Source organism: Megalops cyprinoides, chromosome 7, assembly GCF_013368585.1.
Source record: "Megalops cyprinoides isolate fMegCyp1 chromosome 7, fMegCyp1.pri, whole genome shotgun sequence".
Classification (NCBI taxonomy): Eukaryota; Metazoa; Chordata; class Actinopteri; order Elopiformes; family Megalopidae; genus Megalops; species Megalops cyprinoides.
The window spans coordinates 31761143-31831963 of record NC_050589.1 but is presented as its reverse complement, the minus strand read 5'-3'; the positions used below and the strand labels follow the sequence as shown (position 1 = coordinate 31831963).

The following is a 70821-nucleotide window of genomic DNA, read 5'->3' as shown; positions in this document are numbered from 1 at the left end:
TTCTTTCTTAATTGCTATTACAGGTCAGAGTGATTTACATAAGGATGGAATGTGTGGTCAAAATAAAAAGCATTCAAACTATGGCAAGACATAATTGGGCAAAGTTCTAACTGGAAAAAGTGCAAAATTGTATATCATGCACGGGGTTAAGATTGCAATTACACTACACAATACCTCAATTATTCAACTTCAAAAACTCATCTTGGGCAACTCCGACATCATAAATATGGATTCAAAAAAGTTGGGTTTATAAAATTCCATTTAATCCTGCATTTACGCACATTTATTGTAGCTGAGTGAATACTTCATGGGTCTCCGCACATATTCGTGGGTGGGTTGAAGATTAGCTGTAATCCATCTTCATATGTTTTTCTGTTTATGGAGGATTACGGTTTGTTTTAGTGTATGGTCATTTTAATCTGTTTGATGTCCTGACGCACGTGAGGAACACGCGGTAAATCCTTACCGTCTCCTGCGTCATGAGGTACTTTTGCACACCACTAATATGGTTATATGGAAAGACAACGAAGGTGTATGCAGATGAGATCCTCCAGATATTCCTAATTAATACAGTTCAGACACTCGTCAGCGTTTTTCCTCCAACAGGTAGATGTACAGGGTATAGCGAACGCTCGCCGTGCATTGCTTTCACGGGTAATCCAGCACTGGCACTGATTGCAGAAACGTACGTAGCATAGCATATGACCTACATCGGCGAAAACAGCAACAACAACATGAGCAGCTCGGTACAGAGATGGACACTGATGTTTACTGTGCTACTATATACCTTGAAACACCCCCTGAATATCAGGGAGTAGGTGAGACATGATCATGTAATAAGAGAACTGCAGTCTATTAGGCCGGTTTTACTGCACTTTAAAATGAGTTCATTTTTACATACACTGTGTGCATACAGTGCAACACAAAGTCGTAATGTTTCTGAAGATATACATTTCCAAAGTTAAATTTAAGATGCATGTGCTGAAATAATGCAATGAGACATTTTTTTTTTTTTGGAAAAAGAGAACAGTGCAATAACTTGTCATGTTTGAAGAGTTGCTGTATATTGACGTGTATTAGATTCACACAACTTATAATTTTATATTTTAAACATAACTGAACCAGATACTTCACACAGTGATTCACTTTTATCGTTACTTTTATTAACTAAAAAGTGAAAGCTGAAGAGAGTGCATAGCAATTTGAGGTGTGACCTCCATGAGGAAGGCTTTGCTCAGATTATGAAATGTATTGTATAAATGTGTTAACTCCTACTGTCCCTCCATGCTGTACCTGAGGAAAATGGATCTTCACACCCCTTTCACAACATCAAAAATTAAATGTATTACTTGGGATTAAAAAATCTCTTCTGATCCTCCTACTCTTTCACCCTGTCCAAGCAACCGATGAAGATCACAGCCAATATGAAAAAAGTTATATAATTATGGGACAAATTTATTATTTAAGTGTACACTTCTTGCCAAACCTCAAGGGGCAGTAATGAAATAAATGTGTAAAGAAATTCTGAAAATAAATCCATCAACACATATTTTAGTCATTAATCTAAGGATTTGCCCAGCATATTATTTCTTATTATCAAGTGACAGTCTGAAGTCTAGATACTGTAGCTTCAAGGAGATGGAACTGTAACCCATATCATGCCTGAAAGTTCAATGGACACCGCAATGTCTGCCATGCATGTGACTTGGCAAAAACGTGCCGATAATGTTCTCCTCGGCTAGTGACCAAAGCAGATGGTGACATAAATGTAAAGGCAGGAATGGGAAGGGTTGGGCAATAATCCAAATTAGAGATTAGAATAGCATTCTATACGTCTGACCTGAATCCCGCCCACCTCCAGCCAGCTACCCTCTTTGCATTGCCGCGCCTATAGCCTCTCCATTCTGGTGACCCATCATATCATGTGCGTCACATTACCATTCTACAGTGACCTCGTAGAATACTGAGCAATTAACTGAGACTGGTTTATCTCCATGGGAGGTTTTGAGGATTACAGGGTCTACAGATCAAGAGACCATCAGATTACAGGGATTTCAATTTTGCTTTCTGAAATGCACGAACTGAAGAGAAGAGTCAAGGTCACAGCAAATGTTAGTGTCACCTCTAATAGTGGAGTAGCTACAATATCATCCAATTTAAAAAATACATAGGATTTCAATGAATTCCATCCTTGCTGGATGTTATGGTTCATTGTAAAGGGTACTAGCCCCTAAAATCAAAGATGTAATATGTTGTTCAATACTTCTACACGTACTTATCAGCTTCTCATTTGTTCATGGTATTTGAACCTTCTACAGGCAATCAAATGGTCACACAAAGCCCAGAATACATTGCTCAACCTCTCTTGTCTGCAAACCATGTTGTTACTCATTCTTTTAAAAACATTCTTTATCACTTAAATGCATAAATACACATTCCAAAAGCTTAGCTAAATTGTATACGTAATCCTCTTTCTGTACACTAAGATAGTTTGAGCCTTACTGAGAGGAAATTGTTTCTATATTCATTTTATCAGCACATTAGTCTTTCATGGACAGACATGGTGCAACCAGCTTCATAATGCAATAGTGCCTGATGACTGCAAGCACACATTAACCAGGCTATAAGGATTACAGTACAATTACAGGAATTTTAAAGTAAAATGAAAACAAATCAATATTATATTAAAAAGGAATTGTTTGGGAAAGACTGACTTCTGAGAGTGAGAAATCAAGTTCATCAGTCAGGTGCTAGGCAGAGGGAATTTCACATACTCATTTCAGAATGTGATACTCCACTGAGAGACCAGGTCCTTGCTGTTGAGTATGAGTACCTATTAAACCGCCAGCTAAAGAGTAGCATTTCACACTTTCAGAGAAGGCAAGCTTTAACTTTAAATGAGAGATTTCATGGTGCTCTCTGCACCACATCCTCACACATTGCGAAAACCCCAAAACGCTGGGATTATCCCTTTCCTGGTAAACCTACCCCCACTGGGTCCCAGCTCTTGCGAATTTGATTATATTTCTCTGTGGAAAAAAAAAAGAAAAAGGGAGGAGAAAGGTCAGCCCCGCGGGCGATGGCTGTCAGAGAGCTGTGGAGCAGAGAGGAATGAAGAGGCTTCAGAAGGTGGCATGGCAGGAGAGGGGCCGCTGGAGTGGAAATGTCACAGCCACTCAAACAGCAGGACTCGCTGCATTAAGGACAGCCCGTCGCTACATTAGCCTCAACAGGTGATCATTTTTCTCCCTAAACTCTTAGCGCTCTGGCAACGTTTAGGAAAAATAACACAACTCCTCCTCCTCCTGCGAGGCAGCTACCGGTTGACATTTACCACCACATTCTTCCTGCTCGGCTCCTTTTGTGTGCTGTGGACTCCTCGCCACTGGGTTTTTATCAATGTCCAGTTCCATATCCATTTGGAAAATTATTTCATTGTGTAGCTCTTCCACAAACCAGTTTTAAACCCAAGCACAGCCTTGAATATGTTCAGAATATGACATGTGCAACTGACATGACTTATATAGACCTATATAGAACTCATGTATTCACACATGCATGTGCGCCTCATTCATACACAGCTGTGCATGTACATAAATGCACGCCACACACAGCTCTGTATGTTACGCAGAAACAGATACAGTACTGGAGTAGGCTGCAAGTCAGAAGGGGACAAGGCTGTTATGACATAAAGCCCCCCCCCCACCACCTCCCTCTCTCTCTCTCAAGAAATGCAATGAAGTTGCCTCTAGGAAGAAAAGCCTTCATTTTAATCAGCGGATGGTGGATCTTCCGCGTCCTTTGGCCTTTGGCCTTACTAAAACTGAGAGTACTGCCCACTCTTTCGAGAAAGCAGATGGTAGGGTGATGGTAGGAAATGTGGTGATGAGGCAGCTACCCAAATAATCAGTACTCACCCTGCACAATCCACAGCACCATATTAATTGGCTTTTCAGGGGTCCGTATGTGACACAGCCATTAACACATTGACATGCAGTTATTAAAGACCTCAGAAAGTCCCTAATGTGCTCTGTGAAAACACGAATGACATTAGTAAGGTGCCATTATAAACTGCAGAGCAGAAATGAAATAAATTAGGCAACAGATGGGATGGTTAACAAGTTGCCGCTGAAATCATCTACTATAATGACACACTCGTTGATCAACATTTTTGTCAGTTATGTAAGAAAGCTTGAATGAACATACATGCAAAAATTTCTACTGAATGAGTCCTAAGTTCTAATTAATGCAGTGATTTTGCAGATTCTATGTTTGCTGCATTAGAGCCATTTTCCAATTCAAATCATCTCAACAGTACTAGCAGATGCTGTCATACTATACCTTATCAGTTGAGAATTACATAAATAAATGTCCTAAAGCTTATTATTTGATCTTGCAGGGCAGGAAACCAGTCATATTTAGTCAAATTCTTTATTTCAAACACTATGTGCTATGTCCAAATGGGTAATACTGTTTCCACACTTTTAAAATAACATGAACATTTAGCTAATTATATGATGTGGCATGAACAGTCTGTTTTTATGTATTGCTATGAGAAGTTTTCATACTATATTTATGTATGTATGTAATATTCTAACTTGATTCATATTAGGACTGCTATTCCTTATATTTCATAAAATGAACAGTATTTGCCCCATTGATTCATTGCTCACCAAGTCTTCCAAAACATTTTCATGACGGACCCAGTGGCCAGATTGGCACTCATCATTACAGAAGGATCAGGGTAACAGCAGTGCAGGGGCTGTAGCTGAATGTCACACTGGATCATACAGTAATTGAGGTAATCTGACACTGAACCAAACAAGGACATACAGGCTTCCTTCACCACAGAGCTCACCTCTGAGTGTCCTTACACTGCTGTCCTCATCTGTGAATCAAGGGCATTACATGAACATCAGATTTACTCCTTTCAGGCCGAGAAATTAAGCTAAAATATGTGATGGACAACATTATAAAAGGATTCCTTCATTCATCTCCAAGCCTCATCATTTCGTTTCTTGCCTTAGTTACCTGAACAATACTAACGGTAACAATTATTTTTTTTAAATCCAACATACTGTCACTGGATTGTATTACTGCCAGTAACCAAACATTTCCAGACCAGACTGCTACATTGAGTCCTCTAAGTCTGATAGGCAGTTAAAGAAGAACAAACTCTTTATTAGAAGGGAAAGCTTAGCATGGGTTTTCCGCAATGGAGGTCAGATTAAACCCTAGTCATTTTTGGGCGTCTTTAATTATGCGTGTTGAACAGAATACTCTAAGCAAACATTCATAATCCTTTCAAATGTACCAGCTTTGAGTATTATATTGATGTGATACAACTAAAAGTATGAGATAGAAAACAATTTATCAACTCAATTGAGATTTGTTCATTCAAAATTCTCATTTTGCAAATGCTACGTTAGTGTGGCTCTCTGATAGATAGCATAATACATTTGATACAATGGCCACCCTTTGAACCAAAAATGCCAAAAGACAAAATGCAGTGTTTACTATGATTATGAAATGCACATATAAATGCACTTGATTCTCTCTTGCTTTGGCACCATAACTCTTACGTTAATATTTTGTTATTGGTTATGTGCCAATATAAATGTACAATATGGTAACCTTTGTAAAAGTAATATTCTGTTCTCCCATGTGTTAACACAATAAAGTTCTACAGCTCAGTGTGCAGATAAAGCAAAAAAAGGAATCTTCCCTTACACAGTGTATTTTACTCTGAAATAACATCACACTTGAAATGCATCCACTAATTTACTGGTGAGGAGTCCCACTTTATTGTCACAACACAGTGGAAGTTCATAACAATATAGATAAATTGATCAATATAACTCTTTTGCTACATCATCTCACAGTCACATGAAAAACAGGAAGAAAAGATTGCACTGACTTATCTGAATATCACCCAAGGAAACAATTTCCTTTCCACCTGCTAATCCTAAATTGCTTATTCCCAAAGAACTATATGACAAAACAGTGAAAATCACCCCAAAAGAGCACAGGGTTGCCCACACCGGCTCCTTTCCAAAGGGCTCTGAGTTTTCCATGCAACCTTTTTGGCTGCTCCATTGTGTTGGGTCGTTTCTCTCCCACTGTCACGTTACGCGCTGCCAGAAGGGCTCTCTCCGCTCACTGCAACCAGCTGGGCCTCCCGAGGCTTCCCCTGGATCTCTGCCCCAACGGCAGGCGACAGCTGCAACCGCTTTCCACCACAACAAGGACAGCTCACTCCAGGGCTGGGGATCGTTACGTAAGGCGGAGGGCAAAATGTAAGACCATGGACCTACGTACGTCACCCAGTGCTTTTACAGTTATTCTTCATCACCCACCGCAATCACGTATGCATACCTCACAAAGGGAATAACCTCACATAATAAGAACACCATGCCAGCCAGCACTGTCATCGTCATTACTTGGGCACCTACCAGGGAAAAAGTATAGTGAAAATTACGCTACGCTCACCTAGGGTGGAAGTTGACTTAACCAGGTGAACTGGAGGATGATTTGGTCAATGCATTTGGGGTCTAGACTTAGGGGTTACCACCCTTTTCTCTCCACTAGGACCCCCGATGAAGGAGAATCCATCTACTGGTGCTCCCAGGCAATATCGTGCCATCACCCAATTTCCATATTGGTCTGCCAAGCCTGTGCGGCTTCTGTGATTTAACAGAGGGACAGATGAGTCATGGCTGTTGGCTGTCACACAGGACATGTCTATAAATTGTAGTGTGAAGGAATGTTGGGGCTGTGATGCTTTACTGTCTCTGTCTCCTGCTTAGTGTAGAGAGAAATGCTTCCCTCCTTTTGAGACAAACCAGACATCACAGCTTGGCCATAAAGGCTTGGGGTGTAATGCATGGGGCTATGCCTGGCACTTCAAAGGAAAGTCCCTATTTGAGCAATGTTGATCTAAGAGCAGAAGGAAAACACGGTTGTTAAATGCCCCCTCCCACCCCACACCCCATTGAGGGAGATTCACCAACAATCAAGTGTGAAATCAGGACTTTAAAGTCAAAGGAGCCAATGGGTTTGAAGCTAGGATGGCCTTCCTATTCCACGGACAGGAGTTTGAATAGAAGAATCTCGGGTATTTTGGGGCCGTGAGTCTACCGTTTAAACACACCGAGAGAGAGAGATGGAGTGTCTCAGACTTGCTCTATAGGCTCTGGACAAGCTAAGCCCTAGTGATGGGGCATGCAGCCCATCATTGGTGAATATCTGTCTTGGCAGCTGTAGTTCTTTCTTCTGCACCAAAGCAGTTATTGATTTTTATGACAGAATGACTTTTAGACAGCTGAAGTAACTGCTAGGTTAAATCTAGGATGACTCCAAGACAGTTTTACTGGATGCTAATTATCCCTGCTGTGGTGAGTCAGAATAAAATCAGCACACAAATGAAATTTCTTCAGCCATACATGCACAGTGGAAGACTGCTTTGCAATGAACACTGATAAAAAGTGTGCATTTTTTTATTGTGATACAATCACTGCGATTCACAGTCCTTGCGAACTATCAATGATAATTAGTCATTCTGACTTTCCCTTTCCATATACATTACAAGTCAGTCCCTGGTAAAGAGCTGTTAGCTAATAGTGTTGTTGTTAGTTAAGTGTGTTGTCACCTCATTCTAATGAGGGGCTCTACTGTTTAAACAAACTCAGACTAATGACAGCTGCGGTCCCTCCTCCTAGCTTCTTATTAATTGTTCATGTCAGTTTATTAACTGGAGCTCTGTGACAGAGTGAAACCCTTGATCTCCCGTCCGTGGTAGAGGACTTGGAGGAGCTCAGTCATATTTAATTGCCAATGTCACCACGGTGTTGACTTCTGCGGACCGCAGACGGCGGCTGGCTTTGCCGCCCCGCTGCGAGGCCTCCTGGTGGAGGTGGAGAGAGAGGGAGAGGGGGAGAGAGAGAGAACCAATTTCACGCCAGGGCCCAGCACAGAGCCCGTTTCTCTTTCCGGCTCTCCTCACCTCATCTGTGCTGGGCGCTCCCAGAGGCCCCCAGCAATCTCGCAGAGACAGGCGAGGCCGTGCCCCGCACCGTCACAAACCGCTGCACCAGAACTCATAGCGGCTTAATTCGCATCAACACTCCTGCCTCGCCAAGCGCAACTGTCTGACAGAAACCCCGGCGGACCGCAAGTTACTTCTAGGCTGTAAAATATACTCAGAAGTGACCATGACGACAATGCCCATGATGGCCATACATCTCTACATGCACAATTTACACGTCATTGAAAATATCACATTTTGCTAGGATATTTATTATTTATTATTAGGATATACAGGGATGTGTAAACACATGTAAAATATTTAAATAGAGAAATACTCTTCTTGTATCACTTGGCAATGAAACAAAGCACAGGCAGTTATGCAAACAGGATTGCACATCCTACTTTCTTGATAAGCTTCCTAAATGCCATTTCCAAGAATCTGGTCAAGTAATCTGCATCAAAACCTAAGAGGGGTTCTTGAGTCAACACAGTAATTTGGCACCATAAGAAGGGCTTACTTAGAGGTTTTTAATACCGTGAGGCGTCGTTTTGGTCAGCTCCTATAACGTTTATCAGATGCCAGGCATTATGCGTAGATAATTTGCCCATTTGATCCTCTTTAAGCCAGTAAAGGAAAGTAATGAGGTCCAGTAAAGCACACCATTTCCCATCTTCTTCTGTCCAGAAACCAGGCTTGAATCACACACAGACATGCCAACACTTGGTCATCTGTGAGGGATTTGTTTTCTCGCTCCCTATGCTCATATCCCCCATCACCCCTGCCCTCCCCCCTCCCCTTTGTTGTCCGAGAAACATACTGAAAACATCAATACAAAAAAATTTGCCCAGCTGTGTTCCACAAACAACCATCGGAGTAGTCACGGTGGACTGGCAGGAGCAGAGTCTAATGCCAATTACCCATCTAGATGTTTAATCATGTGTCCGCTGCATCGGGTCGGGGAGCAGATGGGGAAGATTGCTTCCACTTGACAGCGAAAGCCTTGTGTGGAACTGCTGAGTTTTCCATTAAATTTCCATTTAAACCTACACTGGCATACAAATGGGACTTATTTGGGGCATATGTGAGCTCAACTGAGTGACAAAATAGTGTGTGTGCGCTGAGGTGATGGAGCAACAGCACATTTTGTTGGAGGACAATTATGTAGATTTATTAAATCTTGCCATCTTGCCTCTAGAGAACAACATGAATTACCCCGGTCCCTATTGAAAAGCATCATTTGTTTATTCTTTTTAGCATCCAGGTCATAGCCAGACACAGGTAGATGGTAAGAAACACTGACAAAAAGGATATTCAAAGAGGATTTTATTGTCCTTAATACAGTTTGTAGCGTCTGTTACTGTCATAACGATACAAAATATCATGACACATAAAAACATTACCTAATTAATGACATAAGCCAGCAAATGGGTACACTCACCAAAACACTTTTCACATTTTTTTAACCCCCAGACTGGAAAAAATTAATTTGCCATAGGGAATATGGCTGCCATGGGATATGACCCAGCCAATTTCCAATTCAGATTCATTTATCAAAGCACTGTTACGTAACAAATCTCACTGCAAGATTTAAATTTTAAGGACAGCTTCTCAACCATGTGTCATCTACGATATCCAACACACATTCTAGAACTGTGACTAAAATGTTTGTCAGATTTGAGCAACATTGCGGTCAAGACTTATAAACAGTAGAAAAACGGGGCATCCAAACACCTATTTGGCAGATACTACGGAGCACAGCCATCAAACTATACAGCAATTTCCCCCCCACATTTTCACCCTGCATTGAGGTCGTCAACAGTGCATCCATATCCGATTTTGATGTCCCACAATCCTTTGTTCATCCGTAGTACTTGCATGACTAGAAACACATTTGTCCTTACTGAAGGTGGACTGTGATGCACATGTATGGGTTATGAATAATAAACATGGCAAATTCCAGAGAAATTTGGCAATGCTTTAATGAGTCGTGCATGTCAGACATAAAAAAAAAAAAAACAAACAAAAAAAAAAACAGCATTAGAACTTTGGACTCTCACACTTATAAATTGTGTCTAAAAACATGGGGGCGGCCATATTGGGCACAGCTGTAGAGTGCTGGCTCCCTACAAATGGCATATCCATGGTTACACCATTACTGACATTCATACAAAATTTCATCCAATTTGGCTGTGATACAGTGTGTGCATCAAGAAAAACAACTGAGGCAAGGAAAAACTAACCTTGGATGCCTAAAAAAATGAAAACTAAAAGGGGTTTCAGCCTGTTATATCAGTGACAAAATAAAAAGTGCTATTCAGCAAAACACCCTTGAACTCTTTTGATTCCCCTTCTTTTAGAGGAAAAGCCATCAGACAATTTCAGTCAGATAAGGCTGGTAAGTAAAGTATGTTCCTTGCTAAAAAATTAGCTGTGTCTTAAAATGAAAGGTGTCTGCAGTAAAGTGGGTCAGTACTTCATGGATTATATTCAAGAAATAATTAGCGGTGATGCAGAACATTTACTGAAACCTTTAAAATGTTTAATGAATGCAGAGGGTATTTAGTACCAGGAGTATTTGCAACGTTCTCCAGTACTAGGAGCTGAAAGTGTGTGCCAGCTGACATCCACACAGATTGATATTCCAGTACTCTTGTGCCTCTCACTCTGCCAAAGCTCTGGGATAAGCAAACTAATTAAATCTAAGCGGTTAATTACAATATTGTACACAGCATCATAATAAAGACCACAAAACAGTTAATGAATTTAATCAGTTAAGCGGCTGGATCCCTAAAGGGAATTACGCTTAATAAAACAATAGGGGAGCATTTGTGCTATGAATGCAATGGGGGGGGGGGGGGGGGGGGTGTTCACTTTTCTCAGCTCCTGATTTGAGCTCACAGTTCAAATTTTAAAATAAATTAAAACAAAAACCACACACACACACGCACTTGCTCGCGCCAGTCGTGTGTACATCTCTGTCAGTAAGCTCTGTAGCTCAGAGCTGGTGTGCCCAACTGCCAGAGAGGGTTAAGCGAACCAGCAGAGATGTGCCTGGAAGCAGCAACTTGTAGCTTTCCCTCTCCCGCTCTCAGCCTGATTCCCAATGCGTATTGACAGCAATGCTTGGCTGCAGTGCCCTCCATCATCTGCCCGGCCCACTCAGTCTGCATCTCTAAGTAACACCAGCCATCTCCCATTCCCGTGCAAAGAGCATTTAGGGAGACAGGGCAGCGGCCGGTGAAGGAATTGGTCGTCGAACCAAAAGGTCGCCGGTTCAAATGTCACCGACGCTGCATTCTGGAGCAAAAAGATCTAATTTCGGCGCGCATTCTACTGCGAACGAGGATGTGGGACTTGTCAGATGCATGTGTCCTCCAGCATGCAGGTGCCCACTAAGCAAATGGAGGAATCAATACATTCAGAAGAGTAGGGAAAAAAATACACTAAAGTTCTGGCCCGAATCATCCACCCTTCAAGAACATTTGGTGACTTCTTGTGCCTCACAACACACGTCAACACGAGTTTCTAAATCTGCATGACTGGACAGCTGAGCAAGCGAGCTCTCTGAATCAATCGGAAATTCGTCATGTGCATGCTCTCTGGTCAGCATGGGCGGCTCGGAACTGAAGACAGCCAGCCAACACAGCAATTTGTGATTACAGCCATTTAAATTGGATACCACTGAAAGAAAGGACTAGGGGAATGAGCTGAAAAGGGCATCAGAACAATCAAAACATTAAATAAGGCCATGCACCTGCTGTTGGGTTACTTTGAGAAATACGTTTAATTGAATTGTCAGATCTGACACAAGCAGTTTAATTGCTGTGCGGCTAGTGCATCCAAATAACATGTGCTTTAATGTTGACCATGATAACCAATCTAAACCAGCGGCCATTTCTCAACTCATAACTCACTTTCAGACCAAAGGTCCTGTGTTGCAGGACATTATGAAATTTCCTCACTATAAGACAAAGCCTTATTAGAAGGCCCTCAACACAGGCGAAATGCCGTTGAGAACCAACAAATAACCTACTGAGTGGCACAGACAGCAAAAAGCTGCCATTTCATTCAAGTGCAGGCTGAGCCCTACGGCCCAAGTTCGAAACTGGCTGTGTAATTTCCAGCAATGACTGGGAGCCCACCCCAATGGAATAAACGGTTTTTTTTTCTGTTAGGGATTTGGGTGGGTAGGTCTCTCTGTTCTCAGCACCTTGGGACTGATGTGGTGCCCAAGTTGATCACTGTCAGCAGGACACACCTATCCTTTGAGGCAGTTGCCCCCTGGTATGCTTTGGGACTTCCACTGTGAAAAAAAAAAAACAGTAGCCATGCATATCCATTGGAGGATTGCACACACCTCACCCCACACTCCTGTGGAGCCTTTGATCCTACATGCATTGTTCTGACTACTAAAGCTGGATGCAAAAACAGATCTAAATTTAAAAAAAAAAAAAACACCCACCCTGTTTATGCAAACTAAATACCATTGTAAAGACTTCAATTAGGCTTGAGTGTTAAATGGAAATGGTAAAAACATTCGCATTAGAAAATGGGTCCCAAAACTGAACTGACATTTGACCATACTGAGGGTTTTCTTGCAGTATCATTTCTTGTGAGCTTACTTGCTTAGCTTTTCTTTAGCACTTCAAAGAGAGGCAGGAGAATAGAACTATGAGAATAGAAAAGCGACTTTAATAAGCAAAATTGTGTGGTTTCACAGGCAAGTGTTCCTACAGATCTACACATGTGCTTTAAAACAGCTGTTAAGAACTTAAAATGGCTTACTTCCAACCCTAAAAATTTAAAATGAGCAAGAATCTTCTTTCTTCAAAAAGAAATTCCAGCAGTGTTGCCCCAACAGATACAGAACAGGGTGACATGCCTTCTCCTACAGGAAGAGAAAAATTACATATTATATATAGCATCTCTGTGCAGAGAATAAGATCAACATCTTGCCAGGGGCTTTCCATCAGAGCAAGGCTATCCTCAGCAGATGAACCTGATGAAAAAAGCAGCTACCTCCCGTTTCCACCACCTAAGGCCCAGAAAACACGGTGCGCAAACCCATAGAGCATGCAGTGCCCCATAAACCTTACGGCCAAACAGCCCATTCTTCACAGGAAGCACAAATATCAGCTTGCCACATTCCTGAATAACTCATCACAAATCTACAGACGGTGTGGGATGCACAACTATCGCACAAAATGACCGTTTCAAATACCACACATACTGAAGAATGGTATGCGTGGTGGTTGCTATGTATATTGTGAATGCCCATCTATTCATGATGCAAACAGTTCAATGTGCATAAAAAAAAAAAACATTAGGGGGGAAAAAAATTAAACGGGCTACAGTGTTTGGAAAATATTGAGAGAACTGGGTGGCTCAATTCCCCTTTTTCTTTGACCTTAAAGATTTTAATGGACATAAGCACAGGTCATCAGGGTTTCAATAGGGTTATAAGCAAACCCCACAATATTGGTGTAGAAACTGCTCATTACAGCACCTCTTTGAAGAAATCATTTGGGAGGTGGGCAGGCACTGTTCATTTTCATTTTTGAAAATGTATGAAATTCAGTTGGATACGTTGCAAGAGATTTTTTATGCTTCATACTTTAACATGGTGGAATTTCCCCCGACCTACTTCAGTGTTCTAGGAATTGTGGTGGGGGTGGGATCTGGGCTGCTGTGCTTAAAAACTCTGCTAAAAGCAGCACTTACGGTTCAAATTATTCAAGCTTCTACATTTTAAAACTTAAACTGCCCATAGCACAGTTGATGACAACTGGTAAACTACAAAAATAGACCAAAACAGACTGCAGACCCCCCCCCCACCCCCCTTTCCTTTGTTGGAAACCCGTTCAAGGTCACTAACATGGTACTTACATCTGAAAACAGAGCAGTAACTCTGGAAAAAAAATTCTTGATCTATATTTTTGACATTTAACACAAAATCTGGGTAAGCAGTCTGTATGCATTAAATACACACAAGCTTGAGGCAGTAAATTTAATGTAAAAACGTTACTGCAAAAAAAGCAAAAAAAAAAAAAACACTTTCCAGGCTCACAAATTCTACTTAATACTTGGATAAAAACCGACAACATGTGAGGCCTACATTGTGAGGGTTGTAGGCCAAACACCTGCTTTACAATTAAACACCCGTTTTCGAGAAATTAAAACTAGAAATGACTAATAGTTACCAAGGCATGTATGTTTGCTATAAAACAGTATAAAATGAGCAAATACCGAGCATTCTTCCCTTTTCAGCGAGGCACGCTGCACTACTGCCACCTACTGCTTAGCATGAAGCACCAGAAAGTGAAATAGGCCTTCATCCACCCACCCAATCACGAGTGGGCTACACACAATGCAGCTTAACTCTGGGAGCTTTATTGGTCAAATCCTGAATTTTGGAAAACCTGCATGAACGGAACAGGTTGCATGAATGCAAGGGTTGTAAAGCAATTCCAATAAGAGGACTTTGAGGCTGAGACGTTACACGGGTTCATTAAACGAAATGAATGTGACAATTAATGGGACTTAAAATTGCATAATATTTAGGTTTTGCACAAAATGATTTGAAATCGTATCCTTATGCTGTAAACTGATTTGAGCTGCATTACTCTAAATTTAACCTAAAGATTTCCCCATTATTTCACAAAAGGTTGCTCTGAGCGCCATTATGACCTCAGTCATTTTGGAAGCGTTTCCAATATTGGTCTTCTCGGCAGAATGTTCTCATATTTTAAATGCTTAGTGGCTCTGGTCCTGTGTACCAGGGATGGTAATAGGGCCTTTCAACATAAAACTGCTATTCGGGTCACAGACACGAGGACTGACATCATCAAGTGACCAAAAAAGTACTTTAATAGAAGAGCTTCGTAATGTCCAACCCCAGGGGCTTGCCGCTCTAACGCCAAATTTGAATTTTCAGTCAGCACAGCGTGTTCCAAAACGAGCCAGCAAGCCATTCAGTACTCACAGTTTTTCCATGGCAGAGTCGTTGGAGCACGAAGCCCGGGGGGTAGGCTGTTTGTCGTCCTGGGCTCGGGCTTGGCACTGGAGAACAATGACAAGTCTAATCATTACCTAGCGGTTAGGGAAAGCTCCATAATACAGAGCCGAATACATTTTCTTGAGACAAGGCAGTATTACAGCTACACTATATGGACAAAAGTATTCGGACGCCTGACCATTACATTGTAATGACATTGTATTCAAATATATATACTTTAATATGGAGTTGGTCCCCCTTTTGCAGCTATAACAGCTTCCACTCTTCTTGGAGGGCTTTCCACAAGATTTTGGAGCATTTCTGTGGGAATTTGTGCCCATTCATTCTGTAGAGCATTTATGAGGTCAGGCACTGATGCTGGACGAGAAGGCCTGGCTTGCAATCTCTGTTCCAGTTCATCCCAAAGGTGCTCGATGGGGTTGAGGTCAGGGCTCTGTGCGTGCCAGTCAAGTTCTTCCACACCGAACTCATCAAACCATGTCTTTATAGTCCTTGCTTTGTGCACTGGGGCACAGTCATGTGAATAGAAAAGGGCCTTCCCCAAACTGTTGCCACAAAGTTGGAAGCATAGCATTGTCCAAAATGTCTTGGAAGCATTAAGATTGCCCCCTCACTGAAAAACAGGTGTGGCCAAATACTTTTGTCTATATAGTGTAACTCAGCCTGTCACAAAGGAGGTATTGAGAAAAAAATAGGAGCATCTTTCAGATACAGCATGCAGATCAATAGTTTGAGTAATGGATATTGCCAAATTGCTGACATTAATTTAAAAGCAACCAAGGATTATGAAAGAGAAAATCTTGACTTGTGATTTGTACAGTTATACTGTGCAAGCTACTGCGCAGAAGCAGACCAGTGCACAAAAGGGATGAATTCCCCATGCACAGCATGCGATTCCTCATGTGGTGGGGGAAAGCAGATGGTGACAAACTAGACGCCTGCATGACAGATGTTGTCTTGCATGTGTTCCACACGAAGGGACAATTTACGTTGCATTCTATTACTGCCAATGGTGTCTTCCACATCACCACTGATGTCACCATGTGACTGTCTCCCCACCACATGCTCATTCATCCCAAAGAGTCTCTCAACCATTTCTTGGTAATCTAGACAGCCTCACACAAATGTGAGCTGTCCCTTTCTCCACTCAACGCTGCTGGCCATCTAATGCAGCTTACTGATGCAGCTAGTAGCTGTCATTACCAAATGCTCACGGGGTTGCAGCTAGATCCTAAAACTGACATGTCTGTGCCCCGGGCATCATACTGATGCTGCTGGGCCACTGCAGGAAGGGGTCAACTCTTCCAAAGGAAGATAAGATAGAGCTTTATTGATCCTACTGCAGGGAAATTCACTCGTCACAGCAGCATTAAGACAGAGGTAGAAAGGCAAAAGTGGCAATGTGCAATAAGTTAAAAGAAAAAGCAAAGAAATATATAAGTCAATCAATAAAATAGTTAATATGTACATTAAAAGTAAAAAAAACACAGTGCAGAAATGAGCACTGAGTGCAACCCATGATCAGTGAAGTAGAAAATTGAGAACTACACCATAGTATTGGTTTACTGAGTGATGGGGTTTATTGCCCAATGATATTATTAAACAGTCCGACCGCAGTCGGGATGAATGACCTGCGGTAGCGCTCCCTCTTACACCGTGGGTGAAGCAGTCTCACACTGAAGGAGCTGCTCAGGGCCACTACAGACTCACGCAGGGGGTGGGAGGTGTTGTCCATGATGGATGCCAGTTTGGATAGCCAGTTTAGGAACATACCTCTCCTGGTGCAAGACAGAAGTGGACACCCCCCAGATGAATGGCTGTTGAGGTTCTCTTTCAAGCTCTGCAACATCAAGACCTGCATTTCACCCATGGTTCAACAGCCTACAACTCTACTCCCCCCCCCCCCCCCACCCACACACACACTTTTTCCCTTAATAGGGTTAAAGGTACAGACCAGTACATTGGCATTACATTTACATTATTGTCATTCAGCAGATGCTCTTATCCAGAGGGAGTTGCATAGTAATCACATTAACTTCCACCAGAGATGTAAAATACTTTCAGTACATGACATAAGGCCTGGCTCCTAAAACTTATACAGTGCACAACTGATACAATAAACTTAAGATGGACAGTTTAATTGCGCACATTTCCTGGGTCACTGTCAGACGTGGGACCTGTCTAGGGAGAGCAGGAGCCAGGGGCACTCAGCTTCTCCAGTGGTCTCAGTCATACCTTCATCCCAGTCCTCGTCACAATCGCGGTTCTCCCACGTGCTGACAGGAACGTGCCACTTCCTCTGCGCCTCCGTGCTGCTCACTGTAAACACCATCCATTCAAAAGAGGCTCGGGGACACAGGTACACACAGGTCTCGCACAAAGCAGTAGTAGTTTAGTAAAAAGAATAGTAGTAGTTTGGCCATTTTGAATCCGGGATTTCGATTTCCCACTCCCAGAAATCAAATCCCAAACCCCCAATCCCCCATTGCTCACAGTCTTCTGTGTTGACAGATCGCTTGTCCACGCAATTGGCGATGTGGTGCGACAGCTCGTGCTTGGGCATCAGGTGCCGAGCGTTGAAGGGGCAGGTCTTGAGCTCGCTGGCAAGCTTCGGGTTGTTCTGCAAGGACAGACGGAGAAGTGTGCACAAAAACAAAGGGGTGAAAAGGAATCACGGAATCATCATCTAGAGAATGCTTTTGCGAGAGGCAGCTACTGGCCACTGCAGCATAGGGGCGAGTCTGAATACACTGGGACAGGAGAGCCTTTTTGCTCATCTTTTATACATTGATTTCAGAAGGAAATCACAAGGGCAAACTAGTTCTACAGCTCAGCAATCTCTTCATGACTGAAATAGCTACAACTTGTTGTAATCAAACAAAGTTGAGACCCATGAAACACTGCCCCCCTTGTTGCCAACCTTTGCACATTTGATGAGGTGATAGGGAAAACGGCATGCACGGATCTGATGATTCTTGTCATATGGGCACTGAAGCAGCCTCTCTGGGTCAGCATCATCTTCTCCACCTAAAAAGGCAGACAGGCAAGGCATGGTGGTTAACCCAACTTGGAGGGATAGACAGGTTACCCACTTTTAACAGTATTCCCCTCTTTGAAGTCTACTTTTCAACAATGTCAGTCTTTGAAATCATATGATGGCTATACTTCTCCGCCGGGGGACTCTATTTGTATCTTTATTTCTTACATGCTTGCTGTGAATCATTCAGCAGGCCATATCACTTCCTGTAGTATCAAAATTAGTACATCTATTTTTTAATGAAGTGAATCCTAGAATTTAAATTCACCATGTCTACGCTTCTTCTGCAAACAAGCTCTACACCAGGAAAGGTGTTCTTGACTTGGAAATGCTACCAAACAATTTAGGCCAGAGATTTCCGTACACCGCGCTACGCCATGTGATTCGCCGGTGATCACCTATGTATATGAATCTTCTACTATATATTACTGTGCTTCAGTGAAACCACAAAACCACCAATCTGATGTAGAGAGCAAAATTTAAGATCACCGCCTACATGAGCACGCATTTTGTTTATAATTGTTTGTCGAGTCACCTAGATTCGTTTATGAGAATGTGTGGAATGGAAATCCCACAACGATGCATTTCACCGCATCGCCCGATTGGGAGTTTTAGTTGTCAATTGAGATATGTTCCTGCCAATTTCCATCCCTGCGTAACTCCTAATTCATGTTAGTTTTCGAGACGTGTGGAAATGATGTAACGTAATGCTTTGACTTTACAAATACAAACCATACCCGTCGCTTATTAAAACGGATTTATATCAAGCAAGCTACATTTATTTTAAAAAGTACAGTTAAAGCACTGAAAACTGACAGTTTTTATTCTTAATAAAGACAGCAGACAAAAATCTCACCATTTTCCACCTCCCAACGCCGTACGGAATTACTGGTGTTGTTAGCGGGGGAGCAGCTAGACCCCAACCCCAATCTGAAGGTAGTCATCGTTTGACTGGTTGACGGTCTCTCGCCTGGGTGCCGCGGGAACTACTGCTAAAAGACAAAGGAGGTTACTTATGACATCCAGAGATTTTCCAACAATCAATTTTAATGATTTTCTTACGTTTCTGATTATCTAACTACAAAGGAACCAGAAGCTCTCGTGAGCCAACTTTAATTAGCAAGTTATTGGATCTCAATAGCAAGATTGACCTCAGCTGAGGTTCACTAACGCAAACTTCAACTAGTGGAAAACTGTTTAGATATGTAACTAGCCAGTGTACAGGAGTGGAAGGATAATTACATTTTACGTAAAAGTAGCTGACTAGCATTGTAAACTGACATAGAAATTGCGACTTTCAGTTGTTAATTGCGACTTTCAATTGCTGGTTGTCTAGTTAACTAGAATTCGTATTCCACGTGCCCTGCTCCGAAACTTTGCTGATGTTGCTATAAACCACCAAACTAATTTAATCAACTAGTAACCAAAGTGCTATGATAGTTTTCAATCCACTAACATTTACCAAGACAAAATTCCCTTTTTGTTGCACGAGCCCAACCTACCACCCTCACTGACTCCAACACCAGCTACTTGAGGCCTTCGCAGTGTTATGACCTTGAAAAGGGTTTGGAAATCACATGGCCTCCTGTTGCGCCTTATAATTGGCTGCAAAATAAAAAGGCTTCAGTGAGTTGCGCCGGGTCGCGTTGATTTACTGAAAACATCTGGAGTCAGATCTTGCCAAAAATGATTTAGGCGTAACGTACTTGGTTAAACCTACGATAAAGTAAGTTGTAGCAAAGTTTGCAGATAAGTCTGATAGGTGATTTCAGAAGGATACCGCACTGTTTAAGAAGCATGCATTTCAACGTAGCTAGGCCAGTTGTGTATCAAATGTATCCCACAACCACACAATGACTCTCATTCTCTGATAATGCTAGTGCAACGTGCAAAAAGAGATATAGGAATTCTAAACACACGACTGGACTGAGCCAAATACTGATTGAATGACAAGTATGAACACAGACACAGCATGTAAATCTTAGCTAGAAATATTGAAACACTTTTACTGTAATTACGGTAATTTCCTCAGCCTTACAGCCAATGAAAGCGCTGCTTCCGGCTCCGTTTCCCTTTGCGCCCCAGACACAGCAATGCCGTTAGCGCGTCCCAAAATGGCGCTGTCCTGGGTAGGGGTGTGCCGAGGGTCGGCACTGCTAGTACTGTACGGAATGCGACCGATTGGGGTCACTGCCAGTCTGTGTAGCCCAATACCGGTTTCCACGCGAGTAAGGTATTTGACCATATAACTAAAAGCTGGTGACACATCAGTTTGTGTGTGTTTACTTTACCTAGAATACGTTAGCCAGTTACCTAGCTGGACTAGCTACGGTCAATGGAACGCTCTACTGATAATATCTCAAAAAACGTATGAGTGTGTAAATGTAGTTAGCCAACCACCAAGGCAGTACGATTTATCAACGTGTAACGTTGGCTACACAGAGTTCATCTTTTGTTGTCCGATGGCTAGTTAGCTAACCTGTCTATCTAGACCGGCAGCCACCTTGTCAACCATGTCAAATTGTGAGATACATCGTTAAGGGATGGCTGACTACATGATTATCTGGATAGACTAGCTGGCTAAGAATTTAATGATTCAACATATAGCCAAACCATAGTCAGCTAGCCAACAAACGTTACTATCTTATGTTACTGACCTCAGTATGGCATGTATAGCGTGATATATACGCGTAGCCATTGTGTTTACTGTGCTTTGACAATATCATTCAAGGTCAGCGAGGTTAGATAGAGTTGGCAAGTTGCCTCATAAATTGTTTTCATGGTGTTCCAACTCATCCCTTAAGTTCAATTTAAGTTGTTAGCTTCACCAATACAAGTTCCTGTGTGGAACAACATGGCCGCCAAAACAAGACGGGCAAATGTGATGTTCAGTCTAGAGCGAGAAAATTAAGGTAATGAATTGTGAAGGAAAAATGCTGTCTCCAAAGTTGTGGCAATGATGAGCCAATCAAATCGATGCTTGTGCTCGAATCTGCGAGTACTCCTGGTTAAAGACAGCATTCCTTAAACTTGAAACTCAGGTTCTGGTATTGAATACCTGTAGCAAGTCAGTGGTATCCAATGTGTATACCTTCTGTGGGTGACATTTTTTTTTATTTCATTCAGTTGATTTGTATGTTGCTTTAAGTACATAAATATCAGTATCGTTGCACCTAGTCTCTATGTATGAAGTTATTCTCTGCTTATTTTGTTTATTCCTCTCATATTTCCAGCTTGTCCATCTGCAGGCGTTACTCGTCCTCTAAGGCCAGGCTTGGCCTGGGTCGGCGAGTAGTGACCAGACTGCAGTGGGCCAATGAGAAGTACGAACGCTTTCTCCAGCGGCGTTTCCCGCGCTTTTACGTTTTGTATCACACTTTCATGCGAGGTGAGAGACGCAGTCCTTCCCTGTTCCTGCATGCCGTTTTCCCCTGAACAAACAGGACTTTGTGACAAGATACGTAACCAGGTGCTGTGTTGTCTTTAAGTAACCATGTGGGGACGTTTTTCAGGTTTTCATTAAATATGTTGCTTTTGTTATTTCTGAATTTGTAGCCATACGTAGTTGTCACACCAACCACATTATTCTATTGTATATTTACTCTGTTTTATATTGTTTTTTCCAAGCAAGACTACATCTACACATTGGCAAAAAAGGCCACACTAGTTGTTATGGTTTAGTTGCAGAACTCAGTTGCACTCAGCAGACGTCATCTCAGATTTCTCGTAGTGGTTTTGGAGGGATCGTCCTTGCTATGATGTGTTTCAATGGAGACTCACCCTTTGCTCGCCTTGGGACAGGGTTTCGGCTCCTCTTCCAAGATGCCAAGGAGGTCAGGAAGATCAAGATGAAGACGCTCAGCGGTGGCGTTCAGTTCCATCAGCTGCCCTACCGAGAGATGGAGACACTCAGACAGGTCAGCTCAGTTCACCCAGCCCCTTTGCACAGTGCCAAAACCTTCTCAGGGAGCGTTCTGGAAGGTATTCATGGTTTTGTATGACGTTTTGTGTTTGTTTCTGGAACAACATTTGCATGAGTATACTGAGTTATTACTTGTGGTTGAATTCATTAAAGAATAAGCATGAAATGCTTGTAGAATACCTCATGCAGTTGTGTGCTGTATGTAGCAGCTGAAAAGAATGAACTCACCCTCTCCTTTTGTATGGTTCTGCCGTAAGCATGAAGTTTTACTTCAGTGTATGTTGTTGGTTTTCTTTTAGCAGCTGCAGAGTAAAGGTCAGAAAATAATCTGTCTTCTCTTTCTCCCACAGTTTCGCAGAGATCTGATTAAAGCCATTCCTCTGGTGCTGATATCAGTTCCTCCCTTTGCCAATTACCTGGTCTTTGTCCTCATGTGAGTGGTACCACAAATGCCTTGAGCAGCACGAAGGTGCACACGGCATGGTTGTTTAAAGAGAAATCTTGGATATACCAGTCTCAGATAGGAATGTGTGTGTGTGATGTTTGTATATGTACATACATACACACAGAGACACATCCCGTATACATACAAGAGTTGGAGAAAGTTCCCCTCATTCCTTTTCTAATTGCAGTTTAATTTTGAAGTAGAAGTCAATGTCACGTACCCCAATTCCACTGAGAAATACAGTAAAACGTCTAGTTCTAATTAGCATATTTCAATGTTATAAAACTGGCTTGCATAAATTTTAAAATAATTATTCCCATTTCCTTTTCCTGTGTGAATTCTCCCCTGCTTTGTGACATAGAGGAGTTGCATTTTGTAGGCCATGCATTTTTCTAGAATCCTGTCCTTCAGGATGAATGGGGTGTTTCTGTGGCAGCCGCAGCACCCACATGATGTCCAAATGCAGGAGCCTGCTGATAAATTAAGGTCATGGGAAATTCTCATTTGAGTTCAGAAAACCACATGTTCTTCCTCTTACTATGAAATTCTGTTTGAGTCGGTTTGCAGTGTTCTACTTTCTTACTCGTTTACAATTCCAGCTGCTTTTGACGGAGAGAATTCAGCTAATGAAGTTACAACTTGAAATTGCATCAGCATGCTGATTAACGGCAATTAGCAACATAAACATCAATATTAGCAGTGTCACATGCTTCTAAGTTTCTCAAGTTGTGTTTAAAGTATGGGTACATTAATAATTTTCCCTTTACATGACAACCAGTGAAACACCACAGCCACTATGAGCACTCCAATACTTGTTGGAACTGTGCCTTTGAGTTATTTGAACACACTGTACAATAGCTGATCAAAGTCTACGTTCACTTAAAACATGGACTCTCTGGAGGGACAGAATGCCCCTAATGTTCATTGCTAAGGAAACAGATAGATAGTGGAGACACAGTGAGAATTTCTTACACCTCTAATGATGATACATTGTGTGTCAGACAATGTATTGAAGTATCTCTCCCTCCTTTGCCTCCCTGCACCCATTCCCTCGCTTCCTCCCACCCCTCCTTACCCGTCTGCCCCTTCTCCTTTTTCTCTTTGCCGCTGCTCTCTCTTGCCCCCCCCTTAGGTACCTTTTCCCCCGGCAGCTCCTTATTCGGCATTTCTGGACGCCGCAGCAGCAGGTTGAGTTCCAGGGGGTGTACCACGCCCGGCGGGCCCAGCATCACGGGGCAATAGTGCAGGGCATCACCAGGGCAGTGCCACGCGTCCAAAACCAGCAGCAGCAGAGCTTGCTTCTAGACCTGTGCAACAAGGTGGTAGACTCGGACCGCTGGTCTGCCTGCCTGACTGAAGGCTGGTAGCGTGCATGCAAATGAGAGTTTCGATCCCAGCTCGGGCCTCTTGTCAGTGTAATCACAATGTGCTCATCCTTTAATTTGAGTAACAAATTTCGATTTTCACTGTCCCCCTCTCATTTTCTTTTACAATAGGTTTGACTTTACTGGTCAAACGTCTTAAAGGGAAGTGTTGCCAAAGAAAGAAATGTTAACAGGCTTGAAGTTTCAAAGTCTGAGTGGTTCAAAGTTTGAGTGCACTCAACCAAGTGTTTGTGTTTAGACTGAATAGAGGTCTTATTGTCTTGTCTTATTAAGGGGAATAATGGTAACGCAGTGGGAAGTAATCACCCCGTGGACTCCTGTCCCTGGCTGATAGGGGTATGTCGGTAGGGGTTGTTTGCCTCCTCTTTCTCAGGCACGTCAGTTGCCTGCAGGTTGCTTGAGTGACGTCAGTGAAGCCATTCCCATCCTTCAATTGGCATTTAGCTCACAGTGGTGCCCGGGTGACTTGGCATTGTGGAAAATAGTTGCGGGTTGGCATCTGTGTGTGTTGGGGGATTGCATTCACCATGCTCTGCATTTCTGCCAGACTGCAGTGGTCGCTCGTGGGGAGAGACGGCCATGTTCAATTGCCAATTCCAAAGCAAAGGGTGGATAAAGGGGGGGAAAAGCCATGTCAGACATGCATTACAATGTTAAATTGTTTTCCTGTGGTTACTAAATACCTGTCATTTGAAATTGTCTGGCAAGCCTGTGGGGTAATAAAAAGTGAAATCAGGTGAACCTGGTTTGTCAAGTAACCTAAGTAACCAGGGCTATTAACCCAGAGATTGCCAGTTTTATTCCCAAGGGAAGGTAGTTGACCTGAATTATCTCTGAAAATATCCATCTGTATAAATGCATAATGTAAAAAATGTAAGCTGTGTAAATTGCTCTGGATAAGAGCATCTGCTAAGAAAATTTAATACCACGGCTCCAACAGAATAGATAGACCACTTGCTTTTGAAAGGAGAGAGCAGCGCAGAGCAGGTTCACCTCCTTCAGAGGCACAGCTGAAGTAACGGGGTGGAAGCTGACCGCAGTAATAGTCTAATGGTCTCCTCTCTCTTTCAGGTGCAAAACGGGGCGCACCCCAGCGTGTCAGAAATCCAAGCGGTGCGAGGCCTCTTCTCCGGGCCGCCCCTTGGAATGAAGAGGCTGGACACTGATCACATGGTCAGTGGGCGAACGGCGCTGTTCGCTTCCTGTGTCAGTTTGCATCATTGCTGTTAAACAGCTGGTCACATTCCTGATGGTAAAGCAGTCAAATGTATATCAGTCAGTATTGTGAAACACACTTAAAGACAAACGGGACAAACTTCATGATGTGAAGTTGGAGTAATAGGGCATGCTACTACATGGTGTACATACTCGGAAAGAATGTTTTTCAGGATTTCACAGGTGTCTCTGCCAGCCTTCCTTGCCTTTTATTCTCTGATTAATGATATTGATTTTTGATGTTTCCTTAAGTGTGTTGCGGAAGATTACAAATCACGCCTATAGTTACTGTGGAAAACCCACAAGTTGTGTATTTACATCCTTAAAAGGGCATGTAAAGTTTGAACTTTGCTTCTCTTTTTTTCTGACTAATATGCAATTGCATAACCTTTAATTGTTCTGTCACTACATTGGGTGAGTGAGAAGATCTCACTCATGTGACAGAAGATCGGACAGGATTCATCTGATTTTACGTGGTTTATGTATTTAAAAGCCAGACATACTTAAAAACATTGTGTTGAAGTCCTCCCAATCAATTTATATGTTCCATGTAAATTTCTCTCTCTCGCTCTCATCTCAGAGGCTGCTCTGCTCCCAGCTCTTCCTGACGCCCCACCTACCGGCCTTCCTGATTCGCCAGCGCCTAAGTGGCCACGCCTTAGAGCTTCTGCAGCTGGACCGTGCTCTGAACAGGCTGGGCTTGCACCAGCTGAGCGACGCCGAGCTGCGGCAGGTCAGCGCGTCCGTGTGTCCGTCTGTCCGAGTCTCTCGCTTCCACGTCACCACGCTCTAGCTGTCTGCGTCTCACCCCCGCCTGCGGCCGCTGTGCGGCTGTGTCGGGCCCCGTGCGCACGGCGCAGTGTGTCATGCTGTCTGTGTGGCTTTCTCACAGGCCTGCTATGTCCGGGGCCTGTACGCCAACGGTCTCAGCGCCAAACAGTGCCGAGAGTGGCTGTCCCACTGGCTTCAGCTATCCACTCGCCTCAAAGGTCGGTCTTCATTCCCTCGCCTGATTTCATAGACCTGGAAGGTTTTCTGTATTCTGAAATTAGGTTAACTTAACACTTAGGATGTTTGTAACCACAGCGCAGAGGTCTGTAACATAGCCCTGGAGAGCTGTCACGCAGGTTGTATTCCATATCGCCCCTCAGTCAACTGTTTCTGGAAAAAAAGAGCCCTCTGTGAACAACTGAAAGTTATACCAGTCACATATTTAGAAAGCTAAGGTGATTAACATCTCAGTGTTATTCTGTGAGTGTAACTAAAATGCTGTCTGTGTAAGGACTTGTCTATCTACCACTTTCTATAACCTGTCCTCACCACAGATCTCTTAAACAAGCAAAAGCTTAACAGTGGATTTGGGCCAGTAGGCAGAACTAACTGGGAGATAGATTCCACTCAGTGAGGGCCCTAAATCCAGTTACTTAAAAATGTAATTATCTGTGGAAATCTATAGACCCATGCATAAATTACTGCTGTGCTGCTGGAGAATTCCTCAGCACATGTCAGTACAGCTCAGTCCCAGCATGAGCAAAATGGATCACCTCGTGTCCAGTTTAGTTTCTGATCACGTCGGTCCCTCTTTCTCTCTCTACCTCGTGTGTTGTGCAGAGTCAGAAGCGTCTCTGTTGTTGCACGGCATGGTCCTGCTCTCTGTAAACTCCCTGAGGCTCTTTCACCGCTGACCAGAGGAGAAGCCTTCCCTTTCCGCTCGCTCGAGCTCGGCGGCTTCTCTCAGGAGGCCCCCACGCCGAGGGGGGAGGGCCGGGGTGGCATTGTTTCATCAAGGAATCCCCATTCCAGTCTCGCCAGTACACCAGCTGCTCTTAAACGCGAACGCCACGACTCGATGCAGCGTCCTCGTCCCTGACAAGCGGTGGACGGAGCCACCCTCTCAGTCAGGTCATCGCATCGAGCCGTGGTCTTCTTGTCTCTCAGGCTCCGGAGTCCAGCGGTGTTTACTTGAACTTCTGCACGTCTGTACCTGGACTGCGGGGGAGAATGTGATCGATTAAGGAAATTAAACTCTAAGTGTGCAGTGCACCGCGTGGTCCAGGGGTCGCCTGCTTTTGCTGTTTTAGCTGTGTTTGTTTTGAGGCATTCCATTTAACGAAAAGCACAACAGTTGTCATGCGCCACCTTGCCGCCCTTGCTTGGCTGCGATCTCGTTATTTTACGGCCGGTTTGCAGGTGTCCATCGAACCCTCAGGTATGGACACTGGGCCAACTTCGCTATGCTTTGTTCATTTTAAAACAGCAAAGGCTCAGCTGTGTGATCTGGGCCGCTGCACTAAAAGAAGACGTTTAGGAAAGTGATAACAGCCTCAAGGAGGGTCATGTTGTACTGTTTCAAAGCCAACTCCCCTGGCTTATTTGGGTCAATTAAATAAAACACCCAATTACACCCATTCATCTCCCACAGTACACTGCACAACATTTTTTTTTTAGGTACAGGGCACATATATAATGCTCAATATTTTCTCATTTGCTAAAAAATATCAGCTGGAATAAATGATTGTGATAATTAAGTAATCAGGAGCTGGAGTTGAGCGAAAACTATCGTACCACTTTACCATCCAGGACCAGAGCTCCATTATCTTGCTCCACTGCACTGAACTCATGGCAAAACATGGTTTACTTCTCATTGTCTGTTGTTGCATCCCGAACCACAGTGACCTGTGGGCAAACACAGCGTTTTACATTGTTCCTTAATTTTCTCTGTAATATGTGTGACTTTTGTTCAGAACATACCTCTGAAGCATTATGACTGTTTTTTTTTGTAATGTAATTGCTAGTCTGGTGTTACAGCTGCACTTCAATGCAAATATGGTCATATTTCTCATGAAGAAATGGGAAAGATGTCCTCATGTGTTAAATTAGTTTGGTGTGGTGGCTCAGTAACCTTATTCTCCGGAAAGGGGCTTGTTCAGTCATATTTGGAATTGGTTGGGGGTTGGTTGGTTAAGGTGTCTTATAGTCCACATTGGATGCACAGGTAACTTGTATATTCACTGAATGGCAAAAAAGAAAAAAAGACAGATGTCCCATTAAATATTGCATATGTGATCATGGTTGTATAAACAGACTTAAAGCAGTTTGTGTTTTTGGGTCAAGGATGTAGAATCAAACTAAACAACGTACGTATGTGAAGTGAAGTGACTCTGAATTGGTTTCAGATTGGATCAGATGTTACATTGCTTGAATGCACGCCACAAGCTGATTACAAGTTATTCTAAATGCTTGAACCAATGGTCATGGTTTCCGTGCATCCTCAATATTTCTCCTGACTTTTCATATGCTTCTGTGTATTTGAGTTTTGCCATTCCATGCAGTTTACAAACATTCAAAGGAAAATCTTGCTTAAGTATGTTAAACGGCAAGCCCACGTCTATAATCACACTTGTCGATTGCAGTAGAATATAACCTTTTATTGTCCTTTGTTCTTACTGTTGTTTACTTGAATTTACTTTGCCGTGGATTCGAGGTTAAGTGCAATCCAGTACATGAGTATGAGCTCTGAGATACCCCGGTTCATGCCGGCTTTGGAGAGATGGATGCGTTATTATATCGATGCGACTTGGACTATTTTCAGTCCACCTGTAAGCACTTAATGATTAAAGTTCTACCATTTGTCATAACTCTAACTACAATGAAAAATGTAACTACAAAAAGTGGTACTTGCCAAAAGTGTGTTAGTGCTCTTACCTGGTGTTGCTGTGGCTAGATTCAATTGACTGAAAATCCCGGTGCCTTTGCTTACAAGAGGCATGTCAGGAGACGTGCAGTTTAGGTGGTAGCATGCGTGTTGTATGTTGTGGCCAGTGAGTAAGAATTCATTTCCATTTTAATTTTATTCTATATTATTTAAAGCCCCTATATATTTTTGTTTGCTTTTGGAGGATTGATTTGAACTGTGGTGTCAAAATCTTTGCGAAACGCTTCAAGAAAAAACTGCGATGCCCTCTCAAAAGTTTGGAAAGCTTTAAAAATAAAACCATTTTCCCCCCCTGAGTTCTGTGTTTTTTGTTTTGGTTTTTTTTGTCCAACGTCCGGGATCAGACATAAACGTAAACCCTTGTTTCGCTGGCGCTTGGTTGGGGGCTTGAGGAAGTCACGTTTGCGCAATGGAACAAGTCCATTACTGAGTGCGTAGCGCTGCTCAACGCGGCCACATCCTGCTGCAGCGTACACGTCTGTCACAAGTGTGAACTTTTTACATCCTGTGCCACGTTAACCGGGTCGTTAAAATCACTCACTGCGCACCTGCTATGCACCAGATGGAGCTTTAGTCGTGCAATGGGAAAGTCATTTGTGAGACAGAGGAGCATGGGCACCACATTAAATAACATCACTTTTTTGCAGGAAAGGTCTGCTCTTTCTCCAGCATTTTTTTTTTTTTACTTAATGAAAATCAACTGCCTCTTCAGGCTTCATGTGCTGCCCACTTCCTCTCGAGAGCTGTTGGTAGCAGGCTTGGTATCCGTGGTCTTGGTAACCATAGCAGCAGGCTTAGGATGTCCAAGCGCCCACTCTTAACATGCGCCCGTTGTGCTAAGCAGGTCTCCCAGGGCATGACAAAATAAAGAGTAGCGATTCTCTGTAGAAGGATTGTTAAGACCAAAATCCCCACGGGTACAGAGGAATTCTCAGAGGAAAATAAAGCAGTTCATCTTCTGCATGTTTCCTATGTCTGGCTGTACCCACATGACTAAAAAAAGAAGACTTCAGTGTTAAATAGCTTAATAAATAATAAAACTAGTGACTTCTGTGCCACTTAATCCCTGTAAATGCTTATAGACAAACTCGGCAAGTTTGTAATGGGGGCTCCATTCTGGTGTCTCATGCAACACTAGGTGGCATCAATGCCACGCACACTTTTATAAACCGAAATGCCAACAATCTATAGTACGACTGCCCTGCATGAAACTTGAAAATTGTCTTTCACTGCTAAATGAATAAAATGAATGCATGAATGTAAACATAGTCACTTAGAAGTTTAACGTGTTTCAGAAACTGCTATTCTAGACCAATTGCAAAGTGAAAGAGTAGGACATTTCAATCACTCCATGAACATAATGTCATGTCTTGCGCTTTCACAGTGCTAGATTAATATAGCTCATATTTTAATAAAGAGAAGTGGCAGTTAAAATGTGGAACTTGATTTTTACCCACCAGCCCAACTTCTAAAAACAGAAAACTGCACACAAAGCATTAAGGTCACGGATTCAGATATTTAATATAAACATTTAAAACTGGGGAACCAAATACAACAAAAAACAGGCAGACCTGAGTTTTGTAGATTTAACCTTTGAATATTAAGAATAGTGCTTTTTCCAAAATTACTGAACTTGTAATTTAAACAAGATCTCTGGTGTGAATTAAACACAATTCACTACAGGAAAAAATAAGCTTCTGAGATACAAGTGCAAATACAAATCTCTGTTGTTTTCTTTTTACAAAAAGACAATATTTTGACCAGACTAAAACAATCCCTTGTCTCTGCTAGATTATAAAGCGCTTTTCTATCAAATAATGTACTACTCAAACTGCTAACTGCTTTGTATACAGGCTAAAGTGTTACTTACTTTTAACAACGTAACAACATAAATGACAGAAATTGTGGGAAAAAGCAATGAAGCTGTCATTAAAACTACCTCTCAAAAAATAAACTACAAAAATGACAATTGCAGTTTTCCTGTGGGTCTGTGTGGCATCACAGAGCCCTCATCACATGACCTCGTATCCGCTTCGGATTCCCCTCATGAGCACACAGGCGAACACGATTCCCATGATCTGAAACACAGAGAGGTCGTTACACAATCCCGTCCAGTATCACACAATCTCTTACTTTGACATTTGTTCACTTTTGCACCTACCTGCAAGAAAGCGATCACCAGGGCTGCTACTATCACCCACTGAGTGTTCTTCTTCAGAAGCTCTTCCACAGCAACCTGGCAACCCTGCAGCAGGAGCACATTTTGTCATTTAACTGATGCTCTTCATCCATAGAGAGTAACACAGGTTACAGGTTACAATACAGCTGGGTATTTACTGAGGCAGTTGTGAGGTAGGCACCTTCCCCAAGGGTATAACGGCAGTGCCTCTGGAGGGAACTGAACCATCAACATTTCAGTTTAGAGTCCTGCTCCTCACCACTACACCACACTGCCTCCCAGCAGATATCCTCATTACTTTATAATGTCTCCTCTTGGAGGGCAGACTTGCGCCTTCCTCTTTGTGAACAGGAGTTGAGTGTGTCTGTGGGGGTGCTGCCTCACCAGTTGGTACACTTTGGCGCTGTCACGCATGGACCCTGTCCCACAGCCCACGGTGACGTTCTTACAGCAGGAGTCCGGCACAGAGTTGCCATCCGGCTTGTAGAAAGACCAGTCGGTCGAGGCGTTTGCTCCACAGCACTTCAGCTGCAGACGAGAGAGGAGACAGCGATGCTATTGGACATCGGCCAAGAACAGGCAAATCCCTGGCCAGCCCAATGGGAAACAGGATCCAGGGTGTGGCAACAGACAGTCAAACAGCGCTGAGCCGCAAGACCCAGTCACATGACAGGGTGGACAGGCAGGCCAACACACCAAACTGACGGCCACGCCCCCAGGCATGTTGTCAATTAACTTGTGAAACCGCTGGAGGAATTTACTCTTTTCCTGTACTCACGTCCTCTTGCATTTTGTCCACGCTTTTCCTGAACTCTTCGGTGCCATTGCTGTAGTTGGTGATCATTTCTTTGAGCCCGTCCCTGACGATGTTATTCAACTGGAGGCAGACAACAAAAAGCAGTGTATGGTCAAGAGCGATCAGATACATTCCTGTATTACCACAAAGGAACCGGGCCGAAGCACTCACCTTGCCCCTGAAGACATAGCCAGCAATGGCAGCTGCAACCTCGATGATGATGATGAAGGAGAGGAGGATGGCAAACTGAGAGAAGAGAGAAAAAAAAAATAACATATCAACATAAGCAATTACTCCACTACAGACTCACTAAATGCAACACATTAGTAGAGTAAATGTTTCATGTCCCCATGGGCAATTTGCTTTGCAGCACATCAACATAGAATCCACAAGTCAATTCATGTAGACAATTACAAATTTACACAGACTGTGAGTGATGCGGTTCATTGTATTTTCTATACATTGCTGATCTCCTGGTGTGCTGGTGTTTCACATCCGTTTGTCAGCTCCGAGTTTATTGTAGGTTTTGTGGATTCTGACATCGCTCAGGCAACAAGACTTGAAGGATGCCAGTGTAAAGTACTGGAACTGTACACATCCTGTCCCCGTACTGTCGCTGTACCTACTGTATGCACTTTTGTAAGTCGCTTTGGATAAAAGCGTCTGCTAAATAAATAAATGTAAATGTAAATGTAAAGTTTAAACAAGTAGTTCCCATTACCTGACACAAATGCAGTAAGGATTTTTAAATCTACTTCGGATGCATGCAAACACTTTGCGATTCCATCTGTCACTGAGGAGTAATTTGCGGAGTTTAGATGTTCTTGTCTGTACAGCGCAACTCAAATCACTCGTAATTAACTGTCATTGCAAAACAAACAAAATATGCAAAACATAATGATCTTTCACATCTGTTGAGTCATCAGTGTCTGCAGATACGCTGTTAGGTAGTTTGAGCAGTGCTTTGATCTTGTTTTCATGCGAGCTAGCAGTTGGGGGCATGGGCTCCTTGTGAAGTTGACTGGCTTATGTAATCGTCCCGTTGTTTATTATGGGCTTGTTTAAAATGCACACGATTTTAGCCGACGGGAGTGTTCGTAAATGAACACATCTGTCAAACCGTGAACACAGTCCTCCTTCTCCCCCACACTTGCGGCAGAGGATTCTCCTCGATGTCGATTCCAGGCTTGTTTTTGTGTCTGTGACTTAAATTACCATCCATCACCTTTTGTGTGTGGTTTATGGTGTGTTGCAAATTGTACAAAATAAACTACATCCATTAGTATGCAGTGTACCAGGTCGATACTGTTGCAATCTTTCACTCAGTGAAATGCTTCTTGACGTTGTTTGCACATGCAGCATTTCATTTCCTTCTCCCTTACACGTTACACCTGCACTATGTTTTTTTGTGCAGTGCACTCCTAATTGTTCCAATTATACAACTGATAATTGTATTTTTTTTAGTGACGTGCCTGTACTGGTTGCTCCAGGATTTGCCTGAGATTGAAGTGCCTACAGAGATGCCTGAAAGAAGACAACTGAAATAGAAATCAAAAGTTCTTCAGGGCACGTGGGGCAGAAAAACTCAGGGCCCTAATTATGACTGAATCATCCCACCTCTTCGCACGGCCATGTTCACTTCGAAACCATAGTTACAGTAAATTTCACACCGCGCCTTGCACACAGTACCTGAAATACTGATGACTAAATGTTAAAATGATCCAAACTGTGTTCATTTGAATGTACACTGCACCTCACTTTGTCAACAGTTTTACTTTTCACATCATATTTATTTTACCAGTTACTTTCTGAAGTCAAAAATCACATTTAAACTTAGCATCCCTTTCCACAGACCATTGAAGGTAGCTCCAGGGTAACTAATTTCATCTTGTGGGAGCCTGACACCGTTTTTTTTTAATTAAATGGTGATGGTAAACGGTTACTTTGAAGATAGCCCAAGGAGGGTGGTAAGATGCACCCCGAACAAGGTAAATGGCCAACGGATGTGCAAATACTCAGAGCATCCACAGAAACACTTTCCCTGGGTTTCAGTTTCTTACAGTGCACAACCTGCTGCTTTTTAACTGTCATGAACATAGCGCTGCCAACTGGATACAGCATTCGTTTGGATTTATACCAGAGATTTGAACTATACCATTTGCTGTGTGCAGCGTGTGTGCGCATGTCTGTGTATATGTGAGCGATTGTGTGTGCATGTTATTACCGTGGTGACCATGCAGTAGCTCTCCTTCCACGCCCCACAGCAGCCGAAGAAGGCGATGAAGAAGATGATGACGCCCACCACGATGATGGCGAGGGGCGTCGCCGAGCCAGACGCGTTCTTTATTACCACGTTGTTATGCAGGGCCACCTGCACCAAGACACCCAGCACGATCAGGGCCAGGCCACACAGCTGGGGGGGAGAGAGAGAGAGTGTATCAGTACTGACTATGGAGGAATACTCCTCTGCAGAAACTGTTTGAGGAAGGTTACCCTGTGAGGGAATCAAAGGGTTAACCAACCAGCCCTACCAGACAAATTACTCGTGGTGTGTGATGTACACACGCAGGTATATAATATTCAATATTCGGTCATTTGTCTATCCCACCGCAACATCACTAAAAATGACTAATATTCCAAGGATGAGTAAAGTAATAAAAACAAAAAAGGTCAAATCCATTTTTATTCTTTCATCTATATTTCTAAAGGGGGAGCCTTAGAACCCTTCATAAACAAAGAAATAATTCAAGGATACTGTGAATCTCCCTGCTCGAAAGTGTGAGCGCAAGGCAATCTAGCTGTGCTGAGTCACTATTTACACAGAAAGAACTGGAGTTTCATACAGTGCTTGGGGGTGGGAAAAAAAAAGCAATGCTCAACTATCTGAATATTCAATTTTTGGAAGCCTTAGAGTTTTCAAATATCAAAGTGATCAAAACACACATTCCTGGTCCTGCCAAGTTGGGTGCAGGCCAGGCAAGCAAACCAGGAACACTAACGCTTTAGCCCACAGAACTGTTATCTTTCACCTTTTAATCTGCCTGTTTATTTAAAGTCATGATCAACTGGTCAACAATATCAATATCACTGGGTAAATCTGATCTGGAATCACAAGCTGTAAGGAGGTGGCTTGAATTCCCAGGGGAGGAGGTACAGCCTTAATGCTGGTGAATACAACAGCTATAGGGAACACAGCAGGTGGCTGTTGGTCACATTGTTTATGTTTAATTTGATTTTATCTTTTCCACCCTTTTCTCATCCCCAATCCCCCAATTGTACATCGGGCTCATCTTGCCTCGACAGCTGAGATTTTTCACACTTTTCCGCAGACCCCCCCCCCCAGGAGGCAAACGCTGAACCGAGCAACTCGTAGGCGTGTGAGCGGGTCACAGGGTGCCGGGAGCGGTGGAACGAGAGGACCCCGGCCGACGTACCCGTCCCTTCTTGGGAAACAATGCCGATCTGTTCCCCCACTCTGGGCTCCCGGCAAACGACAGCAGATGACCTGACCGGGGTTCAAACCCAGGCCGCAGGGTTCAGCCAGTGCTCAGAACAAGCGCCTTAATTATCCGAGTCACTCAGCAGCCCCAGCATTTTTTTAATAGGGCAGAGAGACGCCCCTTTTGTGTAAAGCTGATTTCAGTACTGTGCTCCGGCTGGGACCCTGCCGTGTGATGTGTGGGACTCCATATGGTTAGTAGGGAAGTGGGGCAAGGCGTTACACGTTTAAGTCAACATCAATGTTCACAGTTGTTTGCAAATGGCGTTATAATTTCTCTCCACCTCTGTGTAAACAGCTAACGCCACTGGTACAATGTAAGCAAAAGAAGAAGCTGTAAACCTCCACACACATTTAGTCTGCCAGCAAAAAACTTAACTGTGACTATGGCCATGTATGGGATATACTTTGAGAAGCCATAGAGTTTTACTCACATATTCACATCAAGAATATCAAAGGCGTGAATTATTTTGATATTCTTGATGTCAATACGTTGGTTAGAATCTATAACACTGCTTTGTCACCTACTTTTGAATAATGAATTTTAAATAAGTTTTAGACGTATTTCTAACTTAGTCTTTTGAACTTCTGACCATCGCCGTGAGCTTGGCGGCCACCGAAATGAACCATAAACGTGCAAGACCTGAGGATTGTGTTGCAACTTCAAATGTTTCACTCAAAGCGACACCACATTATGGTTCGACTGACCACTTCATTAGAACTTAAAGTGCTAATGCAGCAACCGGTGACTTGGTTTGACTAAACAGTAGTGGGCAGCACAGACTTCCTTTCATCGCTGCATTAGTAGTTATTTTATTAATAGTTACGGCTACTGCTGCTGCAATTGAGCTGAAATGAGAGGTGTTGCATAGGGAAACTTGGTCAATGCAGTAGTTGCAAGATAAATGGGAACACTGGCTCTCAAACCAAACCTGTGGAGCAGAGAGGCACAGCCAATCTGACCTGCCCAAAAGGGGTGCAGGGGCCGTCTGATATAGGACAATAGTCCAGAGCAGGGAGAGAAGCGCACTTGCAAGCAACAGCGGCTACAAACTATTCACACAAGCAAACTGGAGGGCCGCCCTCGGTAAGGATTTGGGATCCACTATTGTAGTGTTTGCTGTTACATTCAGTTCCGGCATTGCTCGTTTCCAGATCATTCTTTGCTAAAGAAAAACCGTACGTATCAGAAGTCGCATTCGTTTCGCGAGGATGGTAAAGGCTTCTCGTCGCGACAGGACACAACAGGAAGTGTGCGTGACGGTGATCTTGCCTGACTGGTTAGTCCGACCGCACAGCTTAATTATTATTAGTACAGATGGAACATTTGTTGACTCTAATACAAATGTACACATACAAAACTGAGTATGCCGTACACAGACACAGGCCTACTAACGTGACAACAAAGGCAAAAGTATTAATACAAAACGTGATCCAGGCACGTAAAGACGGAAAGGTCAATCTTTGTTTTATCTGTGCTATTTGTTTAAATGTGGACATAAAGGTACGCTGCCCTAGTTTCGGTACAATAAGTAACCCCACCACCCCCCCTTTTCATCGGAGGTTACACCAATGTAAATATTTGTTGGGTAGAATTACTTCCAATAGCAGCTGCTTCGACAGAACAGAAGAGGCTGGAGAGATTGAGGGAAGCAGAGAAAGAGATGGGGGGAGGTGAGGAGGAGGGAAAGAGATGAGATGAGGAGGTAAGGAAGAAGAGAACTGGGCTGTGAAGCAGATAAATTTCTCAAGGACACTAATATGGCCAAAGTTCATATTAAATTTAACCAAACACTCAACTTGCTGGTGTAAAGCTACACATGTCTTAGTATGTATGACTGCAGGCCTGCGGCATGAGTAGTGGTCTTTTGAGAGCACTTCACTGGAAGAGGATTAGGCAGAAGTCTTAACTTTTTCACGTGGATCTAGTGAATGGCATCACTGAATGGAGACCGGCAGAAGCCGATCCCCTGCCCTGTATGACATCGTCACATGATAATGTCACAACACCTCCAAACCCAAGTCACAAGACTAACGTTTCGTAAGTTTTCTTTCATGTAACCTTCCTCCTGCCCGCCGTCTCAGCCGCTCCTCAGGGCAAAGATCGGAGAACAGGGCATCGCAGACATGACATCAGCGTATGGTGCCCTACAGCAAAGATTCTTGATAATTCTCCCTTGGATTTCCAAATAAGACAGGCGTAGTCCACAGAACATACTGTATTTACTTTATGCTCCTCTTATTTTCCCTGTAATAATTGAGTAAATATTTATCAGGCCTTAATTCTCAGCAGGAGTTAGAGACTTCAAGGACACTTCAGAGTTGATTTCGGGATGATTTCACTGAGTCATTTCATTCAGTTGTCAATTTTTCTCTTAACATCTCTCTTTCCCTCTCTCTCTCTCTCTCTCTCTCTTACATGTACATAAATTCAAGTAAGCAGCAGGATAGGAATTATTATTCAGCATTTTATAAATAAATAAGGAAGCTTAAAAATAATGCAATACAATTCATTAAAATGATTTACAATTACCCATTTCTGGCTAGGCTATGTTCCTTAGTGTGAGAATTAATAATGGCAACAGTGACGAAACTTGATAACATAACACCAAGCCCTCTGATATCTTCCAGATAATGTTTGGTAATGTTGCCAATTGTAGTTTTGCTAAAAACTACTCTACTTTAAATAATTCAAAACAACTGTGTGGAAAAAACAGACTTTGCCTCACTGCTTAATTGGAGTAAATTCCATTTCAGTTCAGTCAACTCGGGACTTGAATTTCAGTTACCCTGGTAGTAACTGAAATTCAATTCACCATACGAAAAACTCATGAAGAATTTTCAATTCATGAATTGAATTTCAAACCCATCTTCTGAATTGACTGAATACTACTGGCACTGACCCCCAACTCTGTCTCGCAGCGCAGTTATAGATAGTAGACCTACGGTGGCTGGTTAGGGACTGACACATCCCAGATAAAATGTATAGACATTTTACATAACTGACAATAAAAACTCATTTTAATTCTTAATTTTATAAATGGCAGGAAGATGGCTACTCCCAAAATTCACACGGCTGAAACTTGGCTCAGTTGGAAGATAGTTGTTTTTAGCTACTGGTGTCTATGCTCTTTCATATGCACAGAGAGTCCCGCAGAAGACGGTCACACTGAGGCCACCGATGCCTAAAATATGAACGCCCGCTGGAGCAGCACGCTGCAAGAGCACACCGCCTGCAGTGGTTATTCACACGCTTATTAAAAGGGAACAAAAACCCTGCTATTGGTATCGGAGAATTCAGTGATTAACAGCTCAACTGACTAAATAGGTAAAGGTCAAAGACATAGCTTTTTTTTGCCACATTTCTCAACGGACACAGTGAAAGGAGAGACTTTTCTCTGGAGCACTATTTACAAATGGTAGGTGTGTGCGAAACGCTTTGGCTCTCTTTGGTCACCTTGAGCGTCATATCATCAGCGTGAGTCAACACAGACCGGCCTTGGTCTTGCCTTGCCTTCCCGACAGATTTTCACTGGGTTTAAAAAAGCTGTGGCGTTCCATTGCAGTCAGTGGCATCTTCTACAGTGCCCCACACAACTTTCAGGTTTTACACAGTTGGCCTACTTGGTGCCTACTGTGGTAAAAGGCTATCGGGACACATGGACCCAATAATCACACCCCGAAATCACGTGTTACATTGTTCTCATACAGAAATACAAAGACAATCGTCACAACCAGAAACAAACAGTCACCCAGGCCCCCATTTGGGTGCATCTGAATTTAGGCTGGAGGAAACACGCCACAGCCTTTTGAGGGCAAATCATCTGGTAACCGCTAGGATGGAGGCCTTAAATTTCACATGAGCAGCGATAAAATCATCTGAGGGGAGGAGTCCCATTACATGCAACAAACAAGCTTAAAGCATGTAATGGGAAGCATGAAGGGTAAGAAAATAAGAGAACAGTGCGTTTCACTAGACTGTTGCGCACTCAAAAATGATGTCTGAAAAGTTCCCCTTCTCCTGCCGCTCATGTCAAAAACTGTACTTGGTTAGCACTGCAGAGTAAATAAAAAAAACATGGCTAACAGCAGGCGTTGACATAGAAAGTGAGCAAAACCACAGAAAGCAGGGGAAGTGGAGAGCGTTGAGCGGGGGGTGGAAGGAGGGGGGGGTAAGCCAGCTAAACACAGATGCCTGAACACCGCAGTTCACAGTTCAGTTCAGTGCGCACTGTGACACCAACCAGCCAGAGAGAGGAAAGAAAATCAAAAGGCCAGGAACCAGCCGTAGGGGGCCAAGTTCCTCTTGGTACATGGACACAATCTGAGACTAGAACAGTTTGGGAAGGAGAGAGAAGAGATCGTGAACAAACAGACAGCTTCCTGAAGAAGGGCTCCCAGGTGGAAACAGAACGCAGGGAACTACTTGCACTTTTAAGCTAAATATGACCCTGGAAATTCCTGCGCCTACAAAATGCTGACTGTCACCATTCTGATGTCGAGCAGCGATATTAAATATATAACGATTCCAAAGTCAGCTGTTAGCTCCGACGAATAGCCTTCTTAGTTTCTGCAATATTACTGGCAAAAAAACAAGAGGTTTAAATTTAGAGTCTGAAACAGTAACAGAATGCTGGTGGAAATACCCCAGCTGACTACATGTTGACTAAGTCCCAGCTGTAGTGGTGGTAATGGAAATATTGCTTCATACATTAAGCACACCCTTACTAACCTACATAATTTACAGGGAATTTAGAGCGATTCCCTAAAAAACCCAGGGAAAATGTTTGCTCTTATACAACCAACATCAGTTAAATACTCCAATACAAAGCCATCTACTTTGTGTGTACCTGGCAAATCCAACTAAACCCCTTTTCTTTGGTCAATTTTCAGGTGCTTTGTGTTCATCACAAATTATACCGACACATAAATCTCATCTGTGGCCACAGGAATCGCTTGAATCATGTGCTGCTTTGACACTTGAACCTGAATCCGCCCTAAACTATTTTAATTGGCTACGCTGCAAACATTAACATGACGGATAAACCAAACTTTCACACCATCACAAGCAGCCTCAGACTACACCAAGCCGACAGTCCTTCTGCTGCCCACTTGACCAAATGTCACGTTGTTTCTCCCCACCCCCTAGTGTTCTACATGTGACTGTCACCAACACTCGAAACCACATTGGCTTACACCTCCTCAGAATATTCCTCTTCCATTCTCTTCTTGTTTCCCTGCAGTAACACAGCAGCACGGCGCAGAGGCTCTCTGACTTTTTGTTGCAGCCCCTTTTTGTTAAAAACCCATTCAAAGCACAGTGCTGTTAGGCTGCATTTCAGGAATCTGTACAGATTATTGACGACACAAAAAAAAGTTTGCACACAAGTTCCCTGACCACTTTTGAGAATGGCAACTCATACTGCACTTCAACATCATCAGCGCTCACTCGGTCCCATTCAGAAGATAAACTGACAGTGTCAGCGGTAGAACAACACAAAATACAAATATGTAAGTCACATCATCAGCTGACACAAAGTCACTTCGCTTCTTTTATGCAAACTTTACAGATGCAAGCATACGCATTGCTCATAGCCATTGATGAAGATACTCAGTAAGTCATAAGATTCTGTCAACCTCAAGCTGTGGTCAGTTTGCAGAAAGGATGTGATTCTGCTATCCTCCCCCTCTGCTTGGCATGTTCCAGTAAATGAGCTTTAGTCATTATAACAATTTACTATTTTACTTTACATTACTGCTACCTAGAAGGACCTCTTTCCCACTTGGACAGGAATCATTTGAAGCACTGTTAATAATAATTGACATGACTAAAGATGAAAATATTTGGTTGCAGTTCGGTATGTTTCCCATCAGTGAATCATACATGGTAAGTCTAGGTACTCTTGTTTCCATTAAGAGATTCACTTGGAGGATGCATGGAGTCCTAGAATGATGCAGGCATCTACCCTAGGTACCCTGAACCTGGAGGCTCTAATGTTCAACAAAGTAAAAAAAAAAACAAAAAAAAAAACTTATATGAGTCTTGTAGTGACACTTGTGCTAGTGCATCATGGGTTTCTGTCATCGCTCAGTGGTGGCGTTTTACAACATAACAGAGCCGTTGTTAACACATTGCACATTCATGTGACAAACACCCCCAGACTGAAGTGCTGCAAGTTTTGGTCTTTTCGGTAGTTGCGAAAAGGGTAAGACTCATAGTATCAGTTGCTGAAAGTTGTTTTGCAATCCCACCCCTGGGCCCATGGCACAGAGAGCAATTAGGCCTGCATTTGCAGCATCCTTTTCAATCCACAACTGTTTTGGAGATGCAAGTCCCCCTTCTCTGGTACTCACCCAAAAGAGGAAGTTGAAAAAGAAAAGCAGGAACTTCACACACTTGATACCTCCTTCTACGGCCATGATGTTTGCTGATTAATTCCCTGTTTGAATGGAAAAAAAAAGATAACAGTTATGGCAGAAGATAAACCCTTGAGATTAACATGTCACAAGGCTCCAACGACAACAGCAAAAACTGCAGCGTGGAGCCAAAACAGAATGCATAACAGACCTCAGTGGTTCAGGAGAAGAGCCTGTAACACTACACAAATGGCCATGATTCATCCTTAAAGTATTTGTAGTCTAAACTATTAAATAAGGCTTTGGATCAGACAGTGCCAGTTCACTTTCCCCACAAAGGCAAAGCTACACTCAGAAAGGAAAAACTGGACTTGGACTTATCCATAAAATTCCTGGCCGGGGAAGACAGAGAGAAGTGAGAAACTCTACGTCAGAAGTCAAAAACTCCAAGTCAAAAACTGGTGCCTCCATTCAGTTTCTAACACAGCTGACCTTACCACAGTTCAGTCTGCCACTTAAAATCATGCGTTGTCCATGTCATTAAGTCCCTTCTGGAAGAAAGATATTTGTACAGGTGTTCCTGGATGAGCTAGCTTGTTTGTTTATTGACGGAACCACACTGTTCATGGACTAGAGAGAAAGGACGAAAACTTTGGGGGAAAACCGCACTATGCTTCCTGAGACCGCATGACAAAGGGTTTTTGAAAAGTCTGTAGAAAAACAGCAGCACTTCTCATAACGGTGAGGCTGACGTGAAAAACAATAGTGAAGTGCAAAACATCCCTAACTGAGCTGTACAAATAAGGCATGCAACACCTATCGTTTTGCAGTGCACCCAATGTGTAATTTGAGTCATTTGATAATCACGTAGCCACTGCCCACCTAACGCATATCTACCGAGTGTGCCGCTCCCCTGACTTAACTAAAAGTACTTCGCACCTGGACTCAACAACAGCCAAACTGCAGCAGGGCTAAGGCTGAGGTGTTGGTTAACGTGCACTGGCACTTTTCTCATCAAAATATATGTAAGCCAGCTGACCCCTGTTTCTCAGTGGCAACAGTGTAGAGGGAGCAAAGCACTTCTGGAAAAAATGCTCAACTGATGTTTTTTGTTTTGTATTTTTTTTTTCTTTTTTCATAAGCCATATTGTTAAGCAAAGAACGTTTACTTATTATGTTACCGTTACTTCAATATCAGATCATCTGAAGCACTTTCATTTAGTTCTTCATAGTTGCTATTACTGTAGTTGATACTAATGATGTAAACAAAGCAAATCGTTCTCAATAGTGAGTTGGGGGACGTTAGACGGATTGGTACCTCCCAGTTAACAACGTTAGAAATCATGTAATGTCAGACCCAGATCAAAAGTCGATAAATCCAACTTGAGGTAACTGCAGTCTGTGAGATCATAGAAGCGGCTGACTGGAGCTTTCCCGTTTGTTCAGTTTGGTTGGAAAACACCAGTTGCTAAACAAGCTAACGTTAGCCAACCACTGGGATGAACAGGAGTTGTTACTCCACAGCTAGCGTAGCTAACATATCACAATTTCATTTTTCACGAGGCGCCATTAAGTGTGTTTTTATTTCTAAAATATGACAAGCTAATACTTCATAACAGATAAAATCCATCCTCTATAAATGAGTCGATAGTAGCTGTATTTACAAACGGCCAGATTATTCAAATGTGTCTCTCAAACGGATACAGCTTTAGCTAACGTTACCTAGACTTGTTTTTAAGACGCTGCGTTAGTTAGCTACACTTGGCTCACTGGATGGTGTTTAAATAGCCAGAGTCTAGGTACAGGAGACAAACAGTCATGTTTTTTCGTTCATGAAGGCGATAAGGTAGTAGATTCCTAATGATACAGAAACAATGACCAGCTAAGTAGCTAAATCTTGTTTTTACTGTTTGTGAGCCATAACATTCACATAGGCTACAGCTATAATTGGTCTGTTGTATACGGACCTGCCAGTCAGAACAGTGCAACACTACAGCTATTCATCCGACAATTTCTAAATTGTATTTGCGACACCCTCTCAAACAAAGTTAGGAAATCAAAACCTGAAAACAACGACGGGTAGTTAACTTTTCCGTTTTCTAAGATAATGTCAGCTAACCTGGCTAACACTGGCTATGAACACGCCTTTATAAACTTTAGACAAACTTTATGTAGCTAATTTAATTACGTTAAGTTAGCTAGAGTAGTTATTCATAAAGCCTGTTCAGTTGAAATTGTCGCAAGCCAATGAGTATAGCTGTGGAAAAAAAATACACCTTACCTTTCAGAAAAATCTTAATATTTTCGACAAGCTTTATCCACAGGTCCCTATTCAGCGTTCGCTAGCTGGCCTCTAAATGATGAGAAAGTTGTTGAGCAATGACTTCAGCGAAACTTTACGTCATCCCAAAGCAGCCTTCCAGTGCCGAGAAATTCCCCTCCTTTCCAAAAGAGTACGACCACCCAACATACACATCCACCTAGGGAAAGAACTAGAGGTGTGTCACAATTCATTTACCGTTTCGCTGTTGAGCTAACAACGTTATGTTCGTACAGAATCGTCAAAAATCAAGTTGTTTTATTTCTGATATCAGAGTTAGTGGTTCTCGACTGAAGCATTTTTAGAACAATTGGCCAGCACTCTATTCAACTACAACAGCAGTGTCAGGTTGTTGAATTTAAAATGAACATTCAATTAGATATACGTTGCCATTTTGCTGATCAACACTGTATTTTCATGCAGCACAAACATATTCATTCGAGAAGCTTATAAGGACCAAAAAATTGGAAACTCGCACGGCCTTCCTCATCCTAACCACACTGAAGTCCTTATTCATCAAGGACCCTGTCTGTGGGAGCTCTGTTTGACTCCGAATTTTTTAAACAGAAATAGGTGATTAAAACAGATGTATATTTTATATTGAGGCGGAGCACTTCACAGTTGTCTGAATGCTGCACAGCAAGTATGATTCACAATATAGCCTTACTAAAATTATTGTTGTGATGTCGGCTGATCACTATTTACACGCTTTCTTTCGATGTCTTTTATCATTTGAAATGTCCTGTAATTTAGACAAACATGGCATGATCTCACTTCGGCATTGTAAAATATTGGCACATTTGCTAATGTAGTTTCATAATCATACAATCCTGAATCCTAAAAAACTGCGCTTCCTTTAGATGCAAGTTGAACATTAAACTTAATGTTTATGGCGTAGGTTATCTGTCATCTCACTCCATTCTGGGAAATCTGGCAAAGGGTATTTTTTCTCTTCTCCAAAGTCAAATCAAGCACAGTGTGCGTTCCATACGTTTTTGCAAACATGTTTTCAGAATTGCATTTTTTTCTTTATTAGAGAATGTTCTCTTCATCTCAAGTAAAAATTACACATCCTTTGCAAGAAATGTGTTAAATATTTTGCTGGAGTCTTGAAGGGATGGGGACCTAATTTCTGACAAATAAATTAGACTAACTTATCTTAAGATGAATTATCTAGACTAATCCCATCCACTCTGTATATGAAGTTATTGAATTTTATTGAAATCGATGTATTGATATTATTGCAACAATGCCCCTGGCATTGCTAACTTGTGTTAGCAATATTATATATTAAACTAAAATAACACACACACACACAAATGTATATACACACATATACAATCCTGCTATGTATCTTGAAGAAACTGGGAAAAGATATCCGAACATAGTCATTATCAACAGGAAAAAGAAAAAAGCTAGTACCTCCCTCTAGTGGTTGTACAGTATACATGAATTCCGCCCTGTTTTGGTTCTAAGTACACCAAATACTAATGAAAGTCAGAAAATTTAAGTTACCTTTACTGAACGAGAGGGGATGATTACTGTTTGTCATCTGTCTCCATTCTTCTCTGTAACACACACTAACACATTCATGGTGGCTGTGTTGTTCTCAGAACACCAAAAGCCCTAGAAAAAGTCTGTCTGGGAAAGGGTCAGTCAATTGGGAGTAGCAGAGGCTACAGTGTACACTCTGAGTCATCATGACTCAGATAGGATTTGTTATGAAAGAAATATCCATATGCCATAAACACAGACTAATATTAAGAAAGGAAAAATGAGTTCTCTGACTTAGGGCCATCACTCTTCTATTTAGTAAGGGTATGATTATATCCTCCTGCTGAATGGCCTTAATTTCAGATAATGAATAGTGTGATATTTTGCACATATATACACACACACACACACAAATGCATGCATGCACACATGCATAATGAAACAAGCGTACACTCAAATACATGTATACACAAGCACACATGAAAGCATGTACTTACATACAAATGGACGCCACACAAGCACATACATACTGTTATGGTTTGCTCACATTTACACACACACCTTTTGGCATTTCAAGACAAAAAGTAACTCCACCACCAACATGTAATTAAAGGTTAAAACCAATATGCTCTGAAGGTGGACTGAATCAACCTCTAAGCTGATTACAGCTGTCATACTTAAAGTTTTCAATCGTCTCGGTGCAGCACTAGGTGTATTTTTAACCCGGCCTTTGCAGCTCAGAATGGTTTCATCGGCTTGATGGACGGATTATTGAAACTCAGCATGATTGCGTCTCCTGCCATGAATCACACGCCGCTCACAGCACACAACAAAACAACACGCCTGCCCACATGGGCACACGGAACATCTGTATGCAGCCTTGAATATGAACAATCGCACCCACGGAGGCACAATCACAAATTGCACAGAAATCACAGCCGCCTCCTCAGACTGTACCTCAGCTGCCGTACCTGAGCATGAACCCTCCTTCTCCTTTTGTGTAGTTTTGCTGCAGAGCGTGTTGGTGTTTTACCATAGGTACATTGCAGGTATGTTCTAGTCTTATTACATTACATTACACTACATGCATTTAGCAGACTTCTGTTGCAATAGAACATAAGTATATCCAGTCAATTTAAACAAGCAACAGTGTCTGACCAGGCTAGCAACACTCCCAGACCAGTGAGTGTGAGCAAACACTATTCAAACCCTACCACAATTTATCACAGGGCATCTTGCGCTGCAGTTATGTACGGAAATATGTGTGCACTAGTTATCTCAGCTGACACATGTTCGAAGGTGATCGATGTTGTGCTTTATATACAGTCTTTCATGCCACTTTATTAGGGGGACTCTATACTATACTTTATACCTATTCTTTTGTAAGTCACTCTGAGTGGGAGCATCTGCTAAATGAGAAAACACCACCCCCACCTTCAGCCCTCACCCTCTATAGCACTATATGATTCACTCCCCTGTCCAATTTCAAATCTGTTAGGAACATCACTGTTGAAAAATATTAATAATGCCAGGACAGACCAACTCAGAACACCCAGCAGTGCAACAGTGTGGTGTAGTGGCAAGGAACAGGACTGGTAGACCAAAAGGTTTAGCTTTAGGTTTAGGTTTGGATTCCCAGCTGGGGCACTGCTGTTGTACACTTAGGCAAAATACCTAACCCACAATGGCCTCAGTAAATATCCAGCTCTCTAAATGGATAACATGAAAGACCTGTGACCTGTGCAAGCCATCCTAGATAAGAACATCTGCTAAGCATCTAAATGGTAGTGTGTAGCACAGTGGTAAGGAGCAGGCCTCAGAACCAAAAGGTGGCTGATTCAATTTCCCATTGCAGCACTGCTGCTGTACCCTTGGGCAAAGTACTTAACCCAGAGTTGCCTCAGTAAATAACCAGCTGTATAAATGGATAATTTGGAAAAACTGTAATTTATGTAAGTCAATCTGGGTAAGAGTGTCTGCTAAATGAAAATAATGTAATGTAAATGTAAGGTAAATGTAAACCCTCCTCAGATTCACAGTTGGTCTATGAGTTGATGGGCATGTGTGGAAGAGTTAGAGAAAGGGCAGGTAGAGAGGAAGGTGTAAGATAAGACCATTATACAGAACTAGCAACAGGAGCACACAGTGACTTCAAGCTCTAACAAGACTGAATGAATAGGGAGAGGCGGAGTAAGAGCGGGATGGTAAATCGGGGGAAGATGAAAGAGCTGAAATGTGTTTCTGCTTGAAAGGCAGGCCTAAGACCAACATGCTCATACAGTGATACCAGCATGCTTACACACTGTCACCAACATGCTCATAGTGATACCAGCATGCTTATTACTACCACCAACATGCTCATACATTGATACTGGCATGCCCATGCAACACTACACTACCAGTAAGTTCATACATTTGCATGAACGTGCTCATAAGGATATTACCTACATGCTCATGCAATGCCACCTACGTCCACACACAGTACAGGCTAGTACATGCTACCAGTACGGTCATACAATATAACCCACATGCAAACGCGGCCATGTAGCGACACGCTCAGTACTGCCTCTGTTCTCTGTGAAAGTTGTGGTAATCAGCGCTGTCATAAAAGCAGATAAAGTTTCCCTTTCTGTCTGGTTTAATGAAACCTGATAAGAATGAGAGGAAGGCATGGCCTGTCTGTGCAGTGCGGCCAGTGTGCTCTCCGAGTCCCGCTGGCACCACTCGCTATATTTATCCCCCGGGGCTGTGGGAAGCAGGTCTGGGTGTCTGTGCAGCCCTGGACAGAGTGGGGGAGGGTGGGTGGTTGCGGGGGAGGGGGAGCAGGGGGGGCGTAGTGAACGTCAGAAGAGGTGACTCACCGTGACTCAGACAGCTTCTCGCAGGGATTACCAGCATAGAGGAAGGGGGCGTAAAAAACGCCTGCATTTTAGGGTGGGGTGGGGGCTGATTAAGACGCTTGTTTTTTTTTCCATAGAAAATAGAGTTGACGGGATGTAGGCAAAAAAAACACACTTTAGTCATCAGCACTTGCAGCTAAATGTCAGAGCGGGATTCGAATAATAACAGGAAACAACAAACAGTGCAGAAAAAATAACAGATAACATAAATTAATTAAATTAGGACTTTGCACTACTGTAATATGTGACTGCAATTTATTCATTGTTTGCAGTTTATTGATATATGAAAGATGTTTGTATATTAAGCCACAATACAATTTGCACCAAAGACAAATTGTCATTTATATACTTTATTGTGGACTTTATATGTACTGTTTAATAGACTTTTCAAATTTAGTTTTTCTTCCTATTTTAAAGAATTGTCTGTTAAATTGTTAAGTATCTTTTTATTGTCTTCACTGGAGTAGCATTAGGGCTTTTTAAAAAAAAAAACATGAACACAACAAACATGTAAACAATAAAATAAACTTTTATTGAAAATTAAAAATTAACAAAATAAATAATCTACTGTACAACATAATAAAATCAAGAGGTTGTCTAATACTTGCGAGCAAGAAGATCTAGGCCTAAGACACTAACAATGGAACTGCAAGTCTTGCCCTCAAGGCGGCGCTGTGGTATATCATCTGTCTTTTGTTGATCTTCCACTCACGGCTGTGCCCATTCCTATCCAGTCATTACCGCTGACCGTGTCCCAAAAAGGTAAGAAAGACTCACGCTTACACTCCCAAATTATTTTCAAGAGGTATGTGGATAGGCATTAACGCTTTGCGTGTAATGTCTCTCAAGACATTGCTTTAGTGCGTCTCAATTGTTAAAGTTAGGAGGCATTTCAGCATGTGTCTATCGCTGACTGGGCGACGTCGCACAGCTGTTGTGGGCTATTCACTCGAACAAGTCAGCAACATCCCAAATTGCAAAAACAAACCCCAACAATGTAGTGTTCAAAGGGACACGTATTTGAAAACAAACAAGAAACCTGAGAAACGTGTGGGTGTGTTCTTCTGCTAGGATGCTGTCAATCAAAACGGGCTGCTGAATTAGCCTCCCTAATTACCGCCCCCTCTCTCATTCCCCTTTCAACGGAGTACGAGACTGTGCGCAGCCATCATCAGATATGACACACTTTGAACTGTATTATAACATCCATCATAGGTTGATAACTCAAATCTCTGCAACATTACAGAAAACTCAGCTCAGTCTGAGTGCAGAGAGGGTAGATGGTATACATTAAAAAGATTCCCTGTCTCCAGGCCTGAAGAACCATCTTAACAGTAGCCAGTCCTCACTCACCAGGTAATGGAGTAACGGGGACGTTATACAGCTTTACTTAAGTGCCAGAAACTGCATTCTAATGGAGAACGGCAATCCCTTTCAAACCACCTTAAGGAACATATTCACTGTCTCTCCGAAAATAGCCGATAGTTCAAAGTAAAATTCTCAAAATAAAATCTGAGAATTGCTTCTTTGCTGTAGCCCGTTGTCTTGTTTCATCCTAATTTAACAGATGTGGCACAGAGGCAACTAGTCACAACTTAACAGCTAAAAGCTCAGGGCTGAGAGCTCAATGGAATGCAGTCAGACATTCAATCCACCCACAGATTAGCTAAACAGAGAGGCCTAGACTTGCCCAGAGGGCTACAACTACCATAGTTCAGACACAAAATCAGTTGCATAATTTCTACATCAGTACTACAAAAATAACAGTAAAAATACAATGTCCAAATTCAGGTACAATCTCAGCATGTAGCTCACACAAACCATCAAAGAAACCTCCCTAGTTCACAGCCATTCTGACACATGTACGTGTTTCTCTTTTTTTCTCACTCCTTGTTAATTCTCATTACAGTTTCCCTCGGGTGACTGCACAGGAACTACATTCTTCTACCACTCGTCATAGACACTGAACAGAGACAAAGAAATAGCACCAAAATGTAAAGAAAAAAAATGAATTCATATCGATTAATGAAATTGACTCAGGCGTCCCTTGCCGCCCCCCCTAGCCTGATCAGTGTTACTTCAGCCAGTGTGCTTTAGTGGAGGAATGCAAGTTAGTTTTGGCGGAGAGAGTAGAAATTTTATTGCTGGATGGGAGGTTATTGAGGGTAGCAGGGGTATGGGAGCTGACACCGGGGGAGAGGAAGGGTGGGAGAGGAGGGGTGGGAGGGAGGGTAAGACTAAGGGTGGGGGATCGAGGGCGGTATGGGTGTTTATTTTCCACTGTTGTCCGAATCGTCTTTGGTGCTGCACGAGCTGCTCCGTCTGCGGGGCTTGGCGGAGATCCCCCTCTCAGACGTCTTGTCTTCAGACTCTGTAAGGAGAGAGGCAATGTGGCCCTTTAGCCGGGGGCAGGAAAAGGATTTGACATCAGTTTACAGGGGTAAAAGAGAGGTGAGCAGCATCATTACAGCTGTTCTTTCGCTAAAAATGCTTTGCCTTTACCTTTTGTCTGTTTAACAGGATACACTATCCCACTCTTTCTTAAAACTGTGTTATAACGTGACTGATTTTTCAGGTTCTCAAAAATGCTTTATCCTCTTTAAAATGTAAAATTTGAACTCATACAAAACATACAATCTGCCAGTAAAAATGCTAAATAGTTTGTAAATACAGACCAAAACAACAAGCTATGAAGCCCTTTAGCACAGTTCTGAATCAGGAGACCACTAGGTTACATAGAGAACTGTAGGAGGAAGAGAGAAAGAGAGAGGGAAGCGGGGTATGACAAAAAAGGAGAAGGAAAACTACTGTAGGGAGAGTTGCAGGGAAAAAAGCAACAGAGACGTCATATTCAAACGAAATGGTTCTCTTGTTTTTTTTTCTCCTTTTTTTCTGGTGAAAGAAAAAAAAAAATCAAATGGCACAAGCTCTCTGCCCACACATTTTATTTTTACTCTGCTGCGCTTGAGTCAACGCGACTCCCCTCCCACCCACTCCCACTCAGCCATCTCCTCCCATCATCCATTCCGCCCTCCCACTCCCCATCACTCTCAAACACACGCTGACGTAAAGTGGTGGTGGAGGTGGGGGGGGGTCCAATTTACCGCCCCTTCATTGCCCATTCGACCCCCTGCCTCTCTTTTCTTTCCCTCTCTCTCAACTCCCCAAGAGGCAGGTCTGAATTAGCTCATGCTGATGACAGGGAAGCAAAACAACACGTGTTCATAATAAAAAAAAATGATTTCCATACACCATAAAAGGCCGTTCCATTTCCTCCTCTGATATGATGTGCTCACTTGGTTCAGAATCAAAAAATAAAAACTTGTTGAACTCGGGCTGCTTGGCAGCTGGACTCTATGTTTATACCCTGTCTGGTGTCTGCGTGTGGTTTGCGTCAGATGAAGCGCCCTCCTTGAGCGCGCCCACAAAATTAAAATTATGTCATGCGGGGTGAGATTTATTGGTATACGCATGCCACCTTACACTTGCTATTATTGCCGGTACTGGGATGAAGTGACAATAGTGAGAGCATCTATCTTTATGTTATGACCTTATGATTGTCTTCCATCCTCTTGGATTTTATTGTGTCCAAATATGAGCTCTAATTTCTTTCTAATTATGCTGTTGACCTCTCATTTCTCTAAAATATATCACCACGGTATGTTGTTGGTCATGACAATTTATTCAGCTCTGTGTGATTCACACTGAAACTTCTGTCTCTGCTATTACTGAAGCTTAAACTGTCCTGATTTGCTGGCTTTTTTCAAACGGCATTGAATGGGTGTGGCCTAAAACAGCATATCCATAGTTAGCACAGGAAGCCATACAGCACCGGAACCTCCTAAATGGAGCACGGTCGAAACACAGGAGCTGAATACGTGGTAACGTTTTCTTCCTTGCTTAATGTATTAAAAATCCTGGAATCACCTGGGACTCTTCCTGGTTCTCCTGAAAAATTTCTTCCCTGGCTAATTCACACTGTTTTTTGATAACAAAAAAAGTGAACTCATCCCTTCCTAACAGTGTACTCTACACAACTCCCTGTAAGACTTATCACCCTGTAAGTCATTTATAACCTTGATTACTGCAATTCATTTTCTGTCCCTCCTGAGCCCTACACACTCTCAAACTGTTGTTGTTGCTGTTGTTGCTGTCTTTTCTCTTCCTTGCGCCCTTTGTGCCACTTCATTGCCCTGCACCTTCCATTGTCCTCTTATCGTTGCTCTTGTTTGTTGTGAAACTCTTGTTCTTACTTACCACTGTGTTAACCATTCTGGTTCTGTTCTTCTGTAATTTCTTTTTTCTCACTCTCACTCTCAGTCTCACTCTCACTCTCTCCCACTCCTTCTCATCTCTCATCACAGAGATCGTTCTGACTGGCTGACTAACTCCTCAACCTCTTTATTCAGCCATCTCTCAATCTCAGTCTTTCCCCAGTGGTGAAATGAACAGCCCACATCATAATAACTGCATTCTCTTACAATCATTCTTCAGACAATCCTTTCCTCCAACCTCTGAAAGTTTTATTGTACGAATCTCATTAAATAACTCATTTCTTTTTGGCATGTAGTGCTACACAGATGCCATTTAACCACAATTGCCTGAAATGATTTGCTGATTAACCATGACTCAAAGTTAACTTGTTACACCTCAATCTTACTCCAGTGCAATGTTTCATTTACAGCATATTTCATTTATGTTTCACATATAGTTTTACCTGCAGACTGCGTCCTTGGGCTTATCTTGCCCACATGGTCATGTGACACCAGTCTAGCCAATCGCAGTCCCTCGTCCATGAGCGTCTGCTGCATAAGGTTGCGGCTCCAGGTGGGCGGGGCAGAGGTGTCGGTGGTGGGACATGGGGATGAAGAGTGGCTGGACTGTGAACCCACCCCTGCAGAGCAGCAGATAGACAAAGAAAAAAACACAATAAACATATGAAGGCCCTCTCCTACACAAGCAAAAAAGGAAGTTTAGCATTGTTTGCTTTTTCTTTAAACTAACACTCAGCGCATTTGGGGAAGATTATCTCTGACCATCCACAGCAGTACTACAATAGGAAAATGAACTGAGTCAAATGAATTGACAAAAATCTTAGTTGTTACTAATTATTATTATTATTACAATAATAACTATAATGATAACCACAACACTATGAACAATATGCAATATAACAATTTATGCAACTGCAGCCAAAGCCACTTTACAACACAGGATAAAATACATCATGCATGCACACGTGCACACTTAAATACAGACACTTGTAGGTAAAAACAGACAGAATGATATATTTAAAACCAAAGCATTCAAACAGTTAAAATGTGTACAGTAAAAAACTATGAACAGCAAACTCGAATAAAGGACATTTAAAATTCTGTATATGTGTGTGTGTCTAAATACAATATGTATACATCCAAACCTTCCCATAGGTTTATTATGTGACTCAAAGCTGAATTAACATATCTAAATTATCTCTGAGTTTAAATCTCAAACTTCAGGTTGGCCAGAGGCCAAGATAAGTGCCTCTCACTTCCATATGCTTCTTGGAACAAACAAGAGAAAAAAAACCTTGCTTGCCTTGGGATATTGTTGACTTTGTTTTTTGGCTTTTTTTGATTGTTTTCACATTGAATTTGCAGTGAAAAGCGGGACTCCTGCTCAGAATGACTGAGTGAAAGCCACAGTACAGTGCAGGCTTACGTGTGTATTACCTTGTTGATGTTTCAGTTCTATAGATTTCCTGTTGTCTTTAGTTATTTTTTTGAATATTGAATGAAACATGTTGTCTTACGTATCATCCTCATTCTTTCCCAGTTCAATACAGCTGATGCAGTGAGGAAAACATGTAAGTGATGGATATATTTAGCTGTGTCGCTGTGTCACTCCTGTTTGCATTATATGGGCTGGCGTGGTGCCCAGGTGACTAAGACCTGATATCTAGGTCAGTATGCTTTTGTTAAGTTACTATGCCAAAGCCCTGCTTTGAAAACTCTTTTATCTCTGTCTTTCATGATTTAATCAAAAGAAGGCAACCTGTATTGTGAATTAGAAAAAGTAAACAGCCGTCAACACATATTCAAGTAATTGTGTTGACATAGTGAGCCATTAAAATGTAAGCTGCAAAAGCTTTCGTTTATACACTGTACTTATGTTTTCGTAATGGGGAAGAACACAGAACTAAGAAGAAAAAGACAGGAGCGTGGTTCAGAATTAATTATGCAAGGAAAGCGCGTCACCTTGTGTCAGCCCGTCCAGACTCTCGCCAGAGAGGCTGTCCTCGTCTCCCCCTGACCTCAGCGCCTCCTGGTGTCCGCCCTCTGAGCCCACCACCGACCCCTCCGCGATATCATGGGAGGACGAGACGCACTCTGACACAATGACCTGCAGCAGAGAGAGCCAGTCTCACCGTCACCCACACAGCATGTACTCAAACCACACAAATGCTACATCTGAATCATTTACAAGATTTACAAGATTTAAAGGTCTATCTTGATAAACGACATCGATAAACGCCTGAGACTTCTCACTGCCCTTGCCTCTGAATACTTCTTCTTTGGCCACCCCCCTAAGGCTTCGGCTTTCGGCTTTCGGCCCTTAGACTTATTATTTTTGTCAATGCACATTAGTGTTGTCACTTAGCAGATGCTTTTATCCAGACACACTTACAGAGTAAAAGTATAAAGGTGCATCTAATGGACTTGAAACAGCTCCCTTACACAGGCTTTGGTCATGCTTCCCTTCGATTGCTGTCATTTTCAGCCATTTCTGGCCTCGTTACCCTCTTTCTTTACTTTCACTCATGCTGAATTTTGCTATTCAGCTCATCCTGTCATTTTCTGCCACTTTCATTTGTCCCTCAGCTCAGACCATTCTGTTGGCTGTCTGATGATGCCTACATTTGCTTCAGAACCACTATCCTCGCTTTCCACTATGTTCACTATTCTACTCCATCTAATATACAGTCTATTGTTTCATAATATATGTCCCTTTTAATTCAGAGGATGGCCCAAAAGTCTAAATGATTAATAAAATTTATTTTCTCCCCAGGCAGGTGATGGCTGCAAACGCAAGAAAAGAGAATGAAGTCCAACTTTATGAGGAACAGAGAGAAAGGGTGTTTCACATCGATCTGCCAGTGTAGAATTCAATAAACAAAATCTAAGAAGGTCAGTATCTATCACAGAACCAGAGAGAGGGGATAATTACTCCTTTCAAGCAAATAGGAAGTGTTAAGGCGTCATGTACTGAACTTCATTATTATTATTATTATTATTATTATTATTATTATCATCATCCTGTAATTCCCTGTTGGCCATAACTTTTGGACCACCCTGTACATTCACACATTTTTAAAAATGTTTAGAATTGTTTTGTATTTTATTCATGCTCTTTCCCCTTTTCACCCTTCTTGGAATTGCCAGCTCTACTGCATTGCGCTCGTCTCTCCATAACACCCTCTACATTTGCGCAAGAGCGCCGAAGTGTGACAGATGCAATCCTCCGATACCCTCGCGTGCAACCACCAGCTATTTTTCACAGCAGTGAAAGTCCCACAGTGCACCGCGGGGGAGCGAACACTGACTGAAGGATAGGCACATCTTCACTGACGTCAACGCAACAACCCGCAGGCCCTCACAAGCTGCTAGAGGGTGTCACAGGAGCGGTACGAGGGGATCTTAGCCGAGGAAGTCCACCCTCCCTCTGCGGAGCGAAGCCAATTGTGCCCCGCTGCTGTTGATCCCCACTGTTGGCAAATGGCACAGCTCACACATGGAACGAGCACCTTAACTAACTGCACCACACAGGAGCCCAATACCCCCTTTTGTAAAATTTCACGTGCAAGATGTGTAATATCAGTATGAAGGATGCTCTCATTTGTGCAATGACTATACAAATAAGAGTCCCTTATGCTTGTAATTTCACTTCAAAAATGCATTATCTTCAGCATTCATCTGATTCAGATTCAGCATTATCTGATTTAGGTAATTGTTAAGAAATCATTATTCCAAACCAAATGCTCAATAGTGATTTAAAGATCCTTGGTGGGCAAATAAATTTTGCCACAGAAGTAGGTAAAGGAAAATTACAATATAATCCTTAGACACTGCGTGTTTGTCGGTGTGTGAGTGTGTTGACTTTTTAAACCGTGCACTTACCTCTTGTTTGATTCTTTTATGTGGTGGCAGGGTGCTTTCATCTGCACTCGTTCTGTAAAAAGAGAGCAGGAAAGATCAAACACAGCTAACGGTTGAGTCCGATAGCAGCGAGCATGAGTCCAAAAGGCTTCAGACAGTGGGTAAAATGCCTCAACCTTTCACGGAGCCTAAGTACAAACTCACACGGGATGTAACACACAGACGAAAGCATGCGGGCTCAATAAATCCTTTGTTTTACATAAATACTACGATAAAATGCTGAACACTCTGAGTGGGAGTGTATAAATATTAAATCAGTCTGAACGGAGTATTCGTCTTTAATTTAAGAAACACCCGGTAGATTCGAATGAATAATGCTAGTCTGATTTGGTGCGTTGTCTGTAGATGTGCAGTGGCTCTGGGGTGTGGGATTTTATCGCCGCGTTCAATGTTGGACAGCTTCGGCCGCTTCAGCCGTGGAGCCCTGGCATTCCTGTGCCCAAAATGAGTTTCCCTGCTGTGGGAGTCCACAGTCTCCCATCTGTGTGCTGTGCATGTCTAATGAATGTGGCAGCCTCTACATCCATTCTGTCAGCTAATCGCCAGGCTTGCAGAGACATGAAAGCGACCGTATAGTACAGTGAGCACAAAAAGCTGTGTTTCCAAAGGTTTTGCAGGCTAGATGAAACAGACTGGCCGACAGAGACAGGACCAACTGTTTTTTTTTGTTATGTTTCAGTAATGGTTTTGATAAAATGAGCAGCTGTAACTGAATGGTTTTCTTATGCTTTTATGAATAGTTTTTACTTCAGCTTTAAGGCTATAGCACTTTCTACAACTAAAATGAATATATACAGTTAATATAAGAACATATGTTGAAAAAATATTTTTTCTTAAGCACTTTCTTAAGTAGAGGTGACCATCTGATGACAACATGACAGCAGAAGTTATATATTGTGAGATATCCACAACTGGAATGAGACAATCAGGTTAGGTCCCAGATCTAACTACAGTGTGCTTTGTCCTAAACAGAACAGTGAATACAAGGAACTATTATTTCGTTTCAATGTCATGCAACGTTTTGTTCATTTAACTGACTACGAACTCATGACACTGTGTGAGAAATAAATTTAAAAACAGAGCATACATTAAATTTACTGAAAGGAGAGGGAAAATGCATTGCAGTTTAGATCTAATGAAGCCCAACAGCAGTACAGGAGGCATAGAGTGATGGAGAGAAGGGCTCCGTGACCCTGTGGCGTGGGAGGCCACGCACTGACCTGGCATTCTTCAGCGTGGAGGTGTACGCGCACTCCCGCGCCACCTGTCTGGCCAATGAGAAGAGCTCAACCCGCCTCAGCAGCAGGGCATTGTCCCTGATACAGAACTGGGCTGCTGCTTCATTGATTATCATCTGCACATGGAGCAGAGGAGTATGTATATGAGGCAGAGATAGATACATTTGAAAGGTAGGGTACATACCTGCCACTCAACCCCCTCCCCCACCCACCTACCCTTAGTTAAGAATTTAAAAATTTCATTCACATACATGTCACATTTTAAATGTATGGATATTTGATCAAAATATAAATTATGCATCCTAAATACTAGCAAATGGTTTAAGCTATAATGGAAAACAACAAATTTATTCCAATCAAACCAGCAAGCGGACATGAAATAATCACTGAACATATGTGTCGGATGCAACAATGTATCGCTTTTACATATGTTTCGTTGTTCTTAAAATGACTGCATTGTTTGTTTATTCGTTACATGACCCACTGTATCTACCTCTTGCAAAAATCAGCACTGCGTGTCATGTGAGTAGGTGTTTCCACACCTGTTTCTGTTAACGTGTTTCTGAGCGAGCGGACGCCTGGCTGTACCAGCAGCCACGTGGCCTCTCATCTCCCCTACCTCGTGGTGCGTGAGCTGCTTCCCCTCCCTCCTCTTGGAGTCGAAGCGGCCGTATATGAGGCTGTACTTGCGGATCTCCTCCTCCTTGGCTGGGTCCTGCGGGTCCAGCTTGTAGATGTGGCCCACCGTTTTGGCCAGCTTCTTGTTGAGCTTCAGCAGCGCCTTCACCTCCCCGGGGTCGGCCCTGGGCACGGTGCGCAGCAGCCGGCCCACACTCTCGCTCACCGCCCGGGCCGTCTCCGCGTCCAGCCGGCCCCCGGGCCACGCCAGGGCGGACGTGGAGGAGGAGGCGGAGGGCGCCGGGGGAGGGAGCGGGGGGCTGGGCTGGTCCTCATCCGCCCCCGAGCCTCCGGCGCAGTTCCGGTCCGGATCCGGGCTCAGCCAGTGCGGGTCCATGGGGGAGAGCTTGTCCCTGTAGAAGCCGTCGGGGGGCTGCGGGGAGGGCTGGGAGCAGGGGCTTTTTGGGCTCCCGCTGCGCAAGGGGGTGAGGGAGGCCCGCTCCTCCCGCTCGCAGGGGGACCCCGGCTGCCCGTTGCTCAGAGACTTCCTGGGCCCCCCCAGGGCCCCGGTGCCCGCCGCCCCGCCGCTGGCGTCGATCTTGAAGAGCGGGATGCTGTTGAGCGGCACGCTGGCCAGCGGCTGGTTGAAGAGGGCGGGGTTGGCGGCCCAGTCGCGCAGGGCCTTCTGCAGGCGCCGCACGTGCAACGGCTTGGTGGCCATGCCCACCAGCGCCATAATCTCCAGGAACTCCTCCTCGCCCGCCTCGCACAGCTGCTGCACGTCGTCGCCGCCCTGCTGGATGAAGGTGTCGTAGTAGGCCAGGAGGTTGGCCCGCTGTAGCACGCGGTACAGCTGCAGCTCGCCGAGCGTGCGAGGCAGCGACATGGTGCTCTAGGAAGAGAGGGAATGATGGCATTGATCAGAACACCAGGGTTATTAATACAGAGTTAAAACAGACTGTGACGTAACCACTTATCAGTGCCAAACTGGAACAGCATACCTCCATTTTGTTACACGCCAGATTTACGCACCAAAAAGTGGATATGTCACAGTCTGTCTTAACCCAATTTTAATACTCCTGAGTGATGCAACTAGCAGCGGCTTTCCAGCTCTCCGGATTAACAAAAATGTGGGTCGGAAATTGCCAAATTCTAAAATAAGGTTACACTTTTGGAATGCTACTTTTGCATGTTTTGCTGACAGAGCAACCGTGAAAAAGACATACTGCAGGAACTACTATGAAGCAACACTTTTGATTCAATAGTTTATTCGCTGTCAGATGACTTGATGTACAGTATGAGCTAATATCATATCCGGAGCCCCCCCCAACACACACAGCCATTCCCCCAAGGGGTGATCATGAAATTCGCACATCTGCCCACAGCAAAACACTGACAGTTGATGCATTTGTCAAGTTGTTATTATGAGTAAAGCAATTCGTAGCAATTTACTGCCTCCTTGTTTATAAGAATCTGCTTTGATGGTGTTAGAACTGAGTTGGTAATTCTAGCATGCAAAAAATAAATAAAAACATTTAGAAATCTGGGTTATTGATATGCTCAGATCATTGAGGAGGAATTCCACTGCCACAAAATAACATCCAAATTTTGCATTTATTTTCAATTCTTAAATTCAATTAATCCTGATAATATTCCCATTGCTAAGCATGCAAAGTGGAGAGACCGTTAGGCTTCTGCCAATCACAGGTTTATGTGCAGAAACTAAATCACGAAACAAAACTGAAAACTCACGCAACGACTATTGCCCTCTCTGTACTAATTGTAATAACGCAATAACAGCTCCAAGTCTACATTTAATCCACTACATTGCTAACTACATGCTTGCCAGCACTGCTAGAAACCACTTGAATAATATTCACTGTAGCCACGCCACAAACTAATAAAAACTGAGCAAGCGGACCGCTATAATTTGGCTCTTATGTTTCTCAGACACGGTCAGGTCTAAGAAGGGAAAGCTGTTTCTTATGCCAGTGGTTTAATCTGAAACATACTAGCAGACACCTTTCTTCTGGGTATCCTGGCGCTAGCCGTGGTTGCTGTCCAAAACCTGGAGAATTTTAAGAACATGATAACCTGGAATAATTGAATTCCAACTATGTAAATCATTTTTGAAGAATGAACATAAAAGCGTGTCTCCAGAATCACTCCAAGAGCAAGCTTACCCACTCACGCAAGACAAAGTCCACATTGTTTATACTACACTACTAATAAAAAAACCCGAACTCTGAACGTCTCAGAATTATTTTTGTGCATACAACACAACCACTTCCATAGCCTAATCCCAGGTGCACGTGTGTTCTTACCTCGTCCGAAACCGACAGCCTGGAGGTGTCAGCGGAAACCAGCGAGTAATGAATTTTCAGTGACTGAACTGAAGAGCCACTTCTGTCGTGTGACGGAGCAGCTCCTCTTCAGCGCATACACTCAGTTGCCTCGTTGAAACTGCAGGAATAAGACGCGGCGAAGAGCGCACAGAAATTTGAGTGGAAGCGAACAGGGCTGTACCACTGTTCTCCCTTCTCAGTGTAGATTTCGCTCGCTTGTCAGGGTTCCTTCTCCGCGTTGCAGAACCCCCATTAGCTAGCTAGCCTTCTACCTCCTATCCGATAACGCTACTTGTCCCCCCTCCCCATCGACATAAAAATCAGGTGTCGAGTCGTCCTAAGATAGAACTTAGGAAAACTTTCGTGGAACGTTGAAGCGCTGTTAGAAATTCCTGCTCCTGGACTGGTATCCTTTTTTGGCTGTATTGACTCGAAATTAATTGGTTAAAAACATTTTATTTGTTCTTTTTCTGCCTTCAGTCTGTTAGTGTCTGAGTTGCTTGTTTTCCCTGGCTACTGTTCTTCCTCTATGGACCGCATTGTTAATGACAGCCTTTTGCTGGGTGTGTGGGTGCGAGAGACCCGGGGGCGGATTGCAGCACGCCATCTGACCGAAAAAGAGCCTTCCTCTCCCGGGTGGAGAGGAGGTTTTCTGAGTGGGGGCGGAGGGGGGGGCGGTGTGAGGGGATTTACAGGACTGTTTTTTTAATCCTGCAAAAAATTAACCTGTGCTGCTAAATCACTTCTTATTCATAATCGCTGAAATAGTATGAAACGTCAAGGAAAACAACAACAAAAAGCGCATTTTGTGATTGTGATTCGCTGTACGCCATCCATTCTACCAATCTGGTGTCTCAACCGGATCCTTAACACTTACCAGTCAGGCGCATGTTTCAAGTACGAGAGAACCCAGCGTTTGCTTGGGATTTCTCGCGTATTTTATACAGTGCAGAGCAAGTGGATGATGTCAGTAACACTTTGGGAATGGGGGAAGATGCTGATAATGACAAAGATGACGGTGACGACAATGACGACGATGATGTCAATAACAACAATAATAAGTGTATTAATCGTAATGATAATGATAGTATTAATAATAGTCAAATATTGTATTATTACAATAAACAGCTACAACTTCAATTTCGTGTTGCACATTTTATCTCTTGAATATATAGGTTAACATTCAGAATTTAATGTAAAAATGTATCTCGCAATTTAAAAAAAGTGCCTTAAACTGAATGCTACGTGTATGCCTGTAGCCGAGCGCGTCTGCCCGTGGGAGGTGCGTGGGCTGTTTCCGATTGGGTTTGATGGATTCGATGTGTGACGCCGTGTCCATCAGACGCAGTTGAAAGGGGGAATTCCTCAGTGATGATTCGCACACAAAACAAGCTCAGTTGTGCGGCTCAGTAGGCTATGAAATGAAACAAAGCCGCCAGTTTATAAAATGTAAAGATCGAACTGCATAGCCAGGCGAATCGTCCGTTATCTATGCTGAGCCGACATTTTAGCAATTCTAGGGAAAGCCTTTAGAAGTGTTTCGCGTATAGTGCAGTCTACACGCCGCTGTAGATAACGCTGTCAGTTTATATAATTTAAATAGGCTATCGAATTTAAATGTCAGAAAATGTATATAACTGGTGAGCCAACAATGTAATTTTCTACGGGAAACCTATAGCACGGTTCTTTGTGTGTGTTAACTTGAATACATACATCACTATTAACATCATTTCAATTATCCGCTTTTGGTCCCCCGAGAAAAAAAAACGATGCTGCTGAGTATGTTTGTGCCCGTAAAGTAGCCTACATTTGTGAAAACGGCTTTGTTGATGTGTGGCTCTTAAAAGAACGACCAAAATACATTTAGAATTCATCTTCGAGCTCACTCGGCATCAAGCTGGAAAGCCGAACAGAGCAACACCGACACAAGAATAACTTTGTAAATGCTTTGTATATGCTGATGGAAGAAGATATAATTTTTTTTATTTTGCATACTTATGCTCTACTGGCCTCCACTCTGTACTTTACACTGTTTCTTGCTGTTTCTTTTCTGCTCTGTATTTCGACCAGTGTTAACCATTGCATTGTGATGGATGCAATAAAAAATAAATTAAACGCACACAAAATAAAGTGCCGCTTTTTTATTCAAGTGGTGGGTGTTCTTGGGTGGAATACTATTGATCCCACTGAGATTTAACTGAGATACAACGACATTTATGGGCAAAGATAACGTAGGTAAATTAAGTGCAGTCTACCTTCCCTTTCTCTATTTATGTCCTTCCACAGCCGCTCATCCTCGTGTTTTTTTCTCGCGCGCTCCCTTGGTGATTGACGCACATCCTCCCGCCCCCACATGGGGACTGCTTATCCCCCTCTCTGTATCAGCTCCCGCTCAGCTCTCAGCCACCCACAGACTACAACGATTCCTCAAGGAGCCCATTAGTGCGGCATCCGGAATAGGCAGAAATAGAAAACCACACGTCCGGGAGTGTAGGAGGGATGTAGACAATGAGAGATGGTGGCGCGACATGCAGGCCTGCTTGAGCCGGGTGGGGGAGGAATGGCCTTATAAAACAGCAGCACCAGCTCCGCTATAATGTTGGAGAGAACTGCAGCCCAAGAAGCGCAAAACTTGCTTATGTTTGGAGGTAGATTATTTACTATTGTTGGGTCTGAGCCTAGTGCCAACCCGACGCACATGGAGCCAAACTTATTTGTTTTGGATGCGTACAGTATCTTGGGTTCCTATTTGCTGGGGTTAGGACTCCCACAGAAGTTGTGCAGAAGTTAGGGCTCGTCGGTGGGGATCAATTTTGCACTACTTCCACACGGAGCTCAGGACTGTTACAAGGGGCACGTTCATGGAAATCCTGCAACAAAACAATGTTCCACAATGAAGAAATCTGAGTGTTTTGTAACAAAAATGTAAATTTTTTACTCTCTTTGAATTTGTCGGCACCTTGAAGTAGCCTAATTGATTTGCATCTCCTGGCAGGTTCGCAAAAAAACGATTCTGCGTTCCACGTCGAACCCTTTGTTTCTTCTTTTGAAGGGTTTATCTATGAGAAATATTCCCATTCAAGGACTGGGCACGAGGTAATAAAATGTGGACATTAGGCTATAATATTATATGAAATAGGCTATTAATTCCATGACATCAATTCATGTTTAATTGTAATGATGCACACAAAACAATGAATAAAAAATCTCATTAATATGAACGCATTTTAACACATTTCCAAGTTCTAGGACCCAGTCTGAAGAGGCAGGCTACATCATTTCAACATCATGCGTAAAATGATCCATGAAAGCGATATTACGTAGCCCCCCAGTGGCGGAATGAATTACTGCTCAAAAACCATATTCTCTTTTAGTCACACAAAACACTTATGACCAGCACCCCAGTGTCCAATCACGCAACTCTAACTGAAATTTGTCATGTAGGCTACCTATTTAATAACAATCATGATTTTTTGTTGATCGGTAAAACAGAATTTACTCGAATATCACAAAATCCATAAACAACAGATCAGATTTTATTGACAAACGTCCTACCTATATAATACGTAATGAACTTAATGATGTCTTACGATAGGCTATGGGATAGCGTAGGCATATAGTCTTCTAAGTTCAATTGCTGAAATATCGAACGAATCTTATTAATCGCAAGTTCAAAAAACAAATGTGCTCTTGGTAATATTTAGGGCCTAATATCTGAACGTGGATGGTATTAAAATTCATCTAATTATGCAGGACAACCCTATTTCACAAATACTGTGAAATTCTCATCGTCGACAGCAATAATTAACTCGGAATATAAATTTAATTATACCTTCCTAAACTGTATTGTAAACTAGGCCTATCTACTGATGTAAAAAGTAGTAAAAAATCTTGAAATCAAATTAGATAATGTGAAGGACTGCTGGATTGGAGCAGTTCAGTTTGTGATTACAAGTTGCAGTGGCGAAGTCGGACCCAAATCAACACTCACACACAGGCTGCCAAATAGAGAGTGCAACCAATTGGTAGGGAGGTATTCCAATGTTGAAATCCACAGCAAAACGCAGGGAAAAATCACGTCAGAGTTGAAAAACTGTTTTGTTGATGCCCTTAAGGCTGCAACTGATCCTAATGAAGATGTCCTTATATTAAAAAAATATGCTATTGTTGTATTTTTGTGAAAGAAAAAGCCTCCCCTATACTGTTAAATGACTGTTGATTTTTTAAATGTGATGTAAATAGTCAGTAACACGTGTTGGCCTACCTATACAGAGTGACTTCAGCGAGTGAAAAGAAAACACTTGTTATGAATACAGACTGAAGACACGTCAGCTCTTCAGTCTCAGCAGGAGTTGCCTTGCTTTTTTAAATTGTAAGAAGGATTAAAAAGATATTACAGAAATGATTTCAAACAGCTCTGTCAGCAGCGCAAGATGACAGAAAACTAGACAAGGGCGCATTTCACAAGGTGTAGTATTTTTATACTGAGAGAGTTATTAATGGAAAAAATCCTGAGTGTTGTCTTTACACAGTGCTAGATGCGCTCAAGAGCTAAACATCCTGTTCTCCTCATTAAACGCCTTGATGCTGTATGGTAGAACCTGAGCAGTTTTACAAGTGTTTCATCTGATCCTGGGTCAGTGCTTGGGGGAAGCTGACTGTTGCAAGATGCTGTGAGCTGAGGCCCAAGAAGGTGGTGTCAAAGGTTTCAAATTCTCTACTGTCTCATTTTTATTGGTTAAGTGGCCTATCAATCATTTTAACAGCTTGAAATTTCACCAATAAATGTTTTAGAAGACGTGCAACATTTTAACGATTGGTGCATTTTTGAGGGTGTGCTTTCAATGCCTGAGACTGTTGTATAGGCTAGTAAGCTATCTCATTCGGTTGCTAAGCGAAAGCAGCAGCATGTTACTGTGTGAATCACTGTCATGGCGGGACACATGAAATGGAGAGTGGGGTTTAACTGTAAATATTCAAGGACAACAGTTATTCCTCTGCTTTTCGTGTTACATCTTCTGCTAGTTATAGAACAAGCATCAGGTAGGAAATACGTCGCTAAATACTGATAGCTGCGTAGATTGCCTGCAATAATGCGAGTTATAGTGGCACGTTAGTTAGCAAACTACGCTAACCAACAACAAGAAGATGGATAGGTAAACAACTTTACTTGTTAACATAGCTAATGTTAGTTAGCTTCTCGCTTGGGCTAGTTAGCTAACTAACGAAAATTTCTTCGTGAAAGCTGCACACAGCTCTATGCAACTACTCATATGCAAAACAATGTATAAAATTCTTTAGCTAACTTATCCTGGTATGCAGAATGATTCCTAGGTAGTTAGCTGACGAGTTACTTCCGTGAGACAACATTATGACTATCTGGAGACTGATTCAAAATAGCTAGTTAACCACAGAGAGGTAGCGTCAAGCTGCTTTGTTAGGAAGCTGATTTGGCGGGCTGCAAAATACATTTTCACTGCTGCTTTCTAGCTAGCATGAACTGACATTTCAAAATCAGTTATCTCACGTTTGCCTGCTGGTTTAGGGAACAACGAACAGATGTTGTGGTTTGTCAGCAATAACTAGCTTGCTAGCTTCACACATTCCTGAATCTAGATAGTGTGGGTTACTTCAGAAACTGGCTGTACCCGATCCTGTCAGAATTAAATTGTTTAGATTGGTTTTATTTGTCATTGCTACATTAGTTTCACATAATCTATTAAGCATTTCCTTGCTGCCCACAGCAAATGCAATATTTTGAGCATAATGTTTGAATGACTACTGACGTTAAAAGCCAAGAGTAGAATGCCTCTGTGTGGTACCTTGTCTCCTAGTAAGTGCCGTGGGATATAGTATGATTCAACTAGGAATGATGGGGACCTCAGTAAAACTAGTACGTTAATAGTTCATCCTGGGTGTGATGCTTGTTTTATTTTATCATTGTGTGTTTTCTGATTTTTTCATTCCATCTTTTTCAGGCGCTAAACTGCCTGTAATCTCCATCAAGGAGGGGCTGGAATCCAGAGAACGTGGACCACAGCATTTTTGTTACCACAATCACCTGGTACCTGGGTGGAGGGAGACATGGACTCGAATTCAGGTTGGGGAAAATGAAGACTGCCTGTGAATATTTCTGGATTAAGTGTCAAAATGGAGCTGTTTTTGTTTCGGACCCATCAGAATTGAGTCAGATAAGTCAAGTCAGATCTGAGGCAAATGAGTCTTGTGCTGTTAAAGCATAATCAGAATGGCGTCACTAGTGTGTGTGTGAGGAGCGGGGTGTCTGTGTAGGTGACCCGGTTGTCTCCCCCTGGGTGCAGATCAAGGTGTGCAGCTCACGGCAGCTGAAGGTGACAGTTGTGCAGGATGAGGAAGAGCTGCAGGAGCTGGAGCACTTCAGCCTCTGGACCCTGATGCGTTACTTCCTGCGTGAGCAGACCAACGAGACCGCCATCAACGTCGACCTGTTCAGCGCAAAGACGTGCCTCCGGGTTGACCCGTCCAGTAGAGATGCCGAATACACTGTGAAGCTGGAGCGGAGTGAGTGTTGGGGTTATAAGTGTAATCTTACCTGTGAGGTGCTGGCTTTGCTGCTTTATAGCCAGGTTACTGATGAGACCAAATATTTCATTATTTGAATATCTGACTATGAGATCACTAATTGGTTGCAAAATTCAGTTTCCATTCCTGTCAACATTCATGAAGGAAAGGCTTGCATTACATGGCGGATCCTTAGCAGGTATTGTTAAAGTTCCTGGCTGATAGTGTTACAGAGTGCTGTCTTTTTGGAGTAGACGGGAACTGGAGCATTACATAGTTCTTTGGGAAACACAAGCAGGGATTGATTATTTAGTCAATCCGTAGAACGTTTTAATATGATATTAGTTGAAATACACATGCCTTCGATTTAATTTCCCTAACTAATTTGGTTTTCTCTGCAGAGTTTGATATTTATCTGTTCCTGGTGTTCCTTGCTGGATTACTTCTGTTCCTGTGTGCAGAATCACTTAGCAGGTAATGGGAATTTATATTGAGCTGTGATCGACTGCACATTGAGATGTACTGTATGTTTGTCCTCCTCTGTCTGCTGGAAAATTTTCTGCAACCTTTCACGAGGTTTTCTCTTACACTATGTACAGTATATCTGTTTGTATATCTGTTACTGTTACCATAAATTCATAAAACAGATGCACGTTAGACAATTATAATGCTGATATTTTATATAGAGGCCCTTTTAAGCCTTTTTAAGTGCTACTTGTTAAGTATATACATGTATTATGATGTCTTCCATAGACATACTTAGTGCTCTCTGTTAAACACAAAAATAAAATAGCTCTTGAAAATTGGTCTTCGTTTTTGGAAGTCTTATGCATTTTAAATTGCCCCTCAATAATTGTAAGTCCTCAAAATGACGATGGACTATCATGCATGAAAATGTATGAACCCCTGCTCCCCTTCCAAATTTGGGGTTCCTCTGTTTCAGAAAACATTGATCACACAGCATGCGCGTTGCATTTCGTGAGCTATCCTGCGTCTGCCATCACACAAATCTGCTTTCAGAACAGAAATTGTTTCCTGCTGCTAAAGCATAAAAACGTAATGTCCCCTTTGCCCCTGCTCTCCTGTAGGAGCCAGGTGTTCTACTATTCCGCTGGAATGAGCACTGGCATGATCGCCTCCCTCATCATCCTCATCTTCATCATGGCCCGCTTGCTTCCCAGGGTAAGGCCATCAAAGCCTGAAGCCAACCATCATGTTCTACCTAATGCAAGCCATGCTCATCAGTAACACCACCTGTGTTTCTTATGCTAGCCTAATTCATTACTTACTAGCACTGTGCTGTTTTTGGATTACTTCAGATGTCCCTACACCAGCTTTTGCATGGTTGTTTTTGTGGGTAATGTCTGTGGAAGCCAAAATCCTGCAGTATGTAACACAGTGATGGGTTCTTTGGGTGCTTGGATTTCTGTTTGGGAGCTAGCCATAGTACACTGAGATATGGGTCATTCGTACTGTAAGCTAGGTTTGATTCTCTTTAGTTGGATAAGTGCATGTAAAAGGATGCTGTTTATTTGGCTAGGAGCTTGAGCATGAGCTAGTTCATTGGCTCTGGTATACTTGTTTCAGGAGTCCAATAAAGGCACAGTACTTTGTACAAGAGAATGACTTAGGCACGCTGCAGTACAGTAGATAGAAAAGTGCACTACCACACCTGTTGTATTTGATTATTTCTCTCTTTCGGCATGCCTTTGGTCTTTCTCCCCCAGAAAAGCCCGTTCTATGTGATGATAGTGGGTGGCTGGTCCTTCTCCCTCTACCTCATCCAGCTGGTGTTCAGGAACCTGCAGCTCATTCTCAGAGAGCATTGGCACTTAGCCATCGGTGAGGTCTCTTCCATTGGACATACTGGGACCGATGTTTTCTCCTTCATTTCAACATTTTATATTATTGTCCTTTTTCATGTAAATTTAATTTTCCCTCAGTTTGCATACCATTGTTGTAAAGATTCAGTTGTAAAAGTATGCACTTGATGTTTCCAGTGGAATTCTGACCTAATGTACATGGTGTGTATTTGTTGCAGGCTACACGGCAGTGGTGGGTTTCGTTAGCTTTGCGGTGTGCTACCGCTATGGCCCTCTGGTAGATGAGCGGAGCATCAACATCCTGTCCTGGACGTTGCAGCTGTTTGGTCTGCTGCTGGTCTATGCTGGGATCCAGGTCCAGCAGGTGGCGTTTGCCATCATCGTGGCGGCCTTCTGCTCCAAGAACCTGGAGTACGCTGCCCGGTCGGCCCTTACTGCATACAAGTGAGTATGTGGAAGTGTTGGAGTACATCACTGGACCACACCTTCAGATACCTGGTGTGTGCTGGCACGATTTTGACAAGGTTAATGAGACTGTCGTGCACAGAGCCTTTCGATATTGCTGTCAGTGAGGAATCTGCTGTTTATGTGTTGGATGCTGTGCCCTTTGCTAACTCCTCTCTACACTGTAGCAAGATCAAGCCAGACTGGATGAGGAAGGTGGAGCCCCGTCGCCTGCTGACCGAGGAGGAGTACCAGAGGCAGGGAGAGCTGGAGACGCAGCGGGCCCTGGAGCAGCTGCGGGCATACTGCAGCAGCCCCGATTTCAGCACCTGGAAGACTGTCTCCAGGCTCCAGTCTCCCAAGAGGTGGGTGGGTTACACACGCCCCGCGCTTTCCCCTTACCCCCCCACCCCTCACCCCTGCACTCCTGAATCACAGTCGGTTATTATATTTCCTTCAGGTTTGCTGACTTCATGGAGGGCTCCCCCCACCTGATGCCCAATGAAGTGTCCATACACGCACAGGAGTACGGGCTGGGCAGCTCCTTCTTTGAGGATGAGCTCTTTGCTACAGATGAAGAAGACGAAGAGGAGGAAGAGCAGGATGGAGTCCCGAAACGTGGGGAATATGTGAAGGAGCTGTTTTGGAACCACAGGGACCTGTGAGGGCACATGCTACCGGAAGGGTCAGTTCCAGAGATGGACCAGAAAGGCCCAAAATATGTAACTGCACTTCCCAAAAACCAGACGATGTGTCAGAAGAAGGGATTGGGGATGGCAGTATTTCTTCTGGTGTTCAGGTTTTGTCTGACGAGTGCAGCTGACACATCCAGCTCAGGGTAGGGCAGTGACAAGCGCCCACAGAACTATATTCTAGATCTGCAGTACGACAGCTTTGTTTATATGACAAAGGCTAAAATGGAAATGAATGTCCAATTAATGTGAACAAGTATTTCTTTCCTGACGGTTTGAAAATGTAGAGGTTCTACTCAGTACAACATTTGCCAAAAGGAATGTATTTTGACCTTTCTCTGTGTACTTAATGGTTAAAGAGAAAATTCTCTGGGTTTTTTTTATGCCCATATGTATCTTCAGCCCTTTGTAAAATCCTCTTCGACATCATACTTGCAGTAATATCATAAAGGAGTAGTTGTAGAATTTTGGCATCAGTATATAAAAAAAGCACAGGGAGATCTGTTTGTTGAACCTGGCACCAGCAAGGGTAACATTGCATTTAGAGACATTTCTGTTATCTTACACACAGTTATAAGAAGATATTTCATTAGTCTTCCTTTTCTGTGATTGAACGTGGCA

At 42.8% G+C, this 70821-nt stretch overlaps 5 protein-coding genes across 5 annotated transcripts; 2 read left to right on the top strand and 3 right to left on the bottom strand.

The window, feature by feature from the left end:
* Positions 1-14997: 14997 nt before the first annotated feature.
* On the bottom strand, positions 14998-18093 carry zgc:56699 (uncharacterized protein LOC405758 homolog). The gene is made up of 5 exons (XM_036533547.1): positions 17962-18093; positions 17535-17661; positions 17277-17360; positions 16815-16881; positions 14998-15085 (listed from the first exon to the last, which is right to left on the bottom strand). Exons 1-5 carry the CDS (start codon positions 18091-18093, stop codon positions 14998-15000), a joined length of 498 nt encoding a protein of 165 aa, XP_036389440.1.
* A 2099-nt stretch (positions 18094-20192) lies between these two features.
* letmd1 (LETM1 domain containing 1) lies at positions 20193-29049 on the top strand. The gene is made up of 9 exons (XM_036534444.1): positions 20193-20311; positions 21312-21466; positions 21880-21995; positions 22351-22433; positions 23578-23764; positions 24902-25003; positions 25626-25778; positions 25938-26034; positions 26657-29049. Exons 1-9 carry the CDS (start codon positions 20193-20195, stop codon positions 26728-26730), a joined length of 1086 nt encoding a protein of 361 aa, XP_036390337.1. The 3' UTR covers positions 26731-29049.
* A 1254-nt stretch (positions 29050-30303) lies between these two features.
* On the bottom strand, positions 30304-43969 carry cd63 (CD63 molecule). Its single transcript, XM_036533396.1, has 8 exons — positions 43873-43969; positions 41589-41674; positions 33960-34148; positions 31907-31981; positions 31718-31816; positions 31324-31467; positions 30922-31005; positions 30304-30838 (listed from the first exon to the last, which is right to left on the bottom strand). Exons 2-8 carry the CDS (start codon positions 41652-41654, stop codon positions 30773-30775), a joined length of 723 nt encoding a protein of 240 aa, XP_036389289.1. The 5' UTR covers positions 41655-41674; positions 43873-43969; the 3' UTR covers positions 30304-30772.
* A 6563-nt stretch (positions 43970-50532) lies between these two features.
* On the bottom strand, positions 50533-61292 carry LOC118781036 (NGFI-A-binding protein 2-like). The gene is made up of 7 exons (XM_036533879.1): positions 60681-61292; positions 58358-59248; positions 57721-57854; positions 56462-56513; positions 54542-54686; positions 53023-53199; positions 50533-50676 (listed from the first exon to the last, which is right to left on the bottom strand). Exons 2-7 carry the CDS (start codon positions 59240-59242, stop codon positions 50576-50578), a joined length of 1494 nt encoding a protein of 497 aa, XP_036389772.1. The 5' UTR covers positions 59243-59248; positions 60681-61292; the 3' UTR covers positions 50533-50575.
* Positions 61293-65617: 4325 nt separating this feature from the next.
* Positions 65618-70361, top strand: nemp1 (nuclear envelope integral membrane protein 1). Its single transcript, XM_036534157.1, has 9 exons — positions 65618-65744; positions 66680-66801; positions 67022-67241; positions 67643-67715; positions 68330-68423; positions 68969-69083; positions 69283-69508; positions 69697-69873; positions 69969-70361. The coding sequence occupies exons 1-9, from the start codon at positions 65633-65635 to the stop codon at positions 70171-70173; spliced, it is 1344 nt and encodes a 447-aa protein (XP_036390050.1). The 5' UTR covers positions 65618-65632; the 3' UTR covers positions 70174-70361.
* Positions 70362-70821: the final 460 nt, after the last annotated feature.

What these genes read in the sequence shown, in the direction of transcription:
- cd63 (XM_036533396.1), bottom strand. Translation starts at nt 41,654, where the DNA reads ATGGCCGTAGAAGGAGGTATCAAGTGTGTGAAGTTCCTGCTTTTCTTT. An exon ending in GCTACTGCATGGTCACCACG is followed by an intron (nt 31,982 to 33,959) that starts GTAATAACATGC and finishes CTCTTCTCTCAG; the next exon opens with TTTGCCATCCTCCTCTCCTT. An exon ending in TGGACAAAATGCAAGAGGAC is followed by an intron (nt 31,468 to 31,717) that starts GTGAGTACAGGA and finishes TCTCGTCTGCAG; the next exon opens with CTGAAGTGCTGTGGAGCAAA.
- zgc:56699 (XM_036533547.1), bottom strand. Translation starts at nt 18,093, where the DNA reads ATGCCTTGCCTGTCTGCCTTTTTAGGTGGAGAAGATGATGCTGACCCA. An exon ending in ACCTCATCAAATGTGCAAAG is followed by an intron (nt 17,662 to 17,961) that starts GTTGGCAACAAG and finishes CTGTCCTTGCAG; the next exon opens with AACAACCCGAAGCTTGCCAG. An exon ending in TGACGAGGACTGGGATGAAG is followed by an intron (nt 16,882 to 17,276) that starts GTATGACTGAGA and finishes TTGATGTTGCAG; the next exon opens with AGCTTGAAAGAGAACCTCAA.
- letmd1 (XM_036534444.1), top strand. Translation starts at nt 20,193, where the DNA reads ATGGCGCTGTCCTGGGTAGGGGTGTGCCGAGGGTCGGCACTGCTAGTA. An exon ending in GTATCACACTTTCATGCGAG is followed by an intron (nt 21,467 to 21,879) that starts GTGAGAGACGCA and finishes GCCTTGGGACAG; the next exon opens with GGTTTCGGCTCCTCTTCCAA. An exon ending in TACCTGGTCTTTGTCCTCAT is followed by an intron (nt 22,434 to 23,577) that starts GTGAGTGGTACC and finishes CCCCCCCCTTAG; the next exon opens with GTACCTTTTCCCCCGGCAGC.
- LOC118781036 (XM_036533879.1), bottom strand. Translation starts at nt 59,242, where the DNA reads ATGTCGCTGCCTCGCACGCTCGGCGAGCTGCAGCTGTACCGCGTGCTA. An exon ending in AGCAGCTCACGCACCACGAG is followed by an intron (nt 57,855 to 58,357) that starts GTAGGGGAGATG and finishes CTCCATGTGCAG; the next exon opens with ATGATAATCAATGAAGCAGC. An exon ending in CCCAAGGACGCAGTCTGCAG is followed by an intron (nt 50,677 to 53,022) that starts GTAAAACTATAT and finishes CTCTCCTTACAG; the next exon opens with AGTCTGAAGACAAGACGTCT.
- nemp1 (XM_036534157.1), top strand. Translation starts at nt 65,633, where the DNA reads ATGGCGGGACACATGAAATGGAGAGTGGGGTTTAACTGTAAATATTCA. An exon ending in AGACATGGACTCGAATTCAG is followed by an intron (nt 66,802 to 67,021) that starts GTTGGGGAAAAT and finishes CCCTGGGTGCAG; the next exon opens with ATCAAGGTGTGCAGCTCACG. An exon ending in CACTGTGAAGCTGGAGCGGA is followed by an intron (nt 67,242 to 67,642) that starts GTGAGTGTTGGG and finishes TTTTCTCTGCAG; the next exon opens with AGTTTGATATTTATCTGTTC.